The sequence below is a fragment of the Ambystoma mexicanum genome, chromosome 6q (assembly GCF_040938575.1).
Source record: "Ambystoma mexicanum isolate Mex_15411 chromosome 6q, UKY_AmexF1_1, whole genome shotgun sequence".
Classification (NCBI taxonomy): domain Eukaryota; kingdom Metazoa; phylum Chordata; class Amphibia; order Caudata; family Ambystomatidae; genus Ambystoma; species Ambystoma mexicanum.
In genome coordinates, this window is record NC_090937.1 from 578,835,856 (window position 1) to 578,907,944 (window position 72,089).

Here is a 72,089-nt window from a genome sequence, read left to right on the forward strand (position 1 = left end):
ACCTGGAGGCCAAATGCCTTCTCTCACTAGACTCACGCAGGAACTTCCTAACTCTCCCTATTCAATCCAGTCAACAGTGTTCTAATGGCAGTTGGAATGGTGTCTTGCAATTAAGCTGTTTGATTCAGGCCTTTTCTACAATGCCCAATTGTACGGCTCCTTTATACTCTTACTGTTTATCCCCCCTATACATTCCTCCCACCAGTCTTTTATCTCTCTTATGTCTCACTCCTCCCATGTCTCACTTCAACCCTTTGATGTTATTCCTCCTTCTAAAACTGCTGATTCCCCTTTGCGCTAATACTCCCTACTACACACTACTATTCCTGCCTCTAGATAATTACTCACTCCTCCACACCACTACTCCCTCTTCCACACGACTTCTCCCTCTTCCCCACTACTAGACTACTACTCCCTCCTACCCACTTCTTGCTACTCAATCACCATCCTATTACCCAGTATGCGTTTGCTACTCAATCACTCCTTACCTTATGTTTTAAAACACTCACCAAGCCACACACGCCTCCCTCCCTCCTGATAGTCTCTTCTGATGGTCTCTTGGCCATCCTCCAACTCCACCTCCACCTCTGATCTCACCCGAGTCACCACACTGCTGGTCCATGTTCCTGGTTTTCAATAGCCATCTCCTGTCCAGGTTGAGTTGGTTTCCAAACAAATCTAATCTGATCTCTTCTTCTGGGGCTTTCGTGTAAAGGACAAAGTCTTAACTAGTGGGCTAAGCCCTCCCCATTTTGACACAGGCTCACTGTGTAACTGGGAAGTGACTTGATTCTGCACAGTTCCAGTGTAAGTTCCTTGGGTAACGGTGGGTATGACCCCCCTCTATGTCCCTGTGGTTAAGGGTGCCTATGTCTTGTTGGGGGAGGGCTCTCTTTGGGATATATGTAACAGATCAGATTGAAATTATCATCTAATGTATGGTTGAACAGGAGGGCGGCAGGCAAGTCAGATTTGCTACCTGTGTAGCTGTCACGGGTGGCACTGAGCTGTGGCATTTGGTTAGTGTTTGTCTCTTCAGGGGTTTCAATTTTGGTGAGTGCGCTTCCCACTGGAGATTTGGATATTGCAGTGTGGGTAATGGCTGGATGCTGCTGATTCCTTTAAGAGGTTGTGGTGGCATGCACTGTATGTTGCTGCAAATAAAAGACAAATAATACAAGTCTATGATTTGAATGCTTTGGCCAGGGGAACATAGGGGATTGGGAGAGACATGGAATGATTGTCTTTCTTTTCCAACCTGGAATCTACGTGGGGCCACTGTTATGGGCTAGGAGATACAATTGATTACACCATACTCGTCCAGAAAGGTCATTGGACATAAGACATTCACCAGTCTCTTCTGTTCATGATATTCAGGGTTGATATTGACCATGAAGGAACATCAATGATTATGACTGTGGTCTTGTGTGGCATTCCTCTCACGTGTATTTACTCATATTCCCAATGCATAGGCAACCCATTTTTTGTCAGATGCTGGTTTGTTTTGAAATGTATTATTGCAGAGGGATTTCATAATACCCTAAATTAGTCACACGATCAGTCTGGCGTAACAAACGGACCTCTTTGTTAGTATTGCAAGGAGAATCGCATTTAATATCTTCTTTTGATCTAATAGATGTATGACCCAGTATCCTGTGTATGTTCATTTCACTCTTCAATGCATTATGTGTACTTGCGGAATGATTTGATCTTATTGTCAGCAAGGTCTTGCAATACAATAATAATTAATAACTTAGCATTTATTAGCGCTATGAACCCTCAGGCATCTGAGCGCTGCTTATTATTACCCACAGTGTGTGGGGCTCATTTATCGACCACGGAAGGATGAAAGGCAGAGTTTAGCCCTGCCAGGATTCGAACCTGTTTCAGCAGGCTCTGCACGGATGTCAAAGCAGTGCTCTACTGGCTGTGCTATCGGACCGGCAAAGGCTATGGTTAAAGGCTACTCAATCCTAACAGAGTGATTTCCAGACTGCAGCCCTATCATGGTTGAACTATGCTTATGCAATGGGCGACCCCCTTGGAAAATGAAACACTTGGCCTTATCAAAAGTGGTGTTCGCAAATGAGGTTAATTTCCAGATAAAGCAGAATTTGATTCTGAATGAGAGATCTGCCACTCAAGCCTCAGTTATTTGTGAGGAGTTTAAAGTGTTTTTTAGGGGCATCTGTGTTGGGTTGAGAATGAGTGCTAAAGTGCACTCTGTCTTACATATGTTGAATGGAATCTGTATTAAAAGGTCTCTCGACTGAATATGCAGAAACATGAGAACATTGTCTCCCATGGGTTATTAGGAGCAAGTTAAATAGATTCAGGCTATGGAGATAAACTTTATCAAAAAACCAATGATAGTTAACAGGAGATTTGCCATGAAGGCTTCTTGTATAATTGCTCTGGCAAGATAGAAGCACAGATAGAAGCAGACATGCAATGATGGCTCTTCTAAATAGAGCTGGGGTGCCCCCTTATTCCTCCACTGATGTGAATGAGGTGTCATTAATGAGGGGGGAGCATGCACAGCGAGGAATCGGTGGGCAGATGGCTGTTATCTATTTGTACTGGATGATCTTCCGTTTTGCATTAGGCATTCAGAGTTTAATTTCTCCCCAATGATGGGTAAGGTGGTCAAATGCTGGGTTCATTACATCTAAAAACGAACGGTATCAGCTCAATCACATAACACAGAAGACCTGATCTGGGCATAAGATACTGATATATTTCTCAGGGTCAAAGGCTTTAGGGATGCGTTTGAACTGCTGCGTGCTGATCTTTTAGCATACTTGGAAACCTTAGAGTCAGAACATGGCATTGGTGTAATTGCCTATATCACTTTATGGAGAGTGTCACTCATAAAAATGGCAGTGGCTTACAGTTTTTGTATTTCTTCAGAATATCAATTTTTTCTTTCTAAAATACGGTCACCTCTGATTCGACAATTTTGGGGTTCAAATCAGCACCCCCTCCATTAAATGCATTACCCTTTTGTAACCCTTCTCCTTGGGGGGTGAGGGGTGGCTCCTGACATAGAGCTGTATTTTCTAGCTGCTAATTCCCAGTTTGCAGTTCACTGGGGATGTCATGTCGGTCCCCTCTCCTCTCTTAATATGGAAAGAGCATCAGTGCACTCTACCTCCCTTTGGTCGTTTCTGCTATCAGATAAAATAGAAGAAAACTGTGACCAGTTACGGTCTGGTCTAAAATTTCACAGTTTGGGAGTTGAAGCTTTCTATTTGGGGAAATAAGACTAGGGGTATAAATCAAATGAAATCCCACTGTTTTGCAAACCTTGGTCTTGTATGGGTATCAGCAATCTGAGGATTATGTTTCCAGAGTGTATGTTTGTGACTCAGGTGACATTTAAAGAGAAATTGATGAAGAGCATGCATTCGTGTTTCTCTAATTTAGATGTGACATGTTTCCTAGTTGGAGAAGAGACGCCAGACCACACCGCAAACTACGTCTTTACTACTTTACATCATGTATTCCGGAGCCTGCAAGCAGGTGCTCTTCACTTTCTACTCAATGGTAAAAACATTGAAGGCCCCCAGCTGTCAATGAGGTTAGAGCAAAATGTGAATGGGATACTGACCTTACATTCTTAGGTGCTTAATGGGGAAGGATTTTGCTCTCACTCTCAAACTGGTTCCTGAAACTTGTGTCAAAAATATAGTATACAATGCAGCGTGATGAAGTACGATGCATTCCATTACAATCCAAAGCAATCTTGTTTCCCCACACATAGTGTGTGTTCTTTAGTTTGTTTCACAGAGCAGTGTACAGAAAAGGCGGCCATATTAGGGGTGAGAGGCTGCTACCGTCTCACGTTTCTAGAATCATTAGAGAGGTTTGCATTTACCTGCCCAGAACATGGCTGCCGCCCATCGAGATCACGAGTTTGACAACCTGCAGTATGTATTCATGCCCTGAAATCTTAATTTTGAAAATGGATGGTGGCAGATTATCTGGAGAGTAAACCACAATGACTAGAAGGGCTTCCTGTAAGGGCTTTCCGGAACAGATGCAGAGTGTTCTGTGTTGCGCCGAACATAGCATGCTGAAGACTGCACTGACTGAGGAAAGAGGCAATTGAGGTGTCCTATTTTCGACAATTGTATTTGGGCATATGTGTGAGGTTTTCATTCCCTATATCCCTGCCTATCACTTCCTATATATTCTCTCATCAGCTCTATTTTGACTAAGAAGCCATAAAAGCAATGTACAAATACGTGGGAAAATATTTCTTTGCATACAATATTGAACAAAAACCGTAAAAATAAAATTTCAAACAACATGTCCTGTGATAATGCTAAAATAATGTACACATTATCACTACAGAGTTGTATAGTAATAGCTAAAGTCAAAGCAAATGAACATACTTATGCTATGGTGACGTGTCAATATTCCTCTATGTAACCATGCTGTATGGATAAAAGTGTCCAAATCGATATACAAAGAGCAGAAGAACACAACAGTATAAAATGACTCCATCACACCAATACAAAATTGACAGGAGTTGTTCGCTAACGTGTTCCATGATGCCTAAAACATATTAAGGGTAAAATACCCAGTCTCAATCGTATGTATGAGAATCTCACGTAATGCAGGTTTGTAATATCTTGGTAGGGTTTTTACCCCAAAAGGTTTTTTGCTGACCAATAGGCACGCAGAAACCCAGAGCTATAACAATCTCAAATGATCTGCTCAATGGAAATCTCTCTATGTAACGTTTTAATCCAAAGTTTTGACTTCTCATCAATAATCAAAGGATTTGTCCAAAAGCCCATTCGATCCAATTGTGTAAATAGGGACCTAATATGATTACACCAGGAAAATGTAGATCCCCCTCTTGATGCAATACATCCAAGAGTCCTTCCTGGTATTTAACTATAGTTCGGATGACCACATTCTGATCCAGCAAAGTAATAGCATCAACGATATGTCATGTGCAATGCCATACCAGTCCAGCTCTAATTACAAAGAAGTATTTGGGGTCCTTTTTGGTAAGTCTAGGAGTCTTTTTAAAAATAGGTTATCTATGATAGATCATTCATTTTGCCATAGCCCCACTATTTCAGCACCAAAGATTGTGGTAGATTACACCTTAGCACGATAAACTTCAATAGAAGGACGCATAGCACCATTTCCATGTTTGCTAGAAAATTTAGTTTTGTTGTTGCTTGATCTTTCTAGCCAATATATTATATGTCGCTTAATATTTCTCTACATGAGTCACATTGTGCAAATGTGTCATCAATTCACTGTCTTGCCAATTCAGACTATTTGATGTAATCCATACCACATTTTGTCACATAAATTTGTCAACATATTTTTCTACTTATATGTACACTTATATGTCTTTATGAGTTGGGGGAATTGTATTTGTGAAGTAACAGTGGAGCAATTCCCACCTCCACCTGTGTTATTTCAGAACATCTGCCCAATTCAGAGTTTACCACTGGTAGCAGTGGTATGTTTGTAATACTTCCAGACTTATTCCAGAAATACCATCTTCACCAGCTGTAACCATAACACATATTTTAACAACACAAAAGAAGGAGGAGTAAGTCATTTTTAGGATTTGTTTTTATGCCTGTTATATGTTGAATGGTCTGATTGGTAAGTCTAACAAACTAATGATTGGACATATAGTGGACCCATAAAAAGCGATATGGCACCAGATTCTGGAATACATATAATGGTGGGATGCATGCAAAATATATTAATACCAGTGAGCATTATTGGCACCACGCATGCAGGCCACACTTAAGTCCTTATCCTATCTACAATCTATGCTATTGAAGCTGGGAGACAAAGTAAAAAGAAGCAAGGCAACTTCAGCACAGCTATCTGATCCCACTCCAAATTTTAGACTGGTTTTGAATGAATTAGCAGAGACTTCAGAGGCATTAAACAATTCCTTTAGGGACATTTTATCACACAGAGAAGGGTGGTGGCATGAGGAACCATATAAATAAAGCCTTCACCACTGCCCCTAACCCTCCTCTAATATCAACACTTCCCCTTTTTAATATGACACCCCTCAGCTCCCTGCTCCTACTCCTCTCACTGTTCTATCCGCCCCCTGGTTCTCTCAGGTCCTTCCTCCCTGATCTGACTCTTTTGCTTGAGTCACTTCCTAATGATATCACAATTGTCATGCTGGGGGACTTTAACTGTTGTAAGCCCTTTGCAACCATCTGTCTTAAAATTAAATCCCTCCTACCTGACTACTCCCTCTACTCCCTGCATGACCAGACTACCCACTCTAGTGGGAACTCTCTTGACCTTGTCTTTCTCTCTAATTCACTCTCTTCCTCTAATCTCTCCATTGACCCCTCTCCCTCTGATCATTCCATTGTTCACTTTAACATCTCAGCCCCTCCACCTTCTATGCCTCAAATGTCTTCTTCAGTGACAAGGAGGAGATTCAGGCAGTTGCCCCAAACCTTGATGATGTGAGGACCACTCTCCTCTCTCTTTCCCCTATTCTGCCAAAGCACCTTTTTCTGACGACTTTCACTATGCACTTATGACTCCATTTGAATAGCACTATCCCCCGGCACATTCACACCTTCCCATCTTCACCCTTGTATGACCTCTGAAATTCAGACCCTCAAAACAACCATGTGCTGTGACATACACTTTCTTGACTACACAAATTCCCTTCCTTCCCTAAACTCTACACTGGACTCTGGAAAATCATCCTACTTCACAAACCTAATCTACCCCCTTCACAACCACCCACGTAAATCTTTGTTCAAGCCTCCCAAGACAATATCCATCACCTCCTCCTTTTCTGCTAATGACTTTGCTCAATACTTTTCCTCTACAATCTCTAAACTTTGTGACACTCACCATCCTCCACTCTCTTTCACCCCATCCCACATTCTGCCTAGCACCTATCCTCATACCTTTTCTATGCTTTACATCTTCTCCCAAACTCTCTCATTGAATTTCCACACATCCTTTACAGTGCCATATCACCTTGCTCCTCCAATGGTCCCAAATGCTTACCCTTATCTCTCTAAGTACTTTAACCCCTATCCCACTGCTGGACTCTTCTCTGCCTCCTTCAAATCTGAAACTGCCTCATAACTACTGAAGAAACCCTCTGCAGACCCACATGTCTCAGAAAACTATCACTCAGTGCCTATCCTTCGCTGCTTTTCAAAAGTAATAGTGCTGGTGGCGTGTGACAGGGTCACTAAGTACCTTGAGGGAAATTAACTTGAATATCCACTTCAATCTGGCTTCCATAGTAAGCCCTCCACCAAGACTGCATTAATGCATGTCTCCAACTTTCTCTCTAATGCTCACGACTCCAAACTCTCTTCTATACTCATCCTTTGAGACCTTTCTGCTGCTTTTGACACTGTCTAACACTCCGATCTCCTCCATACTCTCCTGGACTTTGGGTTTTGCAAATCTGCTCTTGCCTGAACTGCAGCATACATTGAAATCTCTTGGAACTCGCAAACCTCTGACCCCACCCATCTTCCTGTTGGTGTTCCCAAGCATCAGTCCTTGGACATCTGGTCTTAACCCTGTGTACCTCTGCCCTAGAAAGACTCATCCCATTCTTTTGCTTTCACAATTAATTTAAATCAATTTAAATTCTCAAAAGTCTCTATCCTTGAAGTGGAGAAAATCATCTCCACCCTGAAACCAACTAGATGCCAGGGCGACAACTGCCAGGCACAATTAATTAAAGATGCAGCCAGAGACCTGTCACCATTTATCGCCAAACTCATCAATACATCATTTTCAACTAATACTGTCCCAAACAATCTCAAAGAATCCTGGGTCTTACTTTTACTGAAAAAATAAAACATTAGATCCAGCCATTCCCACCAACTACAGGCCCATTACGGCAGTGCCTTTCCTTCTGAAGATACTTGACAGAGCAGCATACCTTCAGATACACAATAGCTGGAAAAAAATCATCTCCTCGGCACCCGCCAATCAGGCTTTAGGCCACAACACGGCACTGAAACTGCACTGCGTGACTTAAAAACACAAATTGAGGCTCTAACAGAGAAAGGGAAAATTGCCATGCTACTCCTCCTTGACCTGTCAGCCGCCTTTGACTTAGTGGACCACAAAGTCCTTTGTAAACACCTTGCCTCAGCGGTTCACTTCTCTAAGGACGCAGTAGCATGGGTGCAATCATTCCTTAACAATAGAACCATGCAAGTCTTTTCCCCCTCAGACTTAGCAGATCCTATCCCCATAACTTGAGGCGTTCCACAAGGATCATGCATTTCATCCACCATGTACACCATCTTCACAAAGCCATTGTTCGACAAATTGGACAATCCTGGTGCCATTGTTCGACAAACTGGACAATCTGGGTGTCACCTACACTAACTATCCAGATGACACCCAGATCCTCATACCCCTTTCGGGCAATTACATCACTGACACAGCTCTTGTGAACAAAATCTACCTCTTCATTCAGGCATGGACGGCCACACATGCCCTCTGCCTGAATGACGACAAGACTGAACTTCTAATACTAGGAACCTCGGCCAACCTCAAAAAGCTCAATAACGATTACTCCTCCTTCAACATTGATGGCAACTCTATCAAGGTTGTAAAGGAAGTAAAAACGCTTGGTTTCTACCTTGACTCCACTCTAACCATGAGCAAACAAGTCAATTGTTTAGCGTCCACATCAGCATATACATGCAAATTAATCAGGGCCTGCAGACCTTATCTATCCTCATCCCGCTGCATCATTTTAGCGAATGCCCTCATACTCTCAAGATTGGACTACTGTCATGCTCTTTACTTGGGGGCTAACAAGTACATCTTAAACAAGATACAAATGCTACAAAATAACGCCCTACGAACGGCACTAAATATCCCAAATAAAGATCACATATCTGTGATTAGAAGACAAAACCACTGGCTGACAATCAAGGACAAAATCCTGCCAAAAACAACCTCCCTGACCCACAAATGCCTCAATAATGCTGCACACGGTACCTCACCCATCGGATAGTCAAGAAAACAACCACTCACCTGACTAGGTCTTCCAACTCATGCTGCCTCAGCGTACCACGCTTCAATCTAGCCAAATCTGGCGGCAGAAGTTTCCCAGTTATAGCAGCCCAAAATGGATCTCACGCCCCTACTCACTCCGGGTTGATCAAACCTACCCTAGCTTCAGACGCAACATACAGAAATGGATCAGAACCAATGACGCTCACCCGAACACCGAATGTTAAACAACATACTAAGCCAAGTATCTGTGATCATAAAATCCTGCAACTGAAACTACCTCCCATATTGCTTGGCAATGTAATTTTATATATCTGTAATGTAATTGTATATATCCTCAATGTTTACCTGCAATTTGTGAACCATAATTTGTGTACTGTGAATATCTCCATTTGTACCTGTATTACTATGACTGCAACTCTATGTATCCCAAGCCTAAAGCCTCCTTGTACTGCTTGTGCCCAGTTACCTTCGGGTTTTGTGCGCCATACAAATAAATAAACAAACAAACAATCACCTTTTTACTGATGGCACTATTTCTTCCTTTTCCTCCTTCACCCCAGCTATCTCGAAACAGATTCAGAACTGTCTCACTCCAATTCCTCACTGGATGGCTCTCTGCTGTCTCAATCTGAACTCTGCAAAAACTCAAGTCATTTTTCTCCCAGCTTCCAATGCCATCCTTCCCTTGCCCTCTCCTATCTCCTTCCTGCCTAACCTTCTCGCTCACTCACGTAAGGCTCGCAGTCTTGGGGTCCTCTTTGATAGTGACCCACAATTGTAACAATTCATCACTACTACTACCTCTGCAGTTTGTATTAACCTCCTCAACATTTGGACAATGTGTTCTTTTCTTACTATCCACTCTTCAAAACTCTAATCTCCATTCTTGTGCTCAGCAAACTGGATTACTGCTCAGGCCTACTCCATGGCCTTCCTCCTAATAGACAAAGTCCTCAACTTTGCTACCCACACTCTCTACAATCTTCCCAGCTCCTCCCCAACTTCTACTTAAAAGCAAGATGCTGGTTTGCTCTCCATGCACAACCACTTTCTTTACAAATTCCTTCTACTAATCTACAAAGCTATCAAATATCTTTCTACTCAGTACCTGTCTGATTGTATCTCAATTTACTCACCATCTGGTTCCCACTCTGATCCTCCACTGCATTCAACCTCACCTTCACATACCCTTCCTGTGCCTCCTATTGCTTCTGCTCTTTCTCCCTACTGGCCATGCTACACCTTCACTGGCACCCATTGCCCACAACAATCGAAGCCAACCCACCTTTGGATCTGTTCAAAGCTTAGCTTAAACTTCACTTATTTCCTAAAGAGAGAGATCCCCTTACCTTCTCACCCATCCTCCCTTCTTGACCCCATCACTGCCTCCATTGACACTTAATAATGTAATTGTGTATATTTAATTATTAGGCGTCTTTAGTTTGAAGAAGTTGCCCCCTTAGGGTAATGTTAACTTTGTAAGATACATGTTTTTTAAGATACATTCTGTTTAGGTTTGTTTTGTCCCTGGTATATGTGCTAATGTGTTACACCCCCAAAAACGGGCTCTTTAATTATTCTCATCTTGGTGTTATTTTACAGGCACCCTTCATGGGAATGCTTCATTTCTAATCGACACTGACAACCTCGTTGTTCAAATAAATACAAATGCAAATTATCACCTAATATATTTAATGGAAAGGAGCTTTACAATATTTGGTCACGCTGTATTGCCATTGTATCCGCTTGTTTAGAACAGTTATGGTTTGGCTGACACGCACTTAGGGTTTAGGGAAAACATAGGCAGAGCAAACAAGGACTTTAACCTGTACCTTATAGTTTTAAAATATCAGATCCTGAAAATGGAAATTGTGTACCTAGAATTTATGGAATTCTCAACACTGTTTTGCTTTTTAGATAGATAAATGCTGTCAGAAAATTTGGTCAGAATGGGGATTTATTTATTGTTTTATTTATTGTGCATTTGTTAGGAATTTATATAACTAGTACATTGTGTTTCAAAGCACCAAACGGGCAACAGGGAGGTAACATGGGAGTGAAACAAATTAATACACTGGAGGATAAAGACAGACCTACTAGGCTTTGTGAGCATTCAGAACATGCAAGTGCAGAGAAGGAGAGGGGTAGAGGCAGTGGGGGTAAATTCTGGAGTGCCCGTGCTCGTGAATGAGCAGGCAGTGTAAGTGACTAGTGGAGGAGGTGCTAGGGACGTTAGGCCACAATAAATCAGTAAGTGCATGCTTCAGTGGCGTATCAGTTTTGCTCCTAACTTGTAAACACACTGAAAAACAGCCCCTCACATGTTACAAGCTGCCCGGCCACTTTGTAATGATATATTATTAAACTCCCTACCCGCTGCCCGGGAGCTTCACAAGCCAGTAACAGCCTGGGGCCCAATTCATATGTCCGAGGTGAGGGAAGCGAGGGCCTTAAAGCCAATAGAACTCCAAAGACAATGAAATACATCTCCTACTCTCCAGTTAGGTGGCATTAAAAGTGTGTGCTTCCAGATTGGCAAACGACTGAAGTGATTGTGCCTATGGCTACCTCTGAACTCGGGGGCAGGCATGCTCTCCTCCACCCTATCTTCCAGGGCTCATCAGCCACCTTGAGCACCGAGGGGAAAAGCTGCTGCCTGCAGTGCAGCAGAACTTGTCTGCTTACTTTATGAGGCAACAATCAAAGAACAATGGGAATGCCTGATTTCGCAACTGGTCTCTCAGTAGACAATGAAACAATATGTATTAGACCAATCAAAGAGAGGGGTGATCTCTTATACTAATATATGTTTTTTTTTTTATAAATATCAACCAATGATTCAATGTATTCAATCAATGAAATCAGTTTTATTGTGTCATACACATTTTTAAAAAAATCAAATACATTCTACAACATTTTTCAAAATTTTTTTTTATGTAACAATTTTATCAAATAACCTGTATTGCATCCAGGTTAATTCTAAGATACCAAAGCTCACCTATCAAAATGTACAACTACTCATTCACTCTCATTCTCCATTCCATTCATACTTTCTAACTTCTTTCTCTAACCCTCTTTGGTTATATATGACAGTTTTTCTGTTACAATTTTTCTGGGTTCAGGTCTGTTGCTCAATCAATCCATCTGTATAGATGTTAATCTCACAGATTCCAAATGTCTACACATGTTTCGGTTGTTCCCATGACCACTATTCGGGTCTTCTTCATATAGCAACCTTCTTCAGGACGAACCGACAGCAGATCTTCTATGTGCTGTCTTTTACTATAGGGTGAGCCCAGGTCCCTACAAAACAATTAAACGCACTCTCAGTTCTATGTTATCCCTCTCGTGAATTCATAATATAATTCATATCAGCACTGACTCCTCACTAGTCATCATCTGACTCACCTGCACTTATCAATCGGTGCAGATGGTTCAGATGTTGGCATTAGTCCATATTTCTGTATGGGTCCTTGTTTCCCCAAGATGGCACGACCTAAACAATTACAATACCCAAATTGTTTACTATTCAGCAAATTATCTTGATCAGAAAACTTAACACAGCAGCTAGATAGTACAAACCTATTGTGAAGATTTGTGCTTTATGTGCAAACACTATGCTGTGGGCAATCCTCTTCTCCAGAGTCTTTGGTCTTCCCTGGTTTATTCACTTCTGCCACTCTCAACTGGTTCTCATCCAGTGACCTGTGGAGAGGTGCAACAAACTCGGGTAAGTGCGGGTAAATGCTGAGTGTTTTAATCTATTCTACTCCATTCCCTTATTCACGCTTTTTAACGAAAAGTCATATTTCTGTCTAGCATCAGAGTTGCATGCTAGTATATGAGTGGTATCTATTAACCATTCATTTTACAAATATTTCATTTGATTTATGTTTTTTGTATTCTCATCCATTATGTTCTGTAATGTTGTTCAAATATTCATTTCATTTCTTTTGTATGCTGAAAAAGATCTGTTGCTCAATCAACCCATCTGTGTAGATGTTAATCTCACAGATTCCAAATGTCTACACATGTTTCGGTTGTTCCCATGACCACTATTCGGGTCTTCGTCATATAGCAACCTTCTTCAGGACGAACCGACAGCAGACCTTCTATGTGCTGTCTTTTACTATAGGGTGAGCCCAGGTCCCTACAAAACAATTAAACGCACTCTCAGTTCTATGTCATCCCTCTCGTGAATTCATAATATAATTCATATCAGCACTGACTCCTCACTAGTCATCATCTGACTCACCTGCACTTATCAATCGGTGCAGATGGTTCCGATGTTGGCATTAGTCCATATTTCTGTATGGGTCCTTGTTTCCCCAAGATGGCACGACCTAAACAATTAAAATACCCAAATTGTTTACTATTCAGCAAATTATCTTGATCAGAAAACTTAACACAGCAGCTAGATAGTACAAACCTACTGTGAAGATTTGTGCTTTATGTGCAACCACTATGCTGTGGGCAATTCTCTTCTCCAGAGTCTTTGGTCTTCCCTGGTTTATTCACTTCTGCCACTCTCAACTGATTCATATCCAGTGACCTGTGGAGAGGTGCAACAAACTCGGGTAAGTGCGGGTAAATGCTGAGTGTTTTAATCTGTTCTACTCCATTCCCTTATTCGCGCTTATTAACAAAAAGTAATATTTCTGTCTAGCATCAGAGTTGCATGCTAGTATATGAGTGGTATCTATTAACCATTCATTTTATAAATATTTCATTTGATTTATGTTTTTTGTATTCTCATCCATTATGTTCTGTAATGTTGTTCAAATATTCATTTCATTTCTTTTGTATGCTGACAAAGATCTGTTGCTCAATCAACCCATCTGTGTAGATGTTAATCTCACAGATTCCAAATGTCTACACATGTTTCGGTTGTTCCCATTACCACTATTTGGGTCTTCTTCATATAGCAACCTTCTTCAGGACGAACCGACAGCAGACCTTCTACGTGCTGTCTTCTACTGTAGGGTGAGCCCAGGTCCCTACAAAACAATTAAATGCACTCTCAGTTCTATGTCATCCCTCTCGTTAATTTATAATATAATTAATATCAGCACTGACTCCTCACTAGTCATCATCTGACTCACCTGCACTTATCGATCGGTGCAGATGGTTCAGATGTTGGCATTAGTCCACATTTCTGTATGGGTCCTTGTTTCCCCAAGATGGCACGACCTAAACAATTACAATACCTAAACTGTTTACTATTCAGCAAATTATCTTGATCAGAAAACTTAACACAGCAGCTAGATAGTACAAACCTATTGTGAAGATTTGTGCTTTATGTGCAACCACTATGCTGTGGGCAATCCTCTTCTCCAGAGTCTTTGGTCTTCCCTGGTTTATTCACTTCTGCCACTCTCAACTGGTTCTCATCCAGTGACCTGTGGAGAGGTGCAACAAACTCGGGTAAGTGCGGGTAAATGCTGAGTGTTTTAATCTATTCTACTCCATTCCCTTATTCACGCTTTTTAACGAAAAGTCATATTTCTGTCTAGCATCAGAGTTGCATGCTAGTATATGAGTGGTATCTATTAACCATTCATTTTATAAATATTTCATTTGATTTATGTTTTTTGTATTCTCATCCATTATGTTCTGTAATGTTGTTCAAATATTCATTTCATTTCTTTTGTATGCTGAAAAAGATCTGTTGCTCAATCAACCCATCTGTGTAGATGTTAATCTCACAGATTCCAAATGTCTACACATGTTTCGGTTGTTCCCATTACCACTATTCGGGTCTTCTTCATATAGCAACCTTCTTCAGGACGAACCGACAGCAGACCTTCTACGTGCTGTCTTCTACTGTAGGGTGAGCCCAGGTCCCTACAAAACAATTAAATGCACTCTCAGTTCTATGTCATCCCTCTCGTTAATTTATAATATAATTAATATCAGCACTGACTCCTCACTAGTCATCATCTGACTCACCTGCACTTATCGATCGGTGCAGATGGTTCAGATGTTGACATTAGTCCATATTTCTGTATGGGTCCTTGTTTCCCCAAGATGGCACGACCTAAACAATTACAATACCTAAACTGTTTACTATTCAGCAAATTATCTTGATCAGAAAACTTAACACAGCAGCTAGATAGTACAAACCTATTGTGAAGATTTGTGCTTTATGTGCAACCACTATGCTGTGGGCAATCCTCTTCTCCAGAGTCTTTGGTCTTCCCTGGTTTATTCAGTTCTGCCACTCTCAACTGGTTCTCATCCAGTGACCTGTGGAGAGGTGCAACAAACTCGGGTAAGTGCGGGTAAATGCTGATTGTTTTAATCTATTCTACTCCATTCCCTTATTTGCGTTTATGAACGAAAAGTCATATTTCTGTCTAGCATCAGAGTTGCATGCTAGTATATGAGTGGTATCTATTAACCATTCATTTTACAAATATTTCATTTGATTTATGTTTTTTGTATTCTCATCCATTATGTCCTGTAATGTAGTTCAAATATTCATTTAATTTCTTTTGTATGCTGAAAAAGACATTGAGCGTGTCCCAGACACTCTGGCGTTCCCTAACGCGGCATATTTAGGACTAGATGTTTCTACTGCTGTGCATGCGGTGATCACACCGGATAACCTATAGAGACCAGCGTGTAGCCTGTCTAGCGAGAACGCGTATGTCAGATGCACCTTTTTTATCATCTTTGCTTTCTGCCGTGCGTACTGATTCCGCCTCTTCTCACAGTAGCTCTGTGCCTCTGCCGCCACGTTTGTTTATGTTTGTCTGTTTACGGTTGCGGTCATCTAAAATGGACTAGTCGGTCATTGTGATCAAACTGGTCATAGAAAGAGGAATTTTTCGTTCCTATTATCTGTGTTTTCATGTCGAGTTACATAGTGCCTCCTCTCACACCGCAGTTGTCTCTTCATCACAGCACCATATGTTGTTGTAAAAATTCTTTCATATTTGTTTTCCAAAAGGATTATGCCAAATTGCATATCCACTTTTTTAAAATGATTTATTCACCATAGACACGGAGGGAAGGCTATTACTTACCCTGTGTTTATATAACTCATGCTCTCCCATTATGTTTGCATAACACAGCAGTCAACATATGGATTCATTCCAATTCTAACGAGTTTATTCCTGCTGCACAGTGATCACTCGGGTAACCGATAACAGGTCATTCTTAGGCAGAAAAGGGGGCAAAGTGCTGTGATTATTAGAAAACAGGCTGGAGATGGAATGCCCCTATAACAAAACACCTTTTTATAATCGTCTAAAAAAAGGGGGTTCATATTAACAGCCCTCCTCCCCCATCAAAGTCATAGCTCTTCATTTCTGGGTAATTAGGTGGTTCCATTCCACAGCCCTATTAAGTCCTTGTTTCACTGTATTAAGAGTATAAATCAATTTGTGTTCGGTTTTATGGAGAATGGAAGCAATGTCTCCCCCCCCCTCCCGAGTTGGAGCTTTAACTTGTTGCAGAACAAACCACCTGAAATCTGTATCACTATGTCCCAGTTTAGTGAAATGGACGACTAGGGGTTTGTCCTGGACTTTGTTTCTCATGCAAGACCTGTGCTCTCCTATGCGTTGTCACACTTCTCTGGTGGTCTTCCCTACATATAGTAGGTCACAAGGACACTTTATTATGTAGACTACATTTTTCGATCTACAATTGGTGTGTGCCCGTAACTTCCAACTGATTTTGCCATAGGTAAGCTCAGTTCTCTTCTCAGTGAGTGGACATGCCACACACCCCCCGCATTTGTGGTGTCCCACAATTGGCGGCAGACCCCATTGATTTTGAATAGTCTGTTCTCTGTTGGTCTCTTCAAAAGTATGCACCAATTTTTGTCACAAGTTCTGTTTTTTTTTTCAATGTAAATAGTGGTTTTTGTGCTAAACTTCCCGGTTGTTTAATCAAATCCCAGTTCCGATTGAGGTTTCTCTTTGTATCGTTACTAATAGGATTGTATGTTGTTACACATACTATTCTTCCTTCTTTTTCCTTTTCATGTCTTGGTTTCAGACACTCTTCACGCGGGGTATTGGTCGCCCTCTTCAAATTATTATTAACCAGTCTGTGGGGGTATCCTCTCTCCATCAGACTAGTTTTAAGTATCCTGCATGTTCTACAAAGTCTTCTTTCTTTGTACAGTTCCTGTGAATCCGCAGGAACTGTCCGTAGGGCAAGTTTTCCTTAAGCCCTACGGGGTAGAAACTGGTAAAATGCAACAGTGTATTCTTATCTGTTGGTTTCCTAAAAAGACTAGTTGTTAACTTGTTACCAGATATTTTGATTTTCAAGTCCAGAAAACTCACTTCTTTCATGTTGGATTCTGACATGAATCTGATATGTGGGTCATACTTACTTACCCAATCAGTAAAGATGTTTAGAGAAATAGGGTCACCTCTCCATATTAGGAAAATATCACCTATATATCTATACCAGGTAACAAGACACTTGTTTAGATCCGGTAGTTGGTTCAAGGTATTATGAGGACCCAAGATATATTTGTTTTCAAAATCTGCCATACACAAATTTGCCACGTCTGGAGCGAAAGTGGCCCCCATACTCATTAAGCGTTTTTGCTTATAGAGCTGAGTTTTGAACAAGAAAAATGTTTCTGTCATTGACAGGCGTTCACATTGCTGTATGAATTCGGTTGGTGGACGATGTGGAGTTGTTCTCGCATCAAGGAAATTTCCAAGTTTTTCCAAGCAGGGCATCTGGGGAATAGAGGTGTCTAACGATTTGACAGCCATAGTTACAAGGATGTCTCCCGCTCTTATTTCTAGCCTTTCAGTGATTTTTATCACTTCCGTAGAGTCCTTTAAGTAAGGGGGCATCTTTTCTACAAAAGGTTTTAAGAAATATTCCACATAGATGGACGGGGGTTCCAGCAATGAATCGATTGCTGACACGATGGGTCTTCCAGGAGGCTTAGTTAGATGTTTATGCATCTTAGGTAAGATGTAAAATGCTGCACGTTTTGGATGTGCTTTGTTAAAAAAACGCTGTTCATCTTCACAGATCCACTTTTCATTTTCTGCATGGATGGTGAGGCTTTTAACCTCTTGTTGTAATCTTGCAGTGGGATCCTGGCCCAATTTGATATATGAATCGGTATCATTCAAAAGGCGTAGACATTCCTTTTCGTAGTGACTGGTTTGCAAAATGACGATCCCGCCCCCCCCCCCTTATTGGCAGGTTTTATTGTTATTCCTAGGGTGTCACATAGTGCTTTCAAACTTTGCCTCTCTTGTCGGGTAAGGTTGTCAGATGCATAGATTTTCTTATTGATCCTTTCCATAACTTCCCTGGTCACTCTATTTTCGAATGTTTCCATTTCTGGAGAGCAGGAGTGTGGAGGAGGGTTAAAAGTAGATTTGGGCCTTAGGCCAGTAATGTTTGGTATTTTTTCACCCAAATCCTTTCTTACCACTGTCCCGTATTTGGGCAAAAAAGTCTCAAAGTAATATTTAAATCGAATATTTCTATACAACCTGTGTAGCCCAATTTAGTTATAAAATAATAAGCTCTGGCCACTGGTACAAAAGATAAACCCTTTGATAATAGATCTCTTTCTGTGTCACTCAAAATTAATAATGACAGATTGAAAATCGGGTTCGTGTCCTGGTTTCCTATTGGTTTTGGTACCATAACCTGGCTCTCATGCCTGGGCCCTGTCGTGGACGTTCTCTTTGATTACGTCCCTGAAAACCCTGTTGGAAACCCTGTTGTTGTTGCTGCTGCATCCCTCTTCCTCCAGTATTTGTGCTCGTACCTGTTTGGTTATTGAGAGATGGATCTGATCCACTTGATGATCCAGATTTGTTAGAAAAAGAAATACATTTGTTGTTACATCCTGTTGTTTGACCAAATACTGGGTCTGTAAAAAACCCTTCCCTGAGATATGGGTATGTTTTTTATTCTAGATACTTTGCAAACATCTTTTTGCAGTTTGAATATTTTCCAATCAAGATTAATTTGCTTGAATTTTTGTATCTCTAGTTTGAGATCTTCTAACTGTTTTTACGCATCTTGAATGTTTTTATTCTCCAGAAATAACTTCTCCAGGTCAGCCAAACCCTTCCCCTGTTTTTTTACTTCCTCATCTGCTGTCTCTATTATCAGGATGATCCAATCCCGAGAACACTTGTTGCCAACCCCAGTGAAGTTCTTCTGGAACTTGGGGTTGTCAACAAATATCCTTGGGATATTCTTAACCTGTAAGCCCTCCGGAATTATGCCCGCTTTAAGATATTCAAGCATACATTTTCTGTGAAGCTCAGTCTTAGTCAACTTCTTCATTTTTTGTGTGATCTTCTCAAGGTCATGTTGCCCACTGTGCAAATTTATCAATGGTGCAGCTTTAGCCAATAAATCTGGAGTTTCCAGAAGTTTTTTATAATGTTCCTCTGAAAACGAGAAGATATTAACCTTCTCCTTTTTTTTGTGTCTCTTAATATACTTTTCAGAAAAAATTACCCCAACAGCCACAGACTGTACTCACAACAATCAAAGAACAATGGGGATGCCTGATTTCGCAACTGGTCCCTCAGGCTGTAGACAATGAAACAATATGTATTGGACCAATCAAAGAGATTGTGCCAATTGGCAGGAACTGTACGAAGAAAGAAGCCTTTGTAGAACACGCAGGACAACTTAAAACACGACTGATGGAGAGAGGATACCCCCGTAGACTGGTTAATAACAATTTGAAGAGGGCAGCCAATACCCCACGTGAAGAGTGACTGAAACCAAGACATGAAAAGTAAAAAGAAGGAAGAATAGTATGTGTAACAACATACAATCCTATTAGTAACTATATAAAGAGAATCATCAATCGGAACTGGGATTTGATTAAACAGCCAGGAAGTTTAGCACAAAAAACACTCTTTCCATTAAAAAAAAAACAGAACTTGTGACAAAAATTGGTGCATACTTTTGAAGAGACCAACAGAGAACAGACTATTCAAAATCAATGGGCTCTGCCGCCAAATGTGGGACACCACAAATGCGGGGGGGGTGGCATGTCCACTCACCGAGAAGAGAACTGAGTTTAACTATGGCAAAATTAGTTGGAAATTAAGGGCACACGCCAATTGTAGATCAAAAAATGTAGTCTACATAATAAAGTGTCCTTGTGACCTACTATATGTAGGGAAGACCACCAGAGAAGTGCGACAACGCAAAGGAGACACAGGTCTTGCGTGAGAAACAAAGTCCAGGACAAACTCCTAGTCGACCATTTCACTAAACTGGGACATGAAGATACAGATCTCAGTTGGTTTGTTCTGCAACAAGTTAAAGCTCCAACTCGGGGGGGGGGGGAGATGTTGCTTCCATTCTCCATAAAATCGAACAAAAATTGATTTATACTCTTAATAGAGTGAAACAAGGACTTAATGTGGCTGTGGAATGGACCCACCTAATTACCCAGAAATGAACAGCTATGACTTTGATGGGGGAGGAGGGCTGTTAATATGAACCCCCTTTTTTTAGACTATTATAAATAGGTGTTTTGTTATAGGGGCATTGATCTCCAGCCTGTTGTTTTCTAATAATCAAGGCACTTTGCCCCCATTTCTGCCTAAGAATGACCTGTTATCGGTTACCCGAGTGATCACTATGCAGCAGGAATAAACTTGTTAGAATTGGAATTAATCCGTATGTTGACTGCTGTGTTATGCAAACATAATGGGAGAACACAAGTTATATAAACACAGGGTAAGTAATAGCCTTCACTCCGTGTCTATAGTGAATAAATAATTTTAAAAAGTGGATATGCAATTTGGCATAATCGTATTGGAAAATAAATATGAAAGAATTTTTACAACAACAGATGGTGCTGTGATGAACAGACAACTGCGGTATGAGAGGAGGCGCTATGTAACTCGACAGGAAAACACAGATAATAGGAACAAAATAGTCCTCTTTCTATGACCAGTTTGATCACAACGACCCACTAGTCCTTTTTCGATGACCACAACCAGAAACAGACAAACATAAACAAACACGGCGGCAGAGGCACAGAGCTACTGCGAGAAGAGACGGAATCAGTACGCGTGGCAGAAAGCAAAGAAAAAGATAAAAAAGGTGAATCTGACATACACATTCTCACTAGACAGGCTGCACACTGGTCTCTATAGGTTATCCGGTGAGACCACAGCGTGCACAACAATAGAAACATCTAGTCCTAAATATGCCACGTTAGGGAACGCCAGAGCGCCTGGAACACGCTCGATGTATTTTTGAGCATACAAAGGAAATGAAATAAATATTGGAACTACATTTCAGGACATAATGGATGAGAATACAAAAAACAAAAATCAAATGAAATATTTGTAAAATGAATGGTTAATAGATACCACTCATATACTAGCATACAACTCTGAGGCTAGATAGAAATATGACTTTTTGTTAATAAGCGCAAATAAGGGAATAGAGTAGAATAGATTAAAACACTCAGCATTTACCCGCACTTATCCGAGTTTGTTGCACCACTCCACAGGTCACTCGATGAGAACCAGTTGAGAGTGGTAGAAGTGAATAAACCAGAGCAGACCAAAGTCTCTGAGGAAAAGGATTGCCCACAGCATAGTGGTTGCATATAAAGCACAAATCTTCACAGTAGGTTTGTACTATCTGGCTGCTGTGTTAAGTTTTCTGATCAAGATAATTTGCTGAATAGTAAACAATTTGGGTATTGTAATTGTTTAGGAAGTGCCATCTTGGGGAAACAAGGACTGATACAGAAATATGGACTAGTGCCAACATCTGAACCATCTGCGCTGATTGATAAGTGCAGGTGAGTCAGATCATGACTAGTGATGAGTCAGTGCTGATATTAATTATATAATGAATTAACGAGAGGGATGACATAGAACTGAGAGTTCTTTTAATTGTTTTGTAGGGACCTGGGCTCACCCTACCGTAAAAGACAGCACATAGAAGGTCTGCTGTTGGTTCGTCTTGAAGAAGGTTGCTTTATGAAGAAGACCCGAATAGTGGTCATGGGAACAACCGAAACACATGTAGACATATGGAATCTGTGAGATTAACATCTACACAGATGGGTTGATTGAGCAACAGACCTGAACCCAGAAAAATTATAACAGAAAAACTGTCATATCTAACCAAAGAGGGTTTTAGAAAGTATGAATGGAATCCAGAATGAGAGTGAATGAGTGGTTGTACATTTTGATAGGTGAGCTTTGGTATCTTAGAATTAACCTGGATGCAATACAGGTTATTTGATCAAATTGTTACATAAAAAAACATTTTGAAAAATGTTGTAGAATGTATTTGATTTTTTTTAAAATGTGTATGACACAATAAAACTAATTTAATTGATTGAATAAATTGAATCATTAGTTGATATGTATTTAAAAATATATATATTAGTATAGGAGATCACCCCTCTCTTCGATTGGTCCAATGCATATTGTTTCATTTTCTCTACGAGGCGACCGATATCAATGAGCTACATACTGAGGTAACCTTCTAGATCATTCCTCCTTGCGCACCTCAAAGGATATTGGCACGGTGAAGACTGTCCCATATCAGGCAACTCGTTGCCTGACATGGGGTTGACTTTTAGAAGCCGCATCGTGACAGGAACATTCTAAATGTGACCTCACTGTGTGAGTTCCTGACTGTGCTACTTGTGATGCCTACATTGTGGATTAGCATTAGATCCTGTGGTAAGTACATCCTTGTATTGGCAGCGCTGCTTGCTAATGCCACTACAGGAGTGTCAAGGAAGAGGAGTCTGCTGGCCAGGATGAAGGTTCACTGCTAGAGCTTTGTGTTGAGAAGGTTTGAGACACATCTCAACCAACCAACTAGTAAGGAAAAGGAATAGGTTGCCTGGGATTTTCATATGTTTACATATGTTGGCAGATTAGTGGAGGGACAGTATAGACACTCCACTTATTAGCGCAAGGGAAGTGCTAATGTTTATGGGAGAAATTACCTTTTGGTTTAGAGAAAGGGATGCCTTACATATGAAAATCCCACATAGGTCTTTCTCTGAACTGAAACTACATGTCTCCCATAACTCTTAGCACCTCTCATGTAGTAATGAGTGCCCTTCCCAAAATCTGCAATTATCGGATAATGATTTTGGGATAAATGGGATATAGAGAAGGAGACAGAGAGAGAGAGAGACGAGAGAAAGAACGAAAAATGAGAAAGAGAGCAAAAGAGAGAGAGTCTGACAGTAATGTGAGAAAGTTCAAATATGAGCTGTCACACATGAGTGGTCGGAGTATGCGGAGGACACCATGTTGTTTCCCTTTTTAGGCATTGTGCATGTGTTGCTATGACTTTGCAGACTTTGTTCAGTCTTTCACGTCGGTTTCATTCAGTGCAATGAATGCTGTGTTGATTTCCGGAATGTGTGGCTCCATGATTGCCTGCACCCATCACCAACTTGCCCCCTGAGGTCTCGGAGTGCTTGCCAAACTAACGTGCTACATTTCTGTCTTTCAACACACAAAATACTTACCAACTAAGCCACCCACACATGGGAATTGAACACCCTTCCCAACGGAGCGCCCTGGCTCGCCCCGGCTCACTTAAAGCCCTGCCCTCATTACCTGCGTGCATCTCATTGTGTGTGGCATTAGCTGTTGAAGCTGCAACAGTCAACCCTGTTAACGTGACAGCCACTACAACTCTTGCGTTTAGTTTTTCACTGAAAGTGGCTCGCACTCTGAAGCGTTCTATTTCGCGTATTGCTGAAGGAGAGAATGCCGTCTAACGCAGGCATTTGCGTTTACTCATGAACCGGCGTGACGCAAGCTCCCTTTCGCATACTGGTGCAGTGGCATACATGTGCACTGGCCTTCCGTGGCACTGGCATTTCGTTTTTTGTGTTTCCAAGTGTCACAGACAAGTTCAAAATATTTACATACGCCATAAGGCCATGGTGGTGGTGAGGCACGCACTATAAATGCGTAGCAACGCAACATTACATAACATACACACTGAAATGAGTACGTGCCATATTTCCTGCTGCTTGGCAGCCGGTAACAGTTTAGAACTGAAAATAACACGCTGGCCCTGGAGGTCAATCTTTATGCATCCTCTGCATTTTGTGCCTATATCGAAAGGGATCTGATTCAATAGCAACATACATTATTTATTATGTGATGTGTTCTCGGATGATATGAAGGCAGAAGGAGAATAACAGAGGGCACATTTCAAGGGGGTTTGTCTCTTCGCTTTTCATAATAGTACAGATTTTGTATACCCTGGGATCCAGCATAACGTTTCGTCTTTTATAGTGAACGGCATGGGTTTACTTTTTTATTCATTTTGGGCTTAAGCCAAAACTATTGCAGTAGAGTAGAGATAGGGGGAGATGGCATATGAGCAGTAACGCACAGCTTGCAGGTGTTGTTTGGCTATTCCACCCGCCCCCCATTGACTGTCCATGGCCATGCTAAACTCTATGGACATTCCCACACAGTTCCTACCCATCCCGCCTAAAACACCTCCTCATGGCAACTTTGTCAGATCACTTTAACAAGCCTTATCATCAAACTTTGTATTCAAAGTGCTTGCAGTATTTTTTTAAAGCAGTCCGAGTTAATGGCTTCATTGGTGATGTAAACACTGTTCTGGTGTAATAAAAATGTCAAGCTGTTCTGCCTCTACCCACTAGATGTATAAGCCTTATGCCTGTCCTTCACTGAAGTAGTTTAAAACAAGCATTGGCAAATCCAACCGTTTTGGATTGTGCATACATGTTGGGCATTTGCCAGGCACTGGTATTAGATACACAGATGCTCCAATCATTTTGCCCCGACTACCATCAATGGCCGGTTAATGCCACTAGGGATGTGCCTGGCAAGTGTCTTTCTCAAGCCCAAACTGTTTGGCATTGTCAATGCTTGTCTAACTAGTTGACACATGAAGTGCTATTTCACACGAGCAGTCACAATCTGGGGTGGTTCACATTGAAATCTTAACACAAGAACAGATTGCAACATGCATCATTTGCTTTATACACGCTTAAAAATGTACTCCACAAGAACTCTCATAACCTCCAGCGCACGCGCAGTGCAATATCGCCATTAATGCACGCCCTGAGAGTTTCTGTTTTATATATTTTTTTCAATTCTTAGTTCCCAAAGAGTTATCACTGTAAATGTGTTTGGTGTTAGAGCGTTGGCGGAGGGATGCTCGCGGTTCTTTATTCACGTGGATGACCACGAGGACGAGTGCAATGCATTTAGTGATGTAGGAACGCACTTCACTCCATATTCAGAAGGCTGCCACGGCCCTGTCGGAAGTTGCATACACACAGTGCAAGCTGAGGACGACCCTTGCATGTTTCTCTTAAGATGCTGAATGCAAACTAGTAAAATGTGTACAATGTACTTATATTCCCAGGCGCAAGCACTAACCAAGCAACACACTGATGCGTAAGGCATTTGCAGAACCATCTCCAACTCACATCCAACGCCAGAAGTGATGTGAGACATCAAACACGTTTAGAACATTGTGTAAAACAAGTGTAAATAGTTCCTGTACATCTTTTGCAGTTCCAATCCTGTTCTGACTAACTCTCAAAAGTAACAGGAGTAAGCCAAGGCCAGATGAACAAGCACTGTCAAAGCCAAGAGCTTTGACTTTGAGATGTTTCGTGTCTGTATTTGGCAAACATTAGCATCATAGGGCAGATGCTCACATAATTTCCCAGGTATGTGCATCATGTGTGCACTGAGCACCTCTGTTTTCCAGGTAATGGAATTATATGTTCTAATAGTCCCATGGTATTGCAGGTATCTCAGGTACTTTCAGGAAAGGCTCAGGTACTGAAAACGTTTTCACAACTTTGCAATCAAAACAACGACACTCACAGGTATTTACTATCAAAACCTTGGGTTCTGACCAGGTTCTGGCCGGTTACCAATACAGTGGGGCGTGTATGCCTACTAAGTACAGCTGTGCCAGAATCCTTTATTAAAAGGTCGTACAGCAATGCCAGGGTTGATTTTGCTCAGTTAGCAGAGCTCAAGAAGCTTTCATTATATCCAGTTTGCATTGTAGTCCCAGATTCAGTTGTGTCTAATTATCAAAGTAGTGAAATGTTGAATTATGCCCAGTTTGCACAGCAGCAAAGTGACTACATTTTGCCAATTTATCACAGTAGTGCAGGATTTCATATGTTCAGTTTGCACTGTAACGCCAAATGTTATTATCCCCCATAGCTCAGCAATTTCAGATAGCAGTATGCATAGTCAGCACTGCGAGGCGAGATTGTATAGGCCCAATTAGCACCGTAAGGACATGATGTCAATTTAACACACAAGTGGCAATGCTGCATTTAGTATTCAATGTTGCCCAGTTACCACAGCAGTGCTTTCGAATTCCCTCATGCCAAATTATCCCAGTAATGCCAGATTACATTATTCCTAGTTACCAGATTAGGTACACATTCCATCATGTGCAGTTGCAGAGTAAGACCTCATATCATAGCCCCACTTAGCACGGTGAAGCCAGATTCCCTTATGCCAGGTTTGCACAGAATTGGCAGATTCATGTATGCCCAAATAGTAGAGCAATAGTACAGCAATGACAGATTATGTCATGCAAAGTTACCACAGTAAAGTCAGATTCCATTATCGATTCCATTATCTTCAGTTAGCAAAGCAAATACAGATTGCATTATGCTCAGTTCACACAGTGAGGCCAGATTTCCTAGGTCCATTTAGCATTGCAATGCCTAATTTATGTATGGCCTTTTCCCTCTATAACACCGGATTGGATTATTCCCATTTACTACAGTACAGTCTGCTTCCATTGTTCCCAGTTAGCACCTTCAGGATGGATTGAAAAATTCAATTTACCAAAATAGGACCAGATTTCATTCTGACCAATTATCACAACAATACCAGATTCCATTTTACAAGGTTGATACAGAAGGTCCAAAATCCAAAATATTCTGTTAACACAGTAGTTCTATAGTCTATTACCCAGGTTACAAAATGAAGGCATGGTTCATGTGTTTCCAGTTACCACAGTTAGGCAAGATACCATTATGTCCTGTCAGCAGAGCTAGGCTAATTGTTTTGCTGACTAAGGCTAGGCTGTATTATGCTGATTTAAGGCCTTGTGCTCAAACGTGAGTATGTACAGTTCGCACTGTAAGGGCAGACTGTGTTGTCCCACTTGATACAGTAAGACCAGATACCAATAGGCACTGTTAGCACCATAGGGACGCACATGGAAAAGGGCGGGAGTGGCCTACCCTGCCCCTCCTGCCTCTGTCTTTATTGACCTTGCTGTCTTTTACGGGTGCTGTGCGGGGGAGTCCAAAGGAGAAGTAGGGTGGTGTCCTTGTGTACCGCTAGCACTGCTATGGTCCTCAGTCTTGTTTCTATTTATAGCAGGTGTGGGAATTGTTGAGAGAAACGCAGAGATGCAGATTATGGTTTCCTGTTCCTGTCCTCTCCACGCACTGCTCACTTTCCCAGCTCTGTTGCTTTCATAGAAAGTCAAGTGGGTAGCAAAAGGGGATCCTGCTAACAGACCTACCAAAGTACAGGACCATTTATGGTCTTTTCTTAAATTAACAAAAGTAACCAACACTTGTAGACAACAAAACCTTACTACGCTTAATTTTACTGATTTTTACATGCCCAATTTTCTTTTTCAATATTAGACTATTTCTTTTTTTCCAATGGGTTTGTACAACTTCACTCGGTCCTACGTGGGCTCGGGCTGGCGGACCGTTAAGGGCCATGCGCACCCCCCACAGCAGGCGTGAACTCCTTATTTGGGGTAGGACAACAAACCCTTACTTCCTTCCAAATGTTTCCTTTGCTCTAGTGGCACTGGCATCTAAAAACAACTGGCCTTACAGGCACTGGCAGAGGTCGGTAAGGGTGAGGTTCATGCACAGAATTGGCTTTCCGAACAGAATAACTGATACCCCCAAATGTGTTCCGACAACTCTTATAAAAAGAATAAGATCAGCATTCTAAACATTAGTTGACTAATGGAAGGACTCCAACTCATTGTTAGTAGTGGATCAGAGAAGAGTTTGTACTGATATGAGGGTTGATCCATTCTATTTTAAGAACTAAGTGAGGCATAGCATTGCTGTCAGACCCAAGCGACACAGAGTGAAAGCAGTGGGGAAAGAGATTCACCCAGACATTCCAGATACTGACATTGCTTTGAGGTTCAGAAACGTACTGCATATGCGCAGTGTGAGCCACAGATGCTTGTGTGCTATCCCATTCCATGAATTAAATAGGTGACGTATTTGTGCCTTCAGTTGTTTTATTCAATGGTTTATGATATTATATTAAAGCATTTGAAAAAAAATATGAAAGTCATATGGTTTTCTAGCAAAGAAAAACGTTTTTTCACAAATGAATTAGTTATATCAAGAAGAATATTTGTGTTTCTTTAGATCAGAGGTGTGTTGGACCTGCATCGTAATGTACATCGCAAAGTGTGGTTAAGTGCAGTTTTGCTCGCAGCTGCAGCAAACTGGTGGCAGAGTGTTTCGAATTTGTCATTTGGAGGTCTTTTGCATCAATTGCATCTGCAAGTCTACACCACGGACAAAAGCGCCCCAATGACTGCTGCTTAATACTTACCAAGTTATTCTCAGAATTGCAATCCACCTTGTCCTGGGTAGCAATTATGGACCTGCTGTGGGGCAGCGTTCGGTTGGGTCAACAGAGCCTGCCCTCAAAAACGTTGTGATGGTGAACAGTGCCGTGAAGTGTGGCTAAGTGCAGTTTTACCCGAAGCTTCAGCAAACTGGTGGCAGAGTGTTTCGAATCTGTCATTTGGAGTTCTATTGCATCTGCAAGTCTTCACCACGGACAAGTGCCCTGCTGATTGTTCCTTAATGCTTACCTAGTTATTCTCAGAATTGCTATCCCCCTCGTTGTGTTAGAACCTGCTGTCGGGTGGCATGCGGTTGTTTCGACAGAACCTGTTCTCAAAAGAGCAGTGACGGTGCAAGGCCGCAAAGTGTAGATAAGTGCAGTTTTACTCGAAGCTGCAGCAAACTGGTGGTGGAGTGTTTTGAATCTGTCATTTGGAGGTCTTTTGCATCTGCAAGTCTTCACCATGGACAAGTGCCCTGCTGATTGTTCCTTAATGCTTACCTAGTTATTCTCAGAATGCTATTCATCTCGTTGTGTTGGAACCTCCTTTCAGGCGGAGTGTGGTTGTGTCAATGGAGCCTGCAATCAAAAGCGCTGTGATGGCGCAAAGCTCTGCAAAGTGCAGCTTAGTGCAGTTTTGCATTTCTGTTGTAACCTGCCATGCCTACTTGAGGGTAAGCCCACCTTTACTTGATGTTATTACAAGCGTAACCCACTATGGTACCTGGTTGTTTGCAGCATGCCTGCAAAACGTAAGAATTATCAGTTACGAATCACAACATGACAAAGAGATAAAATGGCGCAGGCTGAGTCTGATTCAAGTAATGTGAACATTATATACTCAGCATCCCCTGCCCACACAAGCGGAAACGGTTCGAGGGAAAATAACATTGTATTTCCAGCCTCGGAGCTTGCAGCAGTTTGGAAGTATTACACTTGAAATAAAGAGTTACTGCTGCCTCACAAACAGAGAACGTTTCATTTCCCCCAACTGACATCAATTCGGTGTTAAACATGTGTTACAATCTGCAACGGGAATGATTTGCAATCCACTGCCAAGCTCTCCCATTTTATGTTCTAAAGGAAAAGCCAATTTCAATGGTTTTAATCTTTCTGAAACCCCGGCACTGGTAGAAATTACAGAGGCTCCCGGGACCGCGGAGAACGAATCCTCTTTCACAAGCAGTGAGGACTCGGATTCGGGAGTGGAAAGTGATCACTATAAACAGAAGCGCTGTGTTTAAGAACAAACAGTTATGGGTAACATATGAAGTATGGTAGTTATATAGTTACTGCTAACAACATGCCAACTAGACCGTGTTCTACTTTCTAGCCGTCACTGACACTGCTCGACCAATGGCTGGCGATACAATGCCATCTCAAGGTACCCGGTCCCGGAATGGACTAATATGCGTGGATATGAATCACCAGCAGCTCAACGGAGGGTACGTGGGCAAGCTTATTTGCCTTTAATGATAGGTTATTTATAACGCGCTTAATACCCAGAGGTTTCCAAGCGCGGACCCAGGGATCGAACCTGTGTTGCTCCGTGTCGTCTTGTTTCCAAGTCGAGCATGCTGCCGCTGAGCTATCTTCCTGGGACTAGGAATTTGCTAATCAGAGAATGAGTGATGTCGACATTGAGCAAATGTCTAAGCCAGTCCAAGCTACAACGAATGCGTCTCATACTTGGAGTGACAAAACTGGGCTGTTGTCTTTCAGCCAACACAGGTATGCACGTAGTAAGATGGACAGGAGGAAGAAGCAGATTACGCTGTGGGAGCCATCGGCTATTACTGCACGCAGAAAGAATGCTGGCTCACTTGCCTGTGTACCTGCTGATAATATTTCATGCATATCATCCTAGAACTCTGAGGAGCTAATGCGAAGCATGCTCTTGCAAAAAGATGCATAGTACTCAACGGAACCAGCCTAGACAAAGTAACAAAGGTACCTTAGATACCCGGCTCTCGAAACCAGAGACAGTTGTAAAAACTGAAGCTCTACTTACTATCAACAACAATCCCACAACAACCCCACAACAGGGGAGTTTTTTTACCAGCCGCCACTTACCAAGAGAGGGGGAAAGACCGCGGTAGTTGCTGGGGAATCTCCAATTACATCCGATTGTACCAGGTCTCAGCAGCAATTGCTGATCAAAGAACCTGAGAGTTTGCTACCACTGTCCTTCCATCCAAGCATTGTCCATCTGGCATATTGAAAATTATAGAAGCATTCACCGCTGACAACAGCCCATTCTTAAACAGGGGAAAGTATTACAGCTATTTCACCATAGTCCTCAGCTGAAGAGCATTAGCTCTAAGGACATCAAGTTAGTAGTATTGCCTGACTCTCCCAGTGACAGCAATAGAGCAATAGACCATGTATCATCCCTGATAATCACAGAGTTTCTCTTGCAGCACTATTGCAGTTTCTTAAAGATAGGTTCGGAGCTGCTAGTGCTGCAGGATGAGGCGAATGAGATGGAAGCTGCTAGGGTTCACTTCTCAAGTAACCCTAGCAACCTAAACATTATGAAGAATAAGGATGGCCGAGTAATACAAGAATGTGCTGCTGAGACTAAAGGCGATGCACGTAGCCCAAAAGGAGGACTGGTTGTTGTTAACCGCAGCGCTAGGAGGGAAATATATTTCACCAAAATCAAACAGTAGAGCTCTTAATATCATCTCGTGGAACACTCAAGGTTTCAAGTAATTTACTAGTTGATCCTCAGGAATTAGGTTGCTATAAAACAGTGACATGTATTTGCTGTAAGAAAAGTGGGTGTAAAAGATTTCACTATGGATGGCTATAGAACGATCTGTTGACTGGCCAAAAAAACTTTGAAAGGCCGACCCAGCGGTGGTTTATGTATTGGGGCTAGGTCTAGCTTCAATCTTGAGGATTCTGTTCCCCAGCTCTTCCATACTAATGTTAGATGTGCAACTATTTCTGACACCAAGAATAAGCATCTCCCAATACTCATTATTGTAAACTTATACAATCCACCAGGGGGTGAAATTACTGCATCTGCTGTGAACTTCATAGGCAAGGTACTCAGAGAATGGTCGGATCTATATCCTTAACTGCATGGTATAGTTGCCGGAGACCTCAATTCCCATTGCGATCTAACCAAAAGATACTGCTTGCGAGGTGAAGCACACGTCAATGGAACGGCCAGACTAGAGAAGTTATGGAAGGGTGTTGGTAATATTGAGGTCTGTCATATGACAGTGTTGCCCCAGTTAGATAAAGGTGCACAATGTTAAAAATTGTTGTGGGAATTAGGCCTCAATTACATTAATCCTATTAATGCATTGGTGGGCGATGGCCATGTTTTATATTGAGCAATGGTGTGGCTAAACCCCGCATTGATAACATAGTTGTTTCTTGGGGGCTGCACAGATATGTAAAAGATCTTGTATTCATTGAAAGTTGGTATAGTGACCATTGTATTTTTAAATTGTCATTGGAAATGTATGTGAGTAATGAGTGTGAACTCATGCTTGGTTCTGCCAGAGTGAATGTTCAGGGAAACAGGGTACTATGGAGTGCAGTGAATGCCGTTAAGCTCAACGAAAATCTACTAGCCAATGATCTATTGGGGAAGGGGCTCAAGTCATTAGATGGCCATGAGGTTTTCCTTGGAATTGCACCTGTATTGGGTTTTAGTGACCCATACAAGAGCAAGATACATCATAATAAGAAGTCTTCGGACGTGGTTTATGACGCAGCAATCGATTCCAAAAAGCATTAAATTAAATGCTATATAAGAAATGCAAAGTTACGTTCATTAAAGGTATGAAACTTATCAAAATTGCCAACATTCGCACCTAATTTTAAAACTGGTTAAAAACACACAAACACTCCATACATAAGGCTTTCTGGTAGCTGACGTTCACCATGGTGGGATCCAAAAACAATAGGACATTTTGCGCTTTGTGCCACAATCGTATGATGGGTAAGGAGGCCAATAAGATTCACCCGATAACCAAAACCCCATGGATAAAGAATCTCGGTACTTTATATAATAACAATTTACTAGAGCCAATGTCAGACACTGATAATCCAAAATGCTCTTTTGAGCTGGATGTCGAAACTCGAAACTAATACTGTTATATTGATCATCAAATGCCTTAAATCTTCATGGGCCCCCAGCCCTCATGGTTTGGTGAACACTATTTTGAAGAACGTCCCTGTCTTTTAGGCAGACTTACTGCATGGGATATTTAAAAAGATCATGGTAAATCATTATGTACCCATCACTTGGAAACAGTCCATACTTATTCCGGTCTGTAAATAGGGGCCCGATCAGATGCTAACAACTATCAACTTCTGGCCATGAATGACAGTGTGTGCAAGATAGTCGGTACCCTTTTCTTAGATAAATATACATTTTGGGTCACTACCAATAACCTCTTAGACGCTAAACCCACTGGCTTTTTGACAGGGGATGAGCACTGCCCATAATGAATGGGTACTTAATAATATGAGAAATATCATGCACACTACTGCAGATGCTAGACTCTATTTGTGCTTCTAAGATTACGTGGGAGAATTCAACAGTGTATTACGTTTCCTTCTATGGAGTAAATTCCAGAAATGGGGCTGAACCAGGTATTAATCAACTACATCAAACAAATGTACCAGTACCCAACAGTTAAAGATAGATTCAATCTAGAGGGGCACTTATCAAGCAGTATATGCACCAATCATGGACTAAAAAAACCTACCCTCAACCCCAACATTCCCACAAACTATCGCCCAATAACAATTGTAACCGTTTCTCCTGAAGATTCTAGTTAGAGTAGCATACCTGCAAATTCAGAAATACCTTGAAGCCAACAACATCCTAGGGCTACGACAGTCAGTATTCCTCCCAAGAAATGGGATGGAAACAGCTCTCCTAATCTTGAAAGTCCAAATGGACGACCTGAGGGACAAAGGGAAACTAGCCTTGCTCCTTCTCCTGGACCTCTCCGCTGCGTTTGATCTGGTGGACCACAACATCCCATGCAAACATTTGGCCTCAGCAGCGCACTTCTCCATAAATGCCACACAATGGATCAAATTCTTCCTTAGCAACAGAATTATGAAAGTTTTCTCCACAAAAGCAGAAGCACCACCCACCAGAGTCACTTGTGGAGTACTGCAAGGCTCATGTGTGTCCCCCACTTTGTATAACATTTTTACAAAGCCTCTTTTTGATCGTCTGGATGACCTGGGTGTCACCTACACGAATTATGCAGATGACACCCAGCTCCTCATCCCAATAGCTGGGGACCATGACGCTGACCCTGCCCCTCTCAATGCCATATTTCTCACCATTCAAGCCCGGATGGCGCAGCACGGTCTATGCCTAAATGATGACAAGACTGAGCTGCTCCTCATACGCTCCCAACACAGGATAGCCAAACTAAATGATTCCATCAATTCCTTCAATATAGATGGTAACACCATAAAAGTCATTAATGAGGTAAAAACTGTAGGCTTCCACCTAGACTCCTCACTCATCCTTAACAAATTAATGCCACAACATCAGCCACATCCTACACATGCAAACTCATCAGCTCCTGCAGACAATTCTTCACACCTGACAGCTGCTTGACCTAGGCGAGAGAACTTGTTCTAACCCACCTCGACTATTGCAACGCCTCATATGCTAGCACCAAGCACCAGAACATACGAAAGTTACAGGTCCTTCAAAACAACACCCTCAGCGCCTCCCTGAAGATCACCAGATCTGCAAACATTTCAGAAATAAGACACCAACAACACTGGCTACTGATACATGAACGCATCATGTTTAAAACACTCACCTTAATGCACAAATGTCCTCACTGGATGGCACGTGCCTACCACTCTGACAAAATCACCATGACGCAACGCACAAGACCAACCAGAGCAGCCTACCAGCACTGCCTCGCTATTCCAAAGTTCGAGCTTCAAAATGTTGGTGGGAACAGTTCCCTACTATCACCAGGAAACTCTGGAACTCACTGCCTCTCCCACGTAGAGTCCAAGAATCCTAGATTTTCCACAGACTTCTCAAAACACACCCCTTCACACTTAGCCTGGGTAACTAACACACACCATCATACTACACAATACACATCTATTAAATAGTGTCACTCTGTAAATATTCTTCATTCTATGTCCTCTCAGCAATGTTAATACCATGCATTATGTCTGTCCTGTATATACTTTCTGTGCAACAACTGTAACTGTAACACTTCTGCTCTTAAGAAAGCGCCCAGTTTTCTTTGGGTTCGGCGTGCTATATAAGCTTCAAATGAATTAACAAATAAATAAATAAAACACAGTTGTATCCTTGCACCCCTCTTGTATGATTTATATGTGGCTGATATGCCCGAGGCACTGTGTACATGCAACTACTTCCCTACCAGAATATAGAGTCAAGCCACTAATTGGTTGCAATTTGCAGACCATAAAGGGATTTTAGATAATACTCATATTGGACTGCAAAGGTCTTTGAATACATTATTCATATACACAAAAGAACATAATGTTCGTATCAATTTGGGAAATCCAAGATTATGATTATAGACGGCTTCAGGAGGAAAAACAACACACACTGAATGGGATCTAGATGGCAGTAACATCGAAGTGATCGATTATTATCTCTATTTGGGAGTTCCTATTGCAAATCAAACCAGTTTATGTTTCCTTGGAAGGAAAATACCTACTAAGATAAGCAGGAGGATTGGTGACATAAGAGGGTTTCCTTCAGCCAAGGGGGACTTTTCATTGAGGGCTATAATAAACTGTATAGAACCAGTATTGTCCCAGGTGTGTTAAACAGATTGGAGATCTTTAGAGAAAAGCAGGTTAGTTGGCTTGAATAGCTCGAGGGAAAATTATGGCAAACTATTTTTGGCCTCCCCAACTCTATACTAGTTGAAGCCATTCAATGCAAATTAGGATTTTCTTTATTGTTAACCCTGTAGAAGATAGCAAAGAGAGGGTTATATATAACGATTCTGAAAGGGAATGGCAATGGTAACTATTTGGCAAATTTGGAGGGATATTGCGTGATGTCCCTGCCAAATATGAGGCCTTCAGAGAACTTCCATTTCCAGTGAACAAAAGCATAGCCTTTCTTGAATGTGGGAGATTAGGTTATGCACCTATAATTAATGATTACAATAGATGTCCTGTAACGAATGCTGTTAAAGCTAAGGCACTGATGTGGGACAGATCACTCACATTAGAGAAATTGGGAACTAAGAAAAACGAACCCAAGTATTTCCACTAGGAGCCTTTTGAAAACATAGCAGGGATACACATTGTTAAATTGAGACATTTTATAATGAAACTGTGGTTAGATGTTCTAACATTATCGCATGAAGGGGCATAGCAGGTTCCTGCTCCTGATCAAAGAATATATTTATGCAAAAAATTCATTGAAACACCCCACTTTGTTTTGACAAATGTATTTTTTCTTTAAGGTCATCATGTGCGGGGGTAAAGTAGATTTGTCAGTAATGTCAGTCAGACCAGTTTTGGTGATGCGTGTTTCTGGCCAAATCTTTGGTTATAACTTCCGCATTGAATCATATATGGAGAGACGTTGAAACACACTTACCCTCCATGACTCCATGAGGCAAATCTAAGAGAAGAAGTGTTGGATAGTCTGACATTCTACACTACTAATCCTAGGTGACTTGAAGCTTGCCAATAATGTTGGTCTACTAGGCATTGTTTTAAAATATGAGGTGATGACGTAAGGCATTTTAATAAAGTTTTATCACGGATGTTTATGTATAATGATGGATTGTGTATTTTGTACATTCTGTTTTATTTTGATATGTCGTGTGAATAGTCTAAAAGATGTATATGTAAACCATATGCATTTTAATAAAAACATGTATCATTATCAGTATGAAAATTGTAAAGAAAATAATTGAAGAAAAACCTGCTCTCTGTGGTTCACCGAAGAAGCCCTGTACTGCATATGATTTTATTATTTAGAAACACGCATCTTTACGCCGAAGGTACATGACCTGGACTGCATTGCAAGCAGGGTTTCAGAAAGCCAAGTGCTAAGCATAGAAATAATATTTACTCAAATGCTACCCTACTTGGAAAACATTAGAGCATTAAAAGTAGCTTATCAAATATGTCTCTTAATGGGTACCATTATAGCTTTTGGCGGTTGTGCCCTTATTCCATGTATAGTTAAAAACGAGAAACCAGATGCATTCTTATCCTATGTTTGCAACAATAGTTGTAATACTGGTTTGTTATGCCAATTAAATATTGCATTTTGTACATTGCTCAAGAAACTATTATTTTGATTCATTGATTAGCTTTATGTGTGTCTTCAGACTGTTCATTAAAGTATAGCATAAGTACAATGTGAATCCATCAGTTTAATAAACAACATATTTCTATTTTATTTTATTAGATATCTTCTGATATTTCGGATGAATCAAGGCAATTCATCCCTACTCCCCAAGGGGGAGCCTCCCGCTTTGAGGATAGGGCAGTGAGCATGCTCTGCAAGACTCTGAAAAGGGGTCTGGGCAAGTGGGACCTCACTGGGAGAGACTCCCTTGTAGGGGACATGGACTCCCGTTCCTGTCAGCAACTCCTTAAGCCGTTCGCCATGATGGCATACATGGGACTATGTGAGAGGCAAAATAGCAACAATACCAGACACTGGGCTGAAGGCAAAGATAATGTATGCCATGATCATCAAGGAAAGAATCTGTCTCTTCAACAATACATTTCCATCAAACTGTGACAAGGAGGTTGAATATAGAGGACACGTTCAATCAGAGGAAGGACGAGAAATGCATATGTGAGCAGGCAAGACCCCCTGACAATGTAACACAGGCGACGAAGCCTAGCTGTGAGGATCTGCAGAGCGTGGGAAGTTCAGAACTGCTCTGAACAAGAGCAGGCGCTAGAGACCCAGCATGCATATTCAGTGCGGAATAGTGGAAACAGGAGTACTAATTCCAGTGGTGGTGTGACCAGGGAAGTTCACTGGTGGGCAGTCTACCTGATTGAATAGACCGACACAACCCAGCTGAAATATCAGCCAGCGAGCCAGTTACCAGAAGGGTCAGCAGAACGCCAGGCGATAGCCAAGCGAAACTCAGATGCCGGCGAGATCAAGAAAACAGAGAAACCAAGAGAGAGAGCCACTAGAGGCCCCAGAGACATTCTCCTGTGACAGTGAAGGTAACAGGGAGAATGGGAAGATCGGGAGGGCAAGTCGGACTTGTTATGTAATCTGAGAAACTTTCCCCAGTGAAAAGGAAAAGTTGACTAACCTGCATTCTAACACTAAGGAAACGAGGATTACAAGTAGACCTGAGAAAGAGACTGTTAAACATTGGCTAAGATTACCCAGGGAAGATGGCAGAATATTTTATCATTCAAGGGATTCCAAATGGAATACACTAGAGGAAGGAGAAAATAAATGACATCTAAAACGTATTGATAAGTTAAATGATAACCCAAATAAACCACAACTATGAAAAGAAAATACTGTTAATTAGCCAGAAAAGATATCCCACCTAAGACAGTATATCTGGTATCCTTACAAAATATCCCCACCAAAAATATTGCAGTGCATATGGCCGTTTGTCTCGCCTTAGGTGATATTTTTTTGGGGGAAATCTTGTGGCAGCTGGGGCTGCGGGGTGTCCCCCGCACATTTTAAAATAATGCAGGGGTTGTGGGGCTGTCCCCTACAGGGTCCATGGGTCAATATTGCCGCAAAAATATGGTGATATTTTTGTATCGCAGTATTTTTGCGGGATATTAACACATGGAACCGTATATCCCGCAAGGATACAGGGCCAAACAGCCTGAATCAAAAGACAAAACAAAGTGCAGGAAAATCTACTTGGAGAACACTCCCTAAGGATAAGGGAAACCCCAAAGAAATTATAAAGGAATTACAGGATTTGATACAAAAGGTCACCAGGAACTATTTATCTATTAACAGGATACATTCTAAAAATCCAAGAAGACAACTGCATCATCAGGAGAAGGGGATCCTTCTTCTGACCTTGGTGGGTTTTGAATTGTGCTAGGGACACTTCAATTCAGTTTATTGGGTTATCAGACTCATTAATCTGGACATTTCAAGGTGACAGACGAGAACTTTATTTATTTATATAGGCTGGGAACACCCCATAGCAATAGGGAAAGATAGGTCATATATGTATTAGTTAATTAATAATTCTTGGAAATGTCATCAGTGTCCACGTCCCTCTTCTTACCCTCCACACATTGCACTTTTTAATCCAAATCTCATGTGATGCTATGAGAATGAAGCATTTACTGAAGCATGTATTTATCATTTTTAAATTGCATTCTGGTTGCTCCAAGGGATTGTATCAAATCACTTTCTTGTTGGAGTTTACTTGCCTGAGCCCCACCACTTTGGTGTTGAATTATATGCATTTAGTCCCAATACATCTTTGATCTTCAGTTTGGACCTTCTAGAGGTTATGGCATTTGAGCATTGTGATTGTACTGTCGAAATACACCAGGCTGAAAATGCATCTGATGATGTAAAACATGTTTTTTGAGGATCCATCCCAAATGACAAGATTATCAATTAGTCAATAAACGTATTCAGATAAAAAAAAAATCCATCAAACTGACACATATAAAAATATCATCAGATCGCAAAGTGCCAACATCAAACCACATTCTTCTTTTTTTTTTAAATGAGTACCAATATGTGTTTAACAATGGTAAGAATACTAATATAAAATACATTAAATCAGAGAGCTTAAGCACAGGCACGATGGTAACCAATATAATGTCCTTTTATGCTGAACAAAAAAATAAAACGTGCATGTGATCTTCCACAGCATCACTACACTGTGGACACTTCGATGTATCAGTAAAACCTTTCCATCCAAAAGTGCACTTTCAAAAAAATGAATAGTTACATCGGGCATGAATGATCAGCCATCGGTCACTTTTTTCATGACTCAATTTAAGATAAGGCTGAACCACACCTACCCGAGTAATAACTGCTTGCAGTCTATTCAACCTAACGCTCATTTCTTTGCACTCACGCCTCTCACTAACTGCCAGAACAAACTGACATTATTAGATTTATCAATAACTTGTTTATGAATTAAAGCCATGGAAATTTAGATCAGTCTTCCTTAGCCAACAAACAATGAATGATAAAATGAGTCAAACCTGCTTTCACATTTGACCACAAACGTGGCCAAAAAAGAATGGGGCGAGGTTCCAATGATCCTCTAAGAAGCCCGTGGCCAATTCACTATGTACCGTCAAATTAGGAGCCAATCCCGGAAAGGCCCAATAAACTTTTAGAATCATATCCAATAGTTGACAGCTCCACATTGCCATAAAGTGTGCAAGCCTTGCGAAATACTGGCTCGTCTTAAGTTTAAGTGTACACAGATGAGCTTGGCTATTACCACATCTGAAAAACGAATGCACAAGTAGTTAAATTCCTTGACCCAAGGAATAGCCAGCCCATTAGAGATCATGGGATTAATTTGCACTAACATTTTCCCCTTTGCACTTACCATCACTGCCAACTTTAAAATACTGATCTCTAAATCCGTGTTCATAAAAGTGGTATAAACACGAATGAGCCTATGAAGTGCATTTGGTGTCCGGGCAATCAAGACAGTTTTGTCAGCATAGGCCAAGATCGGGAGGGCAATGCCACCCACTCTTGCAAAGTCAGCCCGAGAGGCCACCAGGGCATCAAGCAGTCCATTGAACATCAATTAACCAGGTCCATAGCTTCATATATTTTCACATCATAACCACTTTGATGTGGTATGCATGCATTTTTAACCGTGAATTTACCCATAAATATAGTTTCAAAAGTGTGATGTGTATTTTCCTCACATTGCAGTGGCATTTAGTGGTTGGTGATGGTCAACGAGTAAACGTAATGGAACTCAGGTAATATGTGAATGTTAGCCACATTTCTCTGTTATTGTTGTTCAAATAGTACAAGTAACACACATCCTGTTTCGCTGGATACACACTAAATGAAAAGAAAATCAAAATGATCTTCGTTCATTACTACATACGTTTTTACATCAAAACTACTTTGATGTTGCTACATCAAAGTAGTGTTGATGTGGTTGCCATCAGGGATGCCATTTAGTGGCCGCCAGGGGTGATACTGTGACCCCTGAGGTCTCCCTTGCAATCCCCGTGGTCTCCCATGCTACCCCTTAAAACATGTTTTTTTTATTGAAGCTCATGGGCTGTGGCCAGTGCCATGTGATTCTTTGTTTCTGGAGTGGCTGGCTTTCTTGTTCAGGCCTCTTAAAAAAAGGTGTTCTACAAGAGTAACACTTTGAGCAGTGAGCCTAAATAAGTAAGAATAGGAATAACAAATACATTGGTCCTCATTACAAGTTTGTCAGTCTGGAATCCGGTGTTACAGTGATGGCGGTGACACCGGTTCTGTGACCGCATGGATGAGGAAATAAGGGAGAATTACGGCTTGGCGGCTGTCCGCCTCAGCACAGTGCGGAACCGGTGCCACTGCCATCATGGTAACACCCACGAAGACTGATGCACTGGGTCAAAAGGCTGTGGTACATCCGTATCCGCCTCGGCCATACCGGAACCAGCAGAGGCGGAAACACTGGTGCCAGAAATCCTGTCATCACAAAAACGGGAAAGATAGCGGCGGCCGTTACATAAATCACAATCCACTGCAATCCTCTGGTACCACAAGGCCCACAGCTACTGTGTCTGCCTAAAAACCATGAGGAACATGACATCAAGGGTCCCAGTTACCCGGCAGCGGAAACCACGCTTTAGTGAGGCGGAACTCACTGAGCTTGTCGAGCACATAGTCAACAATGCAGGTAGCTGTTCAGCGCAGCCAAGAGGCGTTCCACGCAGCACAGAAGAAAGGTCATATGGGCTGAGGCTGCCCAGAAGGTCTCAGCTGTGTGGGTGACCGGGTGGTCAGTAAAAGACTGCCGCAAGTGGTGGGATGACCTGCGACTGAGGGTTCGGAACCTGTTGTCAGCCACAGACAGCAAAGCAGTGCCACAGGAGGCAGACCAAATCCCCCACTGAAGCTGCTACCAATGGAGGAGATGTGTAGCAGTGTGCTGCACCTTGAAGGAATCGAGGGGGTAGGTGGAGCTGAGGCTGGAGCAGATACACCTGGCGAGGCTGGTAAGTAAATAAAATGTAAAGACATTCATGTGAATAAAGATGTACTTGCCCCCCCAGCAATGGACACAAAGCAACATGCCACAGTCCCCATCAACCCTACCACACCCAGCACCCCCATGTGACCCCCCAGCAATGCACACAGAGCCAAATACCACAGTCCCCATCAACCCTACCACACCAAGCACCCCCATGGGACACCCTCCCCAGCCAGCCAGATGGCGTTCCCCAGATGGCAACAAATGACACATAGCTGTGGTTCCATGTAATAATGTTGCCACAAAAATCTCACCATGCTAAAATATCGCCGAAAAATGGCAATTTTTTGTGGTGACATTATTGCATGGAACATGCGGAGGAAACACCCCCGCAACCCCCAAACTTGTTTTTTTCTTTTTTTTTTTTTACATTTTTTTTTGCCCCTGTCCCCATATATATGGTCACCCAAATAATATTGCCACAACCTTTTCCCGGCAATATTATTTACGGCGACCATAAATATGGGGATAATATTACCTGATACCATGACTAGACCACCCATCAATGCATGTAACTGCAACTAGATGAAACTTGAGGAGTGTGATGCATGTGATTGTCCCATACACATACTGTAACACCACTAACAGCATGTCTTACAACCCCTCACAGGTACATCATCTGACACTGATTGGGGTCATCAGATGACGTCAAGGGGGACTGGACGTGGCCGTCATCGGAGACCAGAACTGCAATCCAGTGCTAGCACCTCCAACACCCATGGCGTGACTACCGTCCAGGTGCACCACCCTCTGGAGAACAACATCCCTGCAGCACCAGGAAACGAGCAGGCACCACTGGAGAATCCCTCTGCTGCCACTCCAAGTGCACCTGCAAGTGTTCCAGCACCTCCAGACCATGCAGTCCGAGGGAGTGGAAAGCATGCAAGAGCATCAGGCCATTGAGGCACCAGGGTCAAGGAATGAGGGGAGCACCTCCACACCTGAACAACCGTGCACATTTAACCTGACCAGCCCACACAGTCCAATGCGCTCCCCTACACCATCGCTGCAGGAATTGACCACTCGCCTGCAGCGCATTGATCAGTGTCAGGACACGCTGGCGGGACTTGTGGAGCGACACCTTGAGGAATCAAGGCTCCAACGTGAGGAGGCTCAGTTGCAGCGGGAAAGCAAAGAGCAGTCAGTCCGGCGCCTATCATGCGAAATAGGCCATTTTTCTACAACTAACATTTTGGTGTCCAGCAGGGTATGAGAGGGCAACAACATGCAATCTAACATTGCAGAGACAATGTCATCGGCCCTCCAGGCCATTATGAGCTTTCTGCCCCCCCAAACCCTGCTTTACCTCCGCCAGCACCACTCCTTTGACCTCTGTGGCTGGCAGCTCCAGGAGGAGGTCTATGCGGCAGACTGGAGCAAATGCAAAGGACAATCATGGGCCCAAGCGAGGGAACAATAGGGTGTACAGTGTGACACTGATGTCACACATGATTGTGTTCTGGGCCTGGTCGGTGGGTGGGTACATTGGGGAGGTGGGGTTGGTCCATAGTGGGGTTTTCTGTTAGGGCCTGGTCGGTGGGTGGGTATGTTGGGGGGTGGGGGTGGTCCATAGACGGTTTGCTAGTTGGGGGTTTGGTCGATGGGTGGGTACATTGGGGTGGTGGGGGTGGTCTATAGTGGGGTTTGCTAGTTGGGGCCTTGTTGATGGGTTGGTACGTTTGGGAGGTAGGAGTGGTCCGTAGGCGGTTTGCTAGTTGGGTCCTGGTGAGTGGTTGGTACGTTGGGGAGGTGGGAGGTTATGTGTGTGCATTTTTCCTTATTGCACCTTTTCCATTTGTTAATTACTTAATACACGGGTGTGCAAATGTAAATTACGAGTGGACAATCTTCTTCTGTGTGTGTTTAAATCATTCAATCTAATTGTCATAAATTGAAGTGAACCATGTTTATTTGAAGTTGATCAGAAAAAAAGGTCTGTGAGTGCTCCCCGTGCATGTAGGCCATCAATGGCACCCCAGCGTGGTTGTACACCCATACCATCATCATGTTCATCCTCATCTGCTGGCTCAATGTCCAGGGGCAGTGGAATGTTCCTGCATATGCACATATTGTGTGTGCCATGCCAACACATTTTTGCCTCCCTTCACGGGGCTGTACTACAATACCCTGCCGGATCGGCTGAGGCAGCAGAACCTGGCCTTCAGCAGTCCAAAGGTCCTCTCTATCATGCCATGTGTCCGCATGTGTGTCCGGTGGTAGGCCTCCTTATGCCTGTTCCGTGGCCATCGGATGGGCGCCATGAGCCATGGCGTGAGTGCATATCCGGCAACCCCTGCATGGGAGTGACAGCAAGGAGACATGTTAGTGTTTGTGGTATTACTGTTTGAATACGATAGCATCTCAAGACTCTCTGTATTAGATCAGCAAAGAGATCACTACAACCAACAGATGTCCTATCTGCTGGTATTCATCCGTTGGACATTTCTATTCAGCACACTTGGGCCACACATTCCTACAGAGACAGTTGCTTCTGATGGTTCTATTCACGAAGTGATGGTAAGCAACTACATGTCTCAATCATTGCAATTGTAGAGGGGGTCCCGGATATGGCCTGCACTCCAGCCACCCATTTCGAGATGCCAGAAGCATGCTCACCTAAATATGTGTCGTATAAGGAGCAAATAAACCAATAGAGAGCCACAGAAGGGCTCTGTCCAGTGCCCATCAGAAGGACTTGTATACCTGTTGAAGCGCCAATAACCAGACAACCATGGGCTGCACGGTATCCATTGAGACAACCATACCAGCAGTTGACACAAAAGGAAGACTGCTTACAAACTGTCCCCGAAGAGACTCAAAGGGCCTTAATCGAAGGCAAATGGTGAACAACACAAGGGCCCAGACAGACGCACAGACGAACAAAACGCGGATCAACAAAGTCTCACAAAGTCTCACAAAGATAATATATTACGAATAATGACATAATGAACATTGAAGAAGAGACGACATTGAAATCAAAAGGAAACGTAACCAGATTTGAATTATGCAAATGAAACGATACTGCTTGCAATGCTTAGTAGAAGGATAGAGCGGCAAGCACCAACTATATATCTACCTCAAGAAGCACATTATATAAGTGTGACATTATAAATGCAGAATTAAGCCCTGGACCGTGAAGGACAAACAGGCCAGGATTCAGATACTAGCTCAAAGCCAGACAAAGAGCAGAATCGAAACTCAACATGAAGCGGCTCAATGCCTAGGAATTCGAGGCCAACTCCAGGAATGGAGGAGAGCGGCAACTCCGAAGAAACTAAACTTAAGAGCATAGAAGCCTGCCCCGTGAAGGTCGAGATAAGGAGGCCCGGCAGGCGGTGAGGCCTAACAAAAGAATCAAATACACAAATTGAGGGAGAATGAAGCAGATTCACAGTGAACGGACACATGATCAGCCAAGTGCGAAGAGGTACCAACGTCTGATGTCACCCAAACCAGAGGGTGCCATAACTTTTCCTGATAAGAAGTTACAGTTTCAAGGCCAACCTCAGCCCACTAATTGACACATAGCTCTAAAGCGCTGATTGATGGAAGGGAGACAGGGTGAATCTTGGGGCACTCCGCATCTGGGTGTCTGTTCTGCATGCTGCTAATTAAAGTGGAGATTTATGCCTAGCGGTGGAACCCACCCAATCACAATTGACCAAACAATCTAGGGTCCTATATCTAGTAAAACCAATGAGACGTCGTACTTGTAGTGACGTCTATCATGAGTGATATAGAGGGATGGGCGTAGACGCCCACCCGATAAGAGTTATCCAATCCTCACGCTCTGTTACCATACACAGATATAGCACCCATACTTAAGTTACCTTTCCCGACCAATAGAATTGCATGTCAAACCTACGAGTTCTACACGTCTATGATGATGAGAATTTGCTATAAAAATAACTGTTTGCATGAAGAATTTGGAAGTTGAAGCGAGACAGGTGATCGCATCACTGTTGATTTCCATTTGTTTCCCCGTTTTTTGTACTTGCTATTAAACAGACTTCCCTTTGCCAAAACATTGACTTGTCCGTATTGATTGGTGTTGGAGTAATTGAATCCTGCACCCCAGCCTCCTCAAGGTGCAACTATCTTGTTTTAAGGTGCAGGAGGGCGAGCTCTGAATCTCATGGGCCCCTTCAGAGGTATCTCAGCCCTCCACTACACTTGGTAGCGGTGAGGATGGTTTTGACCATCAACTATTGAATTTTAACTATTGATAAGACACCTATTGACCATCGACACGAAGTAACTCTAGGTCTTCGGCAATATCACGAGACCATCGCCATTTGGCTGAGTAGACTGAGAAGCTTCCGGTGGACAATGATAGTGTAGGTCCATCAAAAACTGCAGTGGGTCTGAACGAACCTGCCTTACAGAGCATAACCCTTCTCATTCCTACGGGCAGCCTATCGGACGGAAAGACCGAAGGAGGCGTTAAAGGAGGCGGTGATCCTGAAGATTCAGAGAGGAATGATACGAGCGGTGAGTGAAACAAAAATTGATGCTTTGGCAAATGTCCTTAGGCATTCGAACAAGTAAGAGAAAGGTAACAGAGGGAGTTGGAGAAAACAAAATAGTCAGAAGTAGAGAAGACTGTATATATATATATATATATATATATGGGAATAATGACTCTAGGATAATTGAAAAAAATGAGAGTACTGGGATAGGACACCTGAGATTAAACATACGTTAGCGGGATAGGACACCCGAGAGAAAACAGAAGTTATCGGGATAGACACCCGAGGGAAAACAGAGAATTATGGGATAGACACCCGAGAGAAAACAGAGGATACCAGGGCAGACACCTGAGAAGAGAGAGGATACCGGGGAGGACACCCGAGGTAAAGGATTCGCCTTGTTCCTGCGCTTTAATATAGCGGTCAGAAGAAATGTGAGCTCATAGTCCCACATAATAGGGAAAAACTAGGCTACTATGATGATTAAAGATGCCATAAAAGGAGTCTGTTAAACTCCATGTCGGGATATTGATTAGAAGGCAGAGATATCTTTGTCCAGCTGGTGTCTGTCTAGTCTTTCTAGTCTGTTTAACGTTTGTCATACATGTTCTGTTGATGTGTCACATGTAAGAAAATTTGGTTCCATGTTGTTTGAAATTGATTAAGGGTTTTTTGCGATTCTATAATTAAGAGGGAATTGCACATGAATTGATGTTCTTGAATGAATTGGTGATATAAACATTAAGCGAGTGGTTTGGAGCTTGTGACATTTGGTGCTTGCTCATATTGTTGGGAGTGGTGAAAGTGCATGAAAGTATTGCTAAAACAGATTGAGCATGGAATATATTACTCCACTAGCTCACTTGTGTAAACAATTGCCTAAACATGCACCGTCCTTATATAAAGCCGTCTTACAACATATGACGACTTATTTTCATGCCACATATACAGGCAAGAAACTAGCGAAACGTCTCGCTGTCCTAGAACTTTGGATAATGTTCGAACAGGCAAAAGAGGAAGAGCCACCTGCAGATTGGATATTAAATGTATGCACGGAGGGGGGTGAGACGCCTACCGCGCCACCAGCCCTGTCTGAAACAGAAAGTGAAGGAAGTAAGTCAGAAGGACTCTACCCACTAAGAGAGCTCAAGTCAGGTACAGGGTACAGCAACCCCTCATATGAGTCACCTATTGGCCCAAACCCCACCAAATTCATCGAAACGCTGCTGCTTCAAGAAATTGGAGCAGGCTCACTTACCCAGGGGTTCTCAGTGGAGCGGGCCCACAGATCCCTCCAGAAAAGACCGCCGCCGGGCTCATACCCACGCCCGATAATTGCAAAAATTCGGAATTTCCGTGACAGGGAAGTGATATTGCGGTTCTCAAGAGAGGGCGGGGTGATCAAGAGGAATGACTCCGTAATAGTTATATACCCAGACTACACCCCCATGGTGCAACGATCGCGGAATTCCTTCATACCTATAAAGGCCAAATTACGGAAACTCAACCTGAAATACATGTTGTTGTATCCGGCGAGACTTAAGATACTACACAAAGGGAAGGCAGTCTTCCTGGAAACCCCAGCTGCCACTAATATGTGGCTTGAGCATAATAACCTGGCCGACGGCACTGAAGAACCTGAGAAGGGGTCCATATGACTAAGGAATGACTGAATCTATACATGGAAGAGACTGCACCAACATGCTGGAGATAAGGTCCGCGAAACCCTACTTAACGCTGCAACAAACTGATGTCTTGATTGGGCAGGAGCACGAAGGCCCAAGCGCGAGACCGTCAATGACCCACCCTGCCTAGAACAATGCAGGCCAAATGCCTACACACCACCCATACCGAAAGGCCTGGAAAGGCCCCCGAGGGTCGGGAGCCCCTGAGCGTTGCAAGTTCAAAATGACTGCTCGGGGCAGTTACTTGTTTTGTTTTTCGGTTAATGCATCCTCCACATTGGAGGATGAGAATGTTGGTAAGTCTCTGATTGTTAAATCTACGACAAGGGACGGGAGGACGGAAACACTGAAGAATTTGGACCTAAGCCTACTACAAATGGGAAGAGACAGGGACACAGCCGCATCAGCATACAGCCCTTGCAGGAGCGGGATTGCTCCCAGACCCCCTAAGAGACCACCATGGTTGTACAAATTAAGATAATGACGTGGAATGTGCCAGGCCTAGGCACATATCTCCGCAGAAATAGAATCAAGTCCTACCTGCAGCGGAAGAAAGTGGACATTGTTCTACTACAAGAGACACACTGCTCTGCTGAGTTGGAGGCGAAGTTCAACGAACACTGGGTGGGACAGGGTTTTGTGGCCTCCTATTCCAAATTCGCAAGAGGAGTCTACACCTGGATCAACCCCCACGTACCGTTTCAACTCACTAAGATGGATAAGGACCCTGAAGGCAGATATGTGGTACTATGGGGGACACTTGAACAAAGGGAAGTGTGTATAGTGAACTCATACTTCCCCAATAAAAATATCCCACTACACCTGAAAGATCTGAGCTCCAAAATGCTACAGTACAGAAATGCCTTCTTTATATGGGGAGGGGACTTTAACTGCGTCCATGATCCAATGCTAGACAGGTCCAGCCACACAATGAAGGTCACCGCATCCCTGAAAACCACGATCAATGAATTGGACCTGGCGGACGTCTGGCGGGAGCTACATCCAGGTGAGAGAGGTTACTCGTTTTACTCGTCTCCACATGCCCTCCATACCCGGCTAGATTACCTCTTTGTGGGCAGGGAGCAATTACCTCAGATGGGGAGTGCGCAATATCTGGGAAGAACTATTTCAGGTCATTCGCCACTATTAATCGAATGGAATCACACCGGCCCGAGACCCCCCATCACCATGTGGAGGATGCCTGCGGAGGCATTGGGGGACCAGGCGTTTAAAGAAGAGCTACACGAGTCCATAGACAATTTCATAACCGAAAACACTGGGAGTGTAGAACATGTCCGCATGCTATGGGACGCCCTGAAGGTAGTGGTGCGGGGGGAAGTCATTGCTAAAGCGGGCAGCATTAGGAAACCTCTGCGCAGCGAGTTAGACAGGGGAGAATTGAAAATCACGGCATTGGAGGCAGCCCCTATAGACACCCCAAAGAGAGAAGAAGATCTCAGAACTTTGAGAGAGAACTGAACCGATGCATGGAACAGGCTATCAAAATTCGACTTTATTACTAGAATCAATAGGGCACACGCCGAGGCAGACAAACCCGGCCGACTATTAGCTTGGCTTTGCAAAAAAGAACACGCCAGACATGTAACCACTGTATTGAAAGACGAACTCGATGAAACTCACAACACTCAACAGGGTGTCAATGACACCTTTAAGATTTTCTACGAGCAATTATATATCCCATGTGGACCAGATCCCCCGAGATCAAATACAGGACACTCTAGATGAGATATGCTTACCCAAATTAACCCCATCACAATCTGAGGCTTTGGATGGGGACATTACACCCGATGATATTTTGGAAGCAATTAGATCCCTGGCGACGTGTAAGACCCCGGGCAGTGATGGGTTGCCCCCGGAGTTCTATAAGGCATTCGAACCCTCCTTGACGCCACTATTGCTTGAAGTCTTCCTAGAATCCTATGAATGTGGGACCCTCCCCGTTAGCATGAGAGAAACTTTGGTGGTCCCCATACTTAAACCCGACAAAACTGCAGATAGGTGTGACTCTTACCATCCGATTGCGATGATAAATTATGATGTTAAAATATTTACAACAATCCTAGCCAACCGATTAGCCAGAGTAATTGGAGACTTAGTACATGAGGACCAAAACGGCTTTGTACCCGGTCGTAATACGACCATGAACCTGCGTAGGCTCCAGCATATAATAACCCATACCGACACAAGCAAAGAATGCTATGCACTATTGTCCTTAGATGCCATTAAAGCATTTGACTCAATATATTGGGAGTGGCTAGTGGCGGTCCTGGAGCGGTTTGGTTTCGGTGGGGGTTCATTAGATGGATTAAAATACTGTACAATGGACCAAGTGCACAAATAAAATCTGGGAGATATGTGTCAGAATCATGGGACATCCGCAGAGGTACCAGACAGGGGTGCCCACTCTCACCCATGCTGTATATACTGGGCCTGGAGCCCATCGCTCTCTTTTTTAGGCAGCAATTCTTTGATGCAGGCATTCGCGTCGGAGGGGTGGACCACATCATCTCCTTATATGCTGATGACGTGCTGATATATGTCAATAATCCCCTTCTCAATGTACCAACAACGCTGGACGTTTTAGACAATTACGCCAAGGTCTCGGGCATAAAATTCAGCAGAACCAAGTCCTGCTTGTTCCCGCTAGTGGGACTGAAGGGAAAGGCCATTACGGAACTTGCTCTGGTGGGCATAACCTGGCAGACCACTTTGTTCCGATACCTTGGGATTCAGATTCTACACACCCCAGAACTAATGCACGATTATAACACTAGGGCGAAGATCCCAGCGCTACGTAAGTCCATGGGGTTCTGGTCTAAGCTGCCTTTATCCATGATGGGCAGGGCCTCCATAGTCAAAATGATTGTCCTCCCCAGGTTCCTGTATGTGTTCCAAAATGTGCACTTCTATATTACTAAACCTTTTTTCCGTTTGCTGGATACAATAATCCGGGATTTCCTGTGGGGGAGGTGTAGACACCGGGTGGCCCTGTCCACATTGGTTTTTACCATACAAATCGGGTGGGATCCAACTGCCTAATTTAGAGAAATATTACCTGGCCGCCCAGTTAGGCTTTGTATCAAAATGGTTAGCAGACAAGGTCACTTCAGAGACCCCTCTGTTGCACTCCATGATCCCTCCGTTACGCTTAAAGGAATTGATCTGGGGCCCTCGGACCCTGATAAGCAACGTACCCTTCCTGGTGACCCTGGGTAGGAAAATATGGTACAGGACCTCAGTGATTATGAAACTAAAGCAAACATATTCCCCGGAAATGCCACTGCTCTCGGGGTTGAATAAGACAGATACCGATCTAAATAGTGTCAGGCTCTGGGAGGGAAAAGGAGTCTACACGTGGGGAGACCTGTATGAAGGGGGGACCTTTCGGGAGTTCTCTGAGTTACAGGCAGAGATTAGACTGTTTGCCCGAACGAATTGGGAAAATTGGCCAGAGGAACCAGACATGAACTCCTTTATAATGCTGCTTTATAGTTTGGGAGAGGGTGGAAGAGTGGTTTCCCAAATATATGGCCATCTAAGCGACACACCCCCGAAGTGCGGAACTACGGACCACATGGGAAACTGACATAGGGCGGGAACTAACAGATAGTGAATGGGACAGGGCACTGTCATTCTCTGGAGAGGTCTCTAGAAATCACTGATTTCGACTGATCCAGATCAACGTGTTATACCGCACCTAGCTAACCCTGAGTAGATTGGCCAAATTCAACAACAGTGTGCCGCCAAACTGCACTTGGTGCGGAGCTGATAATGCGGACCTAATCCACATGCTATGGAACTGCTCCAAGACCCAGACTTTCTGGTCCAAAACTAAACAAATGTGCCAGGTGGCGGGTCACACTAGGTACGAATGGACCCCACATGAGTGTCTCCTGTGCACCTATCCTAGGTTAGCTAAACTCAAACATTCAGTCAAACTAATGGATTTGGCGTGCATAATGGTGAAAAGGACTATGGCTATGTCATGGAAAAAGCCTGCAGGTCCGATTTTCACGGTGTGGCGTAAAGAACTTGAGAAATGGGCGAACGCCGAAACAAAAGCTTGGGAGGAGAGCGTAAGCAAGTCTATTGAAGACTCGAGTATGGCGCTGGTTGCATGGAAAGACACCATGACAAAACTGTTCCACTCCCCTGATGATAAACCACATTGAATAATCCGCAGGAAGCACACCCGACCAATGCAGAAAAGAGCCGCCAGCTCCTATAGGTCCATCGTGAGACACAATGACCCCCTGGTCTGGTTCATGTCCCCTCCCCTTCCCACGACAAGAGCATCCGCCCTATCGGTCACCAGTGAAATTAGGCTTGGATTGACACCGGAGACAGTTACTGTTCATTGTTGTTTGAAATTATTGTTCGACATGTTGCTGTATAAGTATGCAAGCTTGTTTATTGATATTGAAGTTGGCACCAGAAAGAGGTGCTGTGTTTGCACATATAACAAAATGCCAATAAACACATTTTTTAAATAAAAATAAATGAGTCACCTATGTACGGTAGTGCCGAAAATAAAGGGAAGGATCAGGATAAAAATCTCACCTCTGCAGTCCCGTGGGACAAGGAGAGACGCTATGATGAAAAGGAGGATCAGGCACAGGCAAGCGCACCTCTCGATAAGGGGAGAAAGGGAACGAAAGGGAAAGGAAGAGAAGACAGAACTGATGAGATAGCATTCGCAAAAGACAAATGGGTGGGAGGACAGATATTGTTGAAACCCGATGGTAAGGGAAGTGACGATGTGAGACCGAGAGAGAGGTCTGATGAGGCACAGAGAAGGGAGAAAGAGAAGGAAAAGGAAGTAAGGGACGAAAGAATAAAGAGGAAAGATAGGCTGAGGCGAGAACATCTATATCGCGAAGAGCAAGGAAAGCCGCTCAATCGCAAGCAGTACGCAGCCTATAACAAGTACAGGCAGAACCTGCAAAGGTTGGACGAAGAGCAAAGAGAACATGAAAGAAAATTAAAGAGACGAAAGGATGAGGAAGTTAGAAGGGCAAACGAATGTAGAAATGAAAGAAGAAGGGAAGAAGATAAGGGCAGAGAAGAGGCGAGGAAGCGCAAAGAATTTTATGATGATATTGAACGTAAGTGTAGACAGAGGGTACGCGATATCGACTATCTGGAGCGGAAAGATAAAAAACCCAATCCTGTTCTAGAATGGGAAGACATTGAAGAATTTTCCCCTGCATATGATTCAGTACCAGGCACCAGTGGGGCAAATATTGAGGATGACTTTGACACCAGAAGCATCGGGGAGACGTTCAATAAAATATATGATGTAATGGGGTTAGAACGAGTATCCCAAGGGGAAAGGGAAGATGAGCGCTTAGAAAGCACTCAGCTGTATGACACTGAGGATGTTACCCGAAGTAGTGGGAGCAGGAGACTGTCAATGGATAGGCTGGAAATCAGTAAGAACGAAGATGACGCAAGGAGCTGCGTGAATTGGGAACAATCAATGTCCGACTCCGGAGAGGAGACAGAGCGCGAGACAAATGAAGAAGGGAGACAGAGTGAAAAGCGGCTCCCAAGGGACAAGGGGGTACGATGGTCAGACGCTAGCGAGTCCGCACCAAGGACATCAGAGTCTACCACACAATCTGACCGACCCGAAGGAACACCCCATGCTCAGATGGGGGTGCCGGCGCTCACCTATGTGGACGGTAGAGGACATTGCCAGGTAGACGGCGATGCAGAAATGTTACCCTAGCGGTAGACAGGAGAGCTATAGGGAAAGAGAAGGGAGTCTGCACGTTCCAATTTCCGCTTCTAGAAAAAGGGGGAGCGAGACCACAATATATTCCGTGGCCACACATGGATCGAGAGAACTTGACAAACAAGCTTCCAATGTTGACATCGGGAGCTGGGAAGTGGATACACGAGTTAGAAAAAATGACAGGGGGTGTAACATTAGCTATAGGGAACATTAAAGGTCTCCTGATTGCCATACTCGGTGAGAGAGCAGACGATGTATGGGCATGGGCTGGGTACCCTGGTGTTACCATAATTAACACTGCCCACAATGGAGCACTATTTAATATTTGCAGAGCAGCATTATGGAAAGCGATACAAGTGCTTTACCCAGATACTTCCGATATGGGAGCTATAATGACTCGCAAAATGAACGAGTCAGAAGATCCGTTAATTTATATCCAGAATTTCCAAGACGCGTGGGTGCTCGAAACTCATGAATCTTGGACAAAATCCATAACTGTGTTTTGCCCCATTTATGCCAAGGGTTACCAGAGCCTGTACAAAAACAGCTTAAGAAATTGGTAGTTGAGGCTAAACCTTGGGCCAAAATACAGTTGACAATTGCACATTATTTCAGACTGTTGCAAGAAAAGAATCGGAAAAAGGAGGCAGCTCGTAAAGGTGAGGAAGCGAAGCTGGTGCACAAGGAATTATCCAAGTATGCTCTCGAAGGAGCCATGCTGACTAGCCAAGCTGAACAGAATGCACAACAGGTGGCTATTCCACAGCAGAATAACCAGGGTTTTGTAGGACAATACCCAAGGGGTAGGGGATTTAGAGGAAGGGATGTTTCCAGAGTAATCAAGGAGCCTCTCAAAACGTGCAGATGGGCAGTCCAGATATATCATATGGACAAACAGCCCGACAGTCGCCGGTTTGTTAGCTGTGTGGAATGACAGGGCACCTGGCGCGCGTGTGCAGGAGCCAAGGCACGTGGCAAAATAGCCAAGGATTGGGAGCAGGTGCAGAAAATGCACCCGCAATCCCACAACAAGGCGGTGCACAGAATCACACAGTACAGCAGCAAGCACCAGGCATGCAGCACGGTGCGCAACAGGGGGTTCCACCCCCGAGCATGGGGAACTTGCCACAAGGGCAATTCCAACAGGCACCACCGCAAATGTCTCAGGGCACAAACTCTGCGAGGGGAGGCAACCCCGGGAATGTAGAAAATCGACAAGTGTACAGTGGACCTAATTTATAAATGAACTAGGACAGCTTACTGGGAACCCTGATGTGCTCTATCCTATCAGTGACACCAGACCCAAATAGCCAAATAGGGAACCTAGGGTGAATGTCGCCATAGGGGGTAAAGAAAATTCCTTCTTAGTTGACACAGGGGCAACACGCTTGTGCATACGAGAGGGCAATTTTCCTTGTCCGGCGAGGCTATAGATACTCAGAGTTTTACAGGAGCTCACAGTCGAGTTCCCTTTACAGATGCACTCCCAGTCTCCATAGGGGAATGTGAAATGAATGTACCTTTGTTGTATTCGCGTCAGACCCCAGTAAACATTCTGGGTCGAGATCTAATGGCAAAATTGAATATGACCATCTTGTTTACAGAGGAGGGCATAGTATGCTCTACCCCGGGGATGCATTATTCGAATGTGTGCGATATGATCAGAGCCACTTCAGGACACGAAGCCATGAGAGCTATACCACTGGAACCTGAGATTTTCGCATATGGCATATGTGTACTTATAGCGGGATTACCAGGCCTCGCAGACAAGGTCAGGTGAACCTTTTACACATTTTATTCAGGCCGAGAATACCAATGCATGAAGAGGAGGGGCAAATATTTCCCTTGATGATATATGCTGCATCAGTGTGAAGTAGGATAGCGTTAGTTGAAGGCTACGATGATGAAGGCAGACAATGGTGTGCGATTATCGCCATTGAAGAAGGGTATTGAGTGACTGACGTCACAGATGATGATCTGTTTGTAGAACATCCTGACTCAGAAGAGTCAAGGGTAGAGGTAAGTCTCATATTTTGGGTAAAAATGATCAAAAGAGACGTGCCCCAGAGAATGATGTTGGCACTGATACATCCAGAATACTTTGATGACGACATGGCGCAGGTGCCTGTCTCAGTATGGACCACAGGACCTTATGACGTAGGCCTCCTGAAGGGGGTGGGAGAAGTGAAAATTAAACTGAAACCAGGAGCAATTTTACCAAAATCGCAAACAATATCCCATGTCCAGAGAGGTGGATGAAGGGATAGCAAAGACTATTTCCGCCATGATGGAACAGGGCATCCTAGTGACGCCAGAGTCACCCTGTAACACATTGTGTTATCCTGCCAATAATCAAAAGGAGGGTCTTGGCATTTAATCCAAGATTTAATAGTGTTAAACAACATTGTTGAAGCCGAGTTTCCTCTAATCCCTAATCCTTCGATGATTTTATGTAATATACCCATCGAGGCAAAATATTTCATGGTGATTGACTTGAAAAAGGCCTTTTTCTCAATTCCGTTGGACTGTGATTCACAAGATCTGACGTCGTTCACATTCAGACAAATGCGTCTGAAAAGCACAAGGTTGCCACAGGGGTACTGTGAGTCCCCGTCCATCTTTAACAGAGTCCTGCAGATGGACCTGAGCAATATTACAGTAGAAAGTGTCATCTTGCAGTATGTGGATGACATTCTAATCTGCAGCATGACAGAAGAACAATGCAGGCACGATTCAGTTCAGCTACTGACTATACTGGCTGAGAAAGGCTATAAGGTTGGCAAGGAAAAACTACAATATTTCAATAGGAAGTGCTGTACATAGACCAGTTAATTTTGCATGAGGGGAAAAATGTAACCCCAGAAAGGGCTGAAGCTATCATGAACACGGCAAAGCCGCTCACGGTAAAGCAAATGCAAAGCTTTTTAGGCCTGTGCAATTATTTCAGGGCATGGGTCTTCGATTACAGCTCATATACTAAGCCCTTGCTCCAGGCCCTAAAGAAGGCCCGGATGACACAGGAAAAGATTGAATGGACTAGGGGTTTACAGAACTCTAGAGAGCGATTTGTATGGCTCCAGTTCTCAGGGTTCCTAATTATGCAAAGGAATTCTACCTGTTCTCACACACGAATGGCAGCGTTATGACAGCAGTGCTCGCTCAAAGAACCTTGTTGGGGTACAAGCCTCTGGCGTATTACAGTGGGAATCTTGACCCAGTAATGAGAGGCCAATTCCCATGCGAACAAAGCTTAGCTGCTGCAGCGTTCACCAGAGGGACAACCATTGTAATGGGATGCTCCATGACGTTATACGTCAAGCACTCATTATTTGCCATCTTAGAGAAACCGAAAGGTACGCTGACAGCTCAAAGAGCTTCTGCCTATGAGATGATTATATCTAACCCATCGATCAAAATAGCTTGATGTAAAACAGTAAACCCAGCTACATTCATTGCCGAGCCAGTCACTGAAGGAGAACCGATACATGACTGTGCAAACAATGCGGAATTCTATGAAGAAATTCCAAGGGTAAAAGAAAACACCATAGCAGGAGGAGAGATTGTTTTCATTGACGACTCTTCAAGAATCAACAAAGAAGACAGACAAAGATATTCAGGCATTGCCATAATAAAACACATAGCAAACGGAGAATTACGAGTACTCGTCAGTGCACGAGTACCATCTCATTACTCAACACAGGCCGCAGAGTTATTGGTGTTGATACTCGCCATTGAGAATCACGCAGACCAAGAAGTAACTGTGTACAGTGACTCTGCCTATGTAATATCCACAGTGCATGCAGGCCTAGCACGCTGGAAAGGAGGGGCTACCTTTGAGCGGACGGCACGCCAGTGCAGCACGCAGCCTTATTGGATAGGTTGAATAAGGTACTACAGCTCCCAGTGGCCATAGCAGTCACGAAATGCACCGCCCATACTCACGGGAAAGATTTCGTGTCACACGAAATCACGCAGCAGACACAGAAGCCAAGCGTATGGCCTCCAAAAGTGAGAAGATCATGGAAGTATAAGTGGCGTGCACCCATGAACGAATGATGGTAGCACAAACCACACCCGAAGCCTATAGTAACATGTGGCAGACACAATTGATGGAGCTTCAAGGGGAGGCACCGCAAGATGAAAAGAACCTTTGGAAACATGGAGGGTGTTCTTTAAACCCCTCTGATGGATTGTGGCGGTAAGACAGCACTGGTAAACCAGTCATGCCTGTTGCCCTCCTGAAAATAGCATTGGAGCAATTACATTACCCATTACATATGTCGGAAGAGAATCTATCAGCAACGCTCGCGGAAGACTGGTTCATATCGAATTTAGCAGAGCATGTTGCATTCTTAATGGTAAACTGCAATTCACCGCTGGGCACACATTAAAAGTAGTGAGAGGAGTCCTCCCCAGGCAAATGGTCCTTTTCAGCACTTAAATATCGACTACATTGACATGGTCCAAGTGTTTAACCGGTACAGGTACTTAATTATAGTGGTGTGTCCATTCTCTAGATGGATAGAAGCAGGTCCCTGTACACACCCAGACTCAACCTGTGCAGCCAAATTCCTGGTGAGGGAAGTGTTGCCTAGATGGGGGGTGTGCGAGGTAATGAGATCAGACAAAAGGGTTCATTTTGTTAACTCAGTCTTTGAACAGATCAGCTTGATGCTTGGTATAAAGCACAAGTTCTCGTCGGCGTATCATCCAGAAGGTAATGGTATTTGTGAGAGGCTCAATGGCTTGTTAAAAGAAAGGATAGCCAAGTTGAAGCTTGCTCTGAAGAGGATGGTTGTACTGCCTTCCACTAGCATTGTATGCTCTTCTGAACCAACCAGGCTCCGACCATCATCTTACGCCGCATGAGATAGTCACGGGAAGGAGAATGAATACTCCTCTCACCCCAAGAGATAGAGCTAGATGTGATGCCCAGCCAACCAAAGAGGTCCTGGGAACCGAATTGTCACAATACTTGAACTGTATGACATCTAGCCTTACTGTCATTTCAGACCAACTACAGAGACGATGAAAAGGGTGCAGCGCAGCACAAGACACAGCAGGAGGCATTGAGGCAGATGCAGCTCAAGGTCTACATGTCCCTCTCATCTTCCCTGGAGACGGCGTGTTGGTAAAAACTACGCAAGGAAAAGGTGGCACGAGCCAAGATTCAATGGCCCTTTTATCGTAAAGGACTGCACTCCGTCAGCTGTTAAACTACAGGGCAGGAGAGCATGGGTTTTTCTGAATGACATTAAGCCCTATATCGGAGAAAACCCCCAAGCTGTACCCCACTGCGAAGAAACTACAGACAACAGGGAAGAACCTCAGCACGTGCGGACAAGATCCATGATGAGGAAGAAGTACACATGAGCAGAAAAGCCAAGACAAAGAACCTGTTTGCAAGTTTTGGCTTAAAACTGGACAGTTCCTTTAAGCAAAAAAGTGGGTAAGGACATAACAGACACTCTATGCATCTCAGTTGTAGGGTGAAGAAGAAAATTGTGCATCTCTGCCACAACACGTTTTTTGACACAAACTTGTAAATTAAACACACTGAGGCGTTGGTGAGAACAAGACACAAATAAATTGTGATCAAAGACTTTGCCCAAGAGCTAAACACAGCATCCTGACTCACCAAAGAGCAAGACGCCACTTTGCAGCGTTTATGGTTTCACCTAGCAGAAACATCACAAGGGATGTTTTGTCCTGTTTTCAATTATTAGCGCTGGAGACATATCCGTCACTTGTAGGAAGGGTCACCAGTATCACAGACTTTATTCAAGATCCTGCCAATAAGAAAGTAATCTGGCAACTATTAACTGTCATTGCAGAAGCCTACATTCAGTTGCCTGAATACAGTGATAAGGACACAAATGCTCCCACCACAGGCAATTATAGATGAACTCGTTAATACACTCTTCTTCCGCATCATAGAAGAGTGCTGAACTATTATCGGAAGAACCACTGACACACTTATCAGAGATCCAGCGAACACTGAACATTTGAACCAGCTCTGGGTCAAACTGAACTACCTAGTAGCAATACACGCTGCAGGAAAGTGCAGGGACTGTTCACGTCAAGGGAAGGGCCAGTGATCCAGAACCCATCAAGAAGGACAAATGTCCCTGTCACCCGAGGACAGCCGGCTGGCACACAACGTCCTGTTTCGCCTAGTAACTGACTTTCCGGAAATGGTGGGGAGACCTATCGAGGTTGACGTCCTCATTTTCATCAGAGATCCAGCTAACGTCGCACAGATGGGAACACTCCTCCACGGTATCATGCTGCAAGTGGAGCTGTCCAACTTTCTGAGAGACTACATGAGGAGATTCCAGTGAAACCGTCCACCGTGGGACAGATCCAGGAGACAGAGTCAAAGCACTTCATCCTTCTGCCGTGGGATAGATCGAGGGAGCAGAGACTAGAACTTCATCTTTTATTATTTTTTATTTTTTATTTTTGATCTTTTCCATTTTTTCTATTTTGCATCACATTGAACAAGTTCCAGGATGTCCTCAGGACTGAAAAAAATGTGGGGGGTGGACTAGGATCTCACATATTATGAATATGCACAATGAATGTGACTCGCCAAAGGTATTAGTCTAATCGTTTTTCCATAGTCTAGCAAAGGAACTGTATCCCATTTCCAGAGACAATCGTCACCCACAAGAGGGAGGACACTTGCGAAGCACCAGACACTTTAAGACACTAACTTTCAAGAACCAATAATGGAGTGAGCGAAAAGGATAGAACATTGACATTTTTTTTATGATTCATCCCACCAGCAGAGGGGCGCCCCCGCTTCTCTGGAAGGAAATGCTGCCACCTGTTTTACCGCACGATCATATTTATATTCATGGTGATTATCATTGTGTTTTTGTAGTTAACAATCAGAACTGCATTCTTTATTGGTGCACGAAACAGTCCATTTGCAGTGCACCCACCGGATAATGTACACATAGGTCCCACAAATGCACCCGGACCATATAGTTATTCCAGTCCCGGAAAAATCCAACGGTACGATAAATTAACTGAAATTGAATGTAATTAGCAGTGATACACACACATTTAAGTTAACGAATGAAGAGAAGAGCTGGAGACAGGGTCAGTACGGAATGAATGAAAACATAGAACTGACCACTACACGCACCCACACACTAAATGCACATGAACTAGGGCAAGTGTCAATGGCTGCAGAACCTCAAGCAAAGGCAGCAGAGAGCACAAGACTGCCTGCCGAACAATCAGCCTCAGGAACCAATGAGAGAAACCGAGAAGAATCAAGAGAAACTCCAACTAAAGAAGATGTAACAAGAGTCCTTAAAGAGACAGAAGTAGCTGTAGGAGAATTAACTGCAAGGACACAAATGTTGATAGATAATTTATTCCCATTCCCAGCTAAAGCTAAGAAGCTACATGGGGAACTGGAAATCAACCCCGCAGAGACTGTACTGACAATCACACAAGTTCCAACACAAGGAACAAGTACCAGGCCCATGATGCAGACATACACAGGGCCAGTGACAGGCTGGTGGCTAATAAAGACACTTGTAGAGGGCAGGAAAGGATGCAAGAAGAGAAGGAGAGAATTCTAAAACCTCCACCTACCACATCGATGCAGAAAAGGAAACATGCTCCATCGACCAGAATGCCTGAGAATCCCCCAGCAAACACAGACATGTTTAGAGATGTAGTTATAGCGAACTCAAGGAATACACTAAGAATCAAGAGAAGCCCACACGAAGAAAACCATGAATTGAACGATTACCTGGACAGCACAGCGCATCTGGGGAACAACATTTGGTACCAGCACAGGAAAGAAGTTGGAAGACGAAATGCAGAGGGAGAATGTGTCGTGTGTGCACTCCTACCGTACAGCATGGGAAAGTCCAAGATCTTCGTGGCTGTAGAAATTGATGCCCCGACAGCACACTGTTTATCACACGTAGCAATGTGCAACACCAGAGGACAGTTTATACGAAAAGATGTCTCACTGATATGGGCAACTGAAACAGATTATCCCGATGAAGATGATTATATCCAGGACATCAAAACAAGAAACAGAGCTCATACCAGGAATCATGTGATCAGGTAAGAAAAGCCAGAAGTGAAAGGAACAGGAACAAGTTGGGAAATTAACCCGAGACTGAACGTCCAAGGAAAAACTCCAGAAGAAGCCCAAATTTGGAAGAATCTAGGCCAAATGCAGATTTGGGGAACAGTGCTTTCACCAAACGGACGGGAAGAAGGAGTAGTGATATGCCGAGCGTGGATGGTCCTTGGAGCCTACAAAGAAGCAGTAGAAAACTTAATTGTGAAAATCTCTACGTCCAAAGTTGGTAAAGTTACTAACCTGGGTCGAAGATAGAGGGCGACCATTGCAGATAGTGCCACTGGAAAGCCCAAAATTGTGCTTCAGGAACAATGGCACAAGGAAGATGGGAGAGAATCAGAACTGTGGACGCATCTTCGAAGCTCCAGGAATGACTCACGGAATTGCAGTAATTATGGATCATTACTGGGCGTGTGGATCCAAAGCATACATAAGGCTGCCGAGAAATTGGGGAGGCATATGCACAATAGTGAACGTCCACATTCCTGCACTAGTGATCCCGAAGAGTGACCTGAACATTGACAGCTTCCCAAAAGCAGATGCCCACCTGAGGAAAAAGCGATCCGCAGAACGGGATCCCGAATGAAGAGAGAAAACAACTTCTCGACTAAATCGGAAGAGGCATTCCATGCAATCCCGTATGAACACATGCTCTTCAGCCTCACCTCATCAGTATTCACAACGATCCTCATGCCATGGATCCAAGTTGGAGTAAATACTAAATGGTTGCAGATAACCAGATGGGAATTATTGCAGACCATCAACACTACCATAAAAGGATTCAATGCTATTAAGGAAGAACCAGGAGCAATCCGACTGATGACCCTCCAGAACAGATATGTACTTGACATGATCATGGTGATGGATGGAGGTGTTTGCACAAAAATTGGAGAATCGTGTTGTACATTTATACCTTCGCATGACGAAGAAAATGGAACCTTAACAGAAGCCATAAGTATGCTGACAAACCTACAGAATCAGATGACCAATGAAACTGACGAAATTGAGGATGACAGCTGGTTTGGAACACTATTCTCATGGTTCTCACAATGGATGGCAGACATATTCAAGTTTCTGCGAGCCCTGCTATTCATGATACTACTAGGATTTTGTGTTATCAAGATAATCCTCACACAATGCCAGACAAGTGCGAAGAAAGCCATAGGGATGAAGATCACGATTGATGTCAAACCAGGATGGAAGCCGAGAGACCTAACAAATGAAGAAATAAGAGATTTTGTGAAGGCCAGTGAATTTGCGCCAGAAGGAACAAAATTTGTGTATCCCAGAAGATGTAGACATTATGAAGGAAAATGGATCTATTGTAGCCCAAGTGGTCAGAGTCAGCTTATGACCTGGAACAAAGACGAACATGTAAAAACAGCAGGAAACCTGAAAGGAGTGGTACAAATATGGACTCCAAAGAAACACACATTTACACCATCATGTACAACCCCAGACGACAAAGAATCGGATGCAGAAGATCCAAGTAAAAGTAACTTAAATGAGGAAGAAGAAGTGGTCGATAAACTGACCAGATGGGGGTGTGTAGAGGAGGTCCCAGATATGGCCTGCACTCCAGCCACCCATTTCGAGATGCCAGAAGCATACTCGCCTAGATATGTGATGTATAAAGAGCAAATAAACCAACAGAGAGCCACAGAAGCGCTCTGTCCAGTGCCCATCAGAAGGACTTGTATACCTGTTGAAGCACCAATAACCAGACAACCATGGGCTGCACGGTATCCATTGAGACAACCATACCAGCGGTTGACACGAAAGGAAGACTGCTTACAAACTGTCCCCGAAGAGACTCAAGGGGCCTTATTTGAAGGCAAATGGTGAACAACACAAGGGCCCAGACAGACGCACAGACGAACAAAACGTGGATCAAAAGAAGTCTCACAAAGATAATATGTTACGAATAATTATGTAATGAACATTGAAGAAGAGACAATATTGAAATCAAAAGGAGACGTAACCATGTTTGAATTATGCAACCGGCCAAATGCCTGTAAATAAGCTTGGAATGCAAGAAGTTAAGGAAACAATACTGCTTGCAATGCTTAGTAGAAGGATAGAGTGGCAAGCACCAACTATATATCTGCCTCAAGAAGCACATTATACAAGTGTGACTCCATTTTATAAACGCAGAATTAAGCCCTGGACGGTGAAGGACAAACAGGCCAGGATTCAGATACTAGCTCAAAGCCAGACAAAGAGCAGAATCGAAACTCAACAAGAAGCGGCTCAATGCCTAGGAATTCCAGGCCAACTCCAGGAAGGGAGGAGAGCGGCAACTCCGAAGAAACAAAACTTAAGAGCATAGAAGCCTGCCACGTGAAGGTCGAGATAAGGAGGCCCGGCAGGTGGCGAGGCCTAACAAAAGAATAAAATACACAAATTGAGGGAGAATTGTCATGATGCCTACCCCCAGGCATCCGGACCAAGCCCATCAGCCACGGGAGCAGGCATCTAGACATTTAGTAAAACCTCAGCAGCCCCGGCTAGGGGCTATCTGGGTTCAGTCCTGGCGCCTTAGGCGCCAGGCTCATAGTAGGAATCAGTCCTGCCGCCTAAGGCGCCAGGCTCATAGTCATAACTTACCTCAGGCAGACCATGCTGCAAATGACTCCAATCCAACATGAAGCCTGAAAGGGACTATTTTTCTACAGGGACTATTTTTTACTCGGGTGTGGTTCTAAGGACTTCTTACCTGGGACCACTTTTGAGGCTATTTAAACCACGCCCGACCAGCAACACACGCTTTGCGTTATTCTACATCCAGCAGCGTAACACTCACCGTGCCTGCAGCCTGCATCCAGTCTTCTTCCACGCCCGCCTCAAATCCGGAGCTCATAAAACAAAGAGGAAAGAAAGGGACAAGGTTAGAAAACAAACTTATTTCTATTCCACACCTGATTCTGGATCCATCTTGTCTACGGACCTGTAAGGAACCTAATTTCTGCACGCACCGCACCTCCAGCTGCAGCGCTGAGCCATACTCACCAGTCTTCACAGCATCCTTCGGGTCGGCGCTGCCTCCATCATTTCTTTGCCGAACTTCGGCACCTAGGAGACAAAAGAAAACCACAAGGTGAGCCGAGGGAACCAACAAATATAATTCTTACCACCATAGACTTACCTGATTTACCACCGGAGGCATCCTTTTGTGACTCTCCATATTTTCACGTGCCGCATCTGTAAAGAGAGACAAAACAACACGTTTTCCTCGTGCAACATTTACCGGACAGCGCCGGGTAATACAGACTCTTACCTGAGTGCCACCAGCTGCCACAAGAGCATCTTTTCACGAGCCAGCTGCAAGACAAGAAAGGAAGGGGGGAACAAGAGTGAACATCGGACATATTGAACTCTATGAACTTAATACTTACTGGTCCTCACCAGTAACCTCAGAGTCAATACTCTCCAGAACTCTCTCGAGCCTTCAAATCAGTGAAATAACTGGAATCGACGCGCCCCTGCAAATCCACGCAGGATGGAGAGCTCATCTTTCAAGAATATAAGGAGAATATTTCTACGGGTTAAGCAGACAAGATTAGGAGGGCAGATCCAGTCAGTCATCGCTGCACTGCGCATCACGTGGGTGGAGACCGCAGCTGTCCGGGTCCGACCGACGCCCCTGTGGGAGTCAGGTGAGCGTAACAAGAATGAAGCAGATTCATGGTGAACGGACATGTGATCAGCCAAGTGCGAAGAGGTACCAATGTCTGATGTCACCCAAACCAGAGGGTGCCATAACTTTTCCTGATAAAAAGCTACAGTTTCGAGGCCAACCTCAGTCAACTAATTGACACATAGCTCTAAAGCATTGATTGATGGAAGGGAGGCAGGATTAATCTTGGGGCACCCTGCATCTGGGTGTCCGTTCTGCATGCTGCTAATTAAAGTGGAGATTTATGCCTATGGGTGTAACACACCCAATCACAATTGACCAAACAATCTAGGGTCCTATAGCTAGTAAAACCAATGAGACGTCGTACTTGTAGTGACGTCTATCATGAGTGATGTAGAGGGATGGGCGTAGATGCCCACCCGATAAGAGTTATCCAATCCTCACGCTCTGTTACCATATACAGATATAGCACCTATACTTAAGTTACCTTTCCCGACCAATAGAATTGCATGTCAAACTTATGAGTTCTACACGTCTATGATGACGAGAATTTGCTATAAAAATTACTGTTTGTGTGAAGAATTTGGAAGTTGAAGCGAGACAGGCGATAGCATCACTGTTGATTTCCATTTGCTTCCCCGTTTTTTGTACTTGTCATTAAACAGACTTCCCTTTGCCAAACCATTGACTTGTCCTTATTGATTGGTGTTGGAGTAAGAGAATCCTGCACCCCATCCTCCTCAAGGTGCAGCTATCTCGTTTTAAGGTGCCGCAGGGCGTGCTCTGAATCTCCTGGGCCCGTTCAGAGGTCTCTCAGCCCTCCAGTACACAATGTACTAGTGTTTGATATGGTAGTTGGCTCATGTATTGTAAGGTGCTGGCAAAATCTGTGTCAGGCAGACGCAGACCACACCGATGAGGTGAATTCTGTGCACAGCACGAGGTGTACCCATCGTGCACATGGGTGTAGCTACTATTTATTCACTGGGTTACATACTCGCAAACACATGTTGGCATTGCATGTTGTGCCACTCCATGGCTATGGTATTACTATTGATAGCGTGGGTATGTTTTCGGTGACATGGAAATATGCCATTTGCCTGTTGTTGTGGTAGGCTGGGTGGACTGTGGTGCTTGGCTATTCCCTCCCCCCACTACACAGAGGTCATGCATTGGCACGTCTACTCTCCCAACAGCCAGGTCCTTTCTCCTGCATAACGTGCCATATACCGTGGCAATGTTGAGTTCCGCAATACCATTGAGTCGTTATTGTATCCCGGGAAACGTGCACAGCAATGTGTGATGAGTGTTGTGCACCACAGACCATCTGTACGTTGAATGAGTGGAATTGCTTTGGATTGTGATACACCGCATCATATGCATGTCTGACAGTCAACTCCACAGGCATACAGTCTAATGCACCAATGCAATTGGGCATGCCGACAAGGGCATGGAAGGCCACTTTGGTGGCATTGAACTGTGCAGGAGTTCGGGGTAGGGCAATGTGGTCTGACACATGGCTCATTAGTGCATCAAGTACCTGGAAGAGTATCCTTGAAAAACAGGTGTGTGACAGCCCGTGCAGCTCCCCAACAGTGTGCTGATAGGTTCCAGTGGCAAGAAAGTGCAGTTCGGAGACTACCTTCAGCAGAGGTGGGATGGCAGTCCAGATGTTGATTCTGCTGCTGATGTCTTCATCGATGAGGGTGACAATTGATAATATTGTGGCTCTGTCAAGCCTGTATAATGTTTGAATTTGGCTTGGGTTCAGGTTCCAGGGTGAGGCCCTGATGTGGGGGATTGCTGGATACCTGCGGGTTGGTACCTGCTGTACATTGATATTTGAGATGGCCACAGGGTTCCTCATTTGCCTCCTGCACCTACGCCGCCTCCTCCTCTGCCTCAGTGCTGCTTCTAACTCCACTGCTGCTTGCAGGTTCCCCATCCCAATTGCTGCTAGGCTGACTGCCAGCATGGTTCTGTTGGCAGGTGGGTTGGGTGTGGGTGTGGCCCTTTTGTAGGTTCCCAGTGGCCTATGATGTGCATGTGGCCTAATTCTGCACACCTAGGGCGTTTTGCAGCTCACCTGGCACTATTTAACGCCTAGTCCGTGGTGCTGGTGTTACCAGTGCAGTGTTCACGGTGTTCCTGCCATTTGTATGTTTGTATTTCCATGTACGTGGTACTCGTAATGTACCCAGTATTATGCTGTGCCAGTAAAAGCAGGACCACTGTTTGCGGTCACGGTGATACCGGCTGATACTGTGGGGGTCACTTTGTGGAGATGGTGTTCCGCCATTGCAGGTCAGAATGTGCCAGTCTGGTGAAAGTTGCTGGTACGATTCTACTAGCACCATTGATTCGGGACCTGCTAACTTGTAATGAAGGCACTTGTCTTTCTGGAATTCTATACAATAATTGCGAGACTCATTAAAGGTTTATTTCAGACACACTTCAGGGGGTGAGTCACTGATTTAGTCTTCTCTTAAACACCTCAAAATCACAATGCAGATGAAAACTTCAAAAAAGCATTTAGAGTAGAGTAAGCATATATTTCGAACAACATATTTTGTTTTTCGCAAGTTAAAGTTAATGTTAAAGTGCAGTGGGCACAAAATATGTAGGGTTTTTGATTGTTTCATATTTTCAGCAGGGTTCTTTTCCTTAAAAATAATATGTTAAATGCAGTTTATTTACCTTACTAGAATAACGTCTTAGCACAAATGTCCCACTCACATAACACTTATTCATCCCTTAATGAAGATAATACAGTATCAATTAATTCCTAGCTTCCCATATCACTAAGAAGACTGACTAAATCAAAGTGCTCATGAGTCCGACATACTTTTTCTACTACAAAGTGCATTTTAAAATGATGTATTAGGTGTGTTTAATGAATTCGATGACACGTTAATCAGTTGCGGGTGAATGGACCATGTTTCCTAGTCTGCCAACCAAAGAGGCCACCAAGGAAATGCTGCCCACGGAAGCCTACAATGGTGAAAAAAGTGTATAAGGGGTGCACACGTGCAGAGGACGGCAAAGGAGGGCTACATAACAGGAGGGGCATGCAGGTTAGGTTAATGGTTCATTCAAGGCTATTGGAATTATTAGTGGGAGTATGGCAGGGTGCCAAGAAGCCAATAAAAGGAACCTTGTTGGTTCGGGTACAAGCAGGGCTGGGGAGTCCAATCCTCAAAATGAGCATGTCGTAGAAGGGGGGTTGGGGCGCCTGGTATAGGGGATTTTTGGGGAATTATGTGTATTCAAATTCAGCTTGAGGCTGCTCTGGTGGAGTCCAATAAATAAAGCCTTTTTTTTAAAAAGCGCACTCAAATAGGACATCTTAGATCTTCACTATGGGCCTCATTATGAGTATGCCTGTCCGGTAACAACTGTGTCGGTGAGCTACTGGCACCGTTATTACCAGACAGACATACTCCGAGTTCTGCATGCGGGTGCCTTTCCGCCCGGCAGGTCTGATCTGGTGGGAGGAAAGGCACCTGCTTGCAGACTTTGACGGATGCACCGTGTAGGATTATTTAGCGTGTTTTTAGAGCGCAGCGCCACTACATGGAATCAATATATAGCGTGTTTTTGGAGTGCAGCACCACTGCATGAGATCAATGTATTGCTATGATGCAGTACAACAAGCCATGTGTTGCCGGTGTAACATATGGAGTAAATGAAGACAGGCTACTCAGTCAAAAACACATCCATTTTTTTTTCACATTTAAAAACGCACCATTTATTTTTTCTCACCTGAAATGCCTCTGTTGTAGGAGACACATTAGAGGATTAATGAACTAATATAATTAACAGTACTAACATGATCCTAACTTATTAATATCATAATGTGTTCTCCAAGTGCAAAATGAGGCAGGCTGAAAGTCATTTTAAACAGACTTTCGGAATTTATTTTTTCCTTTCTCTTTCTCTGTGCTTTTAACGGTCCTTGCTAAAGAAACAAAACTCGAATAAGCAGGAAATTAGTGGATACAGTTTCTTACTGAAAAGTGAGCTATTGTTTGAAGAAGGAGGGTATGACATGATAGATTTTTATTGGATGCACATCACATGAAGGGCTGTAACAGAGTTCTCTTGGTGCATCTCGGGGAGGAAGAAAGGCAGTGGACATTTTTACACAGCTTCGGTGAGGACTTGGGGGGAGTTGCTGTGGGGCTGCCTGATTGAGGGGCGTCGTTCCAGTGTACTGCTGACCTTCACAGGCTGCGGCTTGAGGACCAAAGAGTGCAGATTGGAACTGCATGTCCTCGCCGGGTGCTCTAAAAGGAAGCCCCGAGCCATTTGAAGAAAGCGACCTGTCCATAGAGTTTGCGTGCTGATCTGCTACAATTTTCTGGTAATTATCTTACACAAAGCGAGAATGCGGTGTGTGAATGAAAGCTATTTCAGTCAGGCAGCGTAGCGATAGCTGCATTGTAATGTTGCTATTCAGAAATGCAAGTCAACTGATGCACTGTTCTTTTGATTGTTGAAAAGAATCTAATGAAATGCCATGTATTTTGCAATTGCTTCTCTTGTGTTTATTCTAGAAAAGACTGCCTCGCAAAACTGGTAATGTATGATTTTTGAAATGAAACTGATGTAAATCACAATCTGTGTAAAGGCTTCTATTTGCTTCTGTTTTTCTCTGGTACAGTTAGCCCATATCACCTGATACAAGGGGAAGTTATTAGGTAATATATGCCAAGCATCCCATGTGGAAAAAGTTATGTTATGAGTAATTATAAATAGCTGTGTGCGTGGTTCCACTCAGAGTATGTATGTGTGACTTCTGAGTGGAACACAATCTGATAGTCTGTTGGACGTACATGAGTCAGCAGAGAGAGAGGCCTCTGGAAATTGTTTCACTAATGTAAACAAATTAGTGATTATATCACAAGTTATTGTGAATACTTTATGGAAGCATAGCTCACTGGTGTAGATAAATCAGTGATAACAGTCATAAGCGGCACTCCATATGAAAATGTGGTGTTCTTGAATAATGTAGAAGCCTGAGGCCTCTAGAGATCACAAGAACAGTCTAAACAAAAGAAAGGGGTTTTGTATGTTGGGGCCACAAATAAAGCAAAGAAATGATGCTCATCACTATACCACAACAAAATGCATACCAACTAAATGTATCTGGGTACTGAAATAATACATAGCCACCAAACCACTATAATACCAAACCCAATCTGAAAGCAAGGAGTGATTATTGCTTAATTACTTTTATTCTTGGTGGTAAGAAAATATCGCTAGGGCCCAAATCTACACAAAATACCCTACATATTTATGGTGCATTGCAGGCCGGGAAAGTGATCATAGAGCACCTACTGGGCGTAGCAAGTGTGTCTCACACCGCCATCTGTACATCAAAGGGAACGCATTTCATAATAGCAGTGTGTCACTAAAAACGAATTTCAGAATGTCTCAAAGGGAAACCACATTCTCAGACCTAGTGCAATATTTAGAGGCAAAGTTATTCGCACATGGAACGTGGTCATCAAACAGTACCTCAGAATGGCATGACCGCATTCAGGGTGAAGTGCAGAAAGAAAAACTAGACAATATTTTTGCAGAAGGCAGCATAATTCAGGTCTGCCTTGTAAGGTTATTAAATGCAGCCGATAGAAATGCAGAGAAAGACTGTTTGATACGGCTATACGCCAAAATCTGGTTTATTTTGAATACGTCCCTGCGAATGCAAGAAAATGACATCCAGCTAATTAACAGGTTAAAGACTGACTTAGATGGGGCAAGTAAAAATCAGGAAATGTTAAGAGCAGAATTGGATGTATGCCAAAAAGACATGCAGTTAAAATGCAGAGTTTTTGATGTTCAATTGTCCAAAAGCAAGAAACAATTTGAGGACAGTGAACAAGAATTGGTACACTTAAAATCATTGGTGGACCACATTAGACAAGATAAAGATGAGGTTGTGTATGAGATGCAGATTTTACAAAAGGAACATTATGAGAAAGAAAGTGACCTCCAAAATGCGGAACAAGAAATGGTTAAAATGCTCCAAGAAAGAGGCAAGAGGAATAAAGAATTTAATGAGTGCCAAATGCAAATGTGCGACATGCAGGAGGTAATTAATAAAATGAGTGATGAAAACAACTATTTGCAAAACGAAGCAAACAGGCTCCTTAAAAAGTGTAAGGACTTAGAATAGCAAATGTGCATTCCCATGTCCCAGGAGAGGCGGCAGGGTACCACATTCAATGGAGTTGAGGTGAATTCTATTTCTACCCAAAGGGCTAGTGCCCCAGTGACTGGGCCGGTGACTGAACTTGGTTGCAGCGCCCTTGGGGGATTTGATACTCCCATTGGGGGCCGCCACCAATCCCATACACCTGGAACCAGGGTTGAGTCACCAAGTAGTGCAATTCCATGCATTGCAGCAAGTAGCCCCATAAAGATAATTAAATCCATTAAAGTCCTGATCAAACCATTTAAAAAAGGAGGGGAATGCTGCATTGAGGATCACTTTGAAGCGGTTCATGACATTTTTAAAGCACTCCAGATACCTAAGGAACAGTACAG